This window comes from Vicia villosa, linkage group LG1 (assembly GCF_029867415.1).
Source record: "Vicia villosa cultivar HV-30 ecotype Madison, WI linkage group LG1, Vvil1.0, whole genome shotgun sequence".
Taxonomy (NCBI): domain Eukaryota; kingdom Viridiplantae; phylum Streptophyta; class Magnoliopsida; order Fabales; family Fabaceae; genus Vicia; species Vicia villosa.
Window position 1 is genome coordinate 187,042,114 of NC_081180.1, and position 72,089 is coordinate 187,114,202.

General features: G+C 34.3%; 1 protein-coding gene across 1 annotated transcript; it reads right to left on the bottom strand.

Moving 5' to 3' along the window:
• Positions 1-6,378: 6,378 nt before the first annotated feature.
• On the bottom strand, positions 6,379-13,368 carry LOC131644741 (uncharacterized). The gene is made up of 8 exons (XM_058915322.1): positions 12,947-13,368; positions 12,207-12,575; positions 11,865-12,124; positions 10,140-10,281; positions 9,610-9,981; positions 9,357-9,488; positions 9,064-9,192; positions 6,379-8,934 (listed from the first exon to the last, which is right to left on the bottom strand). The coding sequence occupies exons 1-8, from the start codon at positions 13,058-13,060 to the stop codon at positions 6,745-6,747; spliced, it is 3,708 nt and encodes a 1,235-aa protein (XP_058771305.1). The 5' UTR covers positions 13,061-13,368; the 3' UTR covers positions 6,379-6,744.
• Between the last annotated feature and the right edge of the window lie 58,721 nt (positions 13,369-72,089).

Sequence of the window (72,089 nt, forward strand, 5' to 3'; positions counted from 1 at the left end):
CTTTCGGAAAGCCACCTCCCAACATCCCTAGCTATATACTCGGTTCATCCACAGTTGAAGCCGTCGAATCCATACTATCCCGTCGCCAACAACTCATTACCAAACTCCAGCAAATACTATCTAAAGCTCAGAACCGTATGAAACAGTTTGCTGATACCAAAAGGCGTGATGCCTCTTATGCAGTCGATTCATGGGTATATGTCAAACTTCGCCCATATCGTCAAACATCAGCCTCATCATCTTCGTATACCAAACTATCCCAAAGATTCTATGGCCCTTTCAAAGTCCTCCAACGAATAGGACCAGTTGCATACAAATTGGACCTTCCCCCCACCTCAAAAATTCACCCAGTTTTCCACTGTTCCCTCCTCAAACCTCACCACGGACCAATTGATTCAATCACACCTTCCCTGCCCCCAACTTCCACTGAAAACCATCCACTCATTACACCAATGTCCATCATAGACTCCAAGTGGAACGATTCCACCACCCCACCTACTCGCATGGTATTGATCCAGTGGCAAGGCCTCAATCCTGAAGACACCAGTTGGGAATCTTGGCCTCAAATTTGTGAATCATTTCACCTTGAGGACAAGGTGATTTTCCCAGCCCAAGGTAATGTTAACACCCCAATATCAATTACTAGCCACAACAACAATGCTGGAGTTACTGACAGTGCAGAGCCCAATACCACTGCAGCACAACAGCCCAAGAAGAGAATCTCGGATCGCATGAAAAACAGGCCCAAGTACCTCAACAACTATGTTTGAAGAAATAGGACAGCTGGAGTTTATTTATCAGTATCCTAGGATTCTAGAAGGATACCAGCTCAGCAAATCTAGCTGTTAGTAAAATTCTGTTAGGATATTTTGTTAGAATCTAGTAGCAATCCCTATAATCTAGGAGAATCATTGGATTGATTGATCAAATGTAACCCTAATTGTATGGAACTGCTATAAAAAGGCTAGCAGAATAATGAATAAACAAGCAATATTTCCCTTTATTTAACCTGTTAAGGAGGCCCCCTTGTCCTATGACTCAAGGAATATCCTACACCTAACAATGTGCTTTTTGCAGAGTCCATATGCATGTCTACATTATAGATTGTGCATTTATTCTATAATTTAATCGGTGTTACCATTTATCATGCGTATAGTGAATGCATGTCAAATCCCTTGTAGTAAATTAAAGTTAGGCTAAGAATATATTTTATGCATGTTACATCAAATATTTTACTAGTTTATGAAATAGGAAAGTGAAAATATTGTGAGGATTATTTGTTATTGAATATTAAGGAAATTCTTGTTTTCCTTTCCTTTTTTATCCAGATTCATAAATCTAACATCCTTTTGGTGAAATCTTGTCATGAGTTCTTTTAATTTTTCATTGATTATTGCAGGTAGCTTTAAATCATTTAAATCCTTGCATGGTTTTCTAGTAGCTTTGTTTTGGAATATACAGGGTAACTGTATAATGAAATTAGCTAGAAAATACAAGTTGTAATTTTAAAAAGAAAGTAGTGGCATCCTAAGTGGCTAACTCTTCGAATTATTTATCAATTTCTAGGTCATTTAAACTTCTTTAAATGTTTTCATGGCACCCACTTCAATAAAATTAAAAGTTTCAATCTTGAGTGATCATCAAATTCTAAATTTAACTAACAAAGTTGAACTACCAATGACACTCATTCCAATAAAATAAAAAATTTCACTCTTAAATGATTAGAAAATGTCAAATTTTATTAACAAAGTAATAAAAATAAATAAAAATAAGAACAGCCAATATAAGGACTGTATGGTGTGTAAGATATTTTTCTATGTAATTTTAAGATATTAAGAGATAATATTTAAAATAGAAAATGCACCAATAGTTAATATTAGGTCAGATTTTAGTCAAATCTTTCTCTAATTATTCTTGTTAGTATATTCTATAACAAACATGTTTTCATGCAATTCAATTTAAAAGGATATGCAAATTTCAATTTTAACTGAAAAAGCTTTCAAGAATGTTCATAAATAATTATATATATATATATATATATATATATATATATATATATATATATATATATATATATATATATATATATATATATATATATATATATATATATATATATATATATATATATATATATATATCACCACAAGTTGATATTGCAAGATTTTCTCTTGAAGTTCCATTCATGTTGCACTTAATTCAACCATGACTAGGAAAACATTAATTAGCTTGTATGACTGTATGCGCGAGATGAGGTTGACATTTGAAGTCAAAGCATTTAATAATTGTAAACTATTGAATTGAAAAATACATGTGCCCCTTGAAAGAAGTAGATGTCATATAGACCAATTGTTTAACATGGAACTGTTTTTATCAAAGTCAATGTTACCATTTTGAAACCTGATATCATTTCTTGTGTGCTAAGTTTTCCAAAGAATTATTATGATGAGAGTTATGATCAGATTATGAATTTGAGAGCTCCAACTTCTACCAACAAACTTGAATAAGCTTTTGTAACTAGTTCTGTCAATATTCATGTCAAACAATCGCTTTATCTAATAATAGAAAAGTAAAATTTATATGTATCTAAGAAATACGTGGCATATAGTTTCTACATCATGATTGCAGGAAAGCACCTCGAAGCGATATGCATTCCTCTTCAAATTAAGTTGTCTTCTATTACAGTAATATTATACATTAGTTTTCACGTCACTAATAACTTAGCAGATGGTATGTATGGGATGCTAAATGAATTTTTTTCAAAGAAAGTTGAATGTGATTCCTCCTGATACAATTGTAGGCATCTTTAAATGATAGGTCACTATTTGCAAATTTTGTCCAAATGAGTTTATTTGCAATATTATTATCAAATGGCAAGTTAATTTTCAAAACGTCAATAATGAGGAAATGTTCTAATTTATGTCTTAGATAATTGAATCGACCTTATCAGTTTGCATAAATTGAACATTCATTGGTAGTACTAGGTGAAAATCTTTAAATTTATATCTCAATTAATTTTTAGTCCATAAATAAATATTCTTCACATTATCAATCAACCATCTACTGTGTTCCTTTAGAAAGGAAAAGAAATGCTTAATGGTAATCCAGATTGAAGAAAAAATATGATGCATCATTAATTTTTTGTACCTAAAGTAGCTACTAATAAGCATAGAAGACTATTTTGATCATTAATAAGTTATTGATTATTGATAGTCAGTAACTTCCAACAAAGATATAAACAACCATCTTTTTTATTATATTAATATCTCTCAGATCAAGACCTCCTTTAGACAAAAGTGAGCAAAAAACTTCCAAGATGTAGTAATCAGCTTTCTACTGTCTATGCTACATGTCCACATAAAACTTCAAATGCAAGAATCTGATTTGTTAAGATAGATTGGTCATTCATAAATTTTAAGACTATAGAAAAGCATCTCTTGTACAACTTACTGAACCAATGAAACCCTACTCATCATAGAAAGAACTTGTCATTTCCAAGTAACTATTTTGGTTGTATCTAATATGACTTGAATATGATGAGTTCTAAACTTTTCTTTGAATATAGGAACTCTAAGATAGTTAAATGGTGTTTGTCCTACTGTGAATCCAAGCATAGCTACAATGTGCCTCAACCGAAATCCAAAAGTATCTCCACCATAAAGCTTACATTTAGTTGGACTAATGTGATGACCATAATTATGAGCATATTCTTAAAAGAGAAGATTAATGACTTGAGCATATTCCTGATAGTTTTGTAAAATATCATAAGGCCATCTACAAAAAAAGTGTGGTTATGAATGATTGTCTTAACAACTGATATGCATGTAAATTTACCATAGTCCACAAACATAGATAATTACCTACTAAGTGTCTCTTTAGCAATGCAGAAGTGCAAGGAAGATAGGGAATCTCCTTTCCTCACTCCTCTAGACCAAGAAATAAATTTAACAGCTTTTACATTTGTCATGATAAATAGTTTGATTGAAAGTATAGACTAGAATGGTAAGTATCTAATCACAAAATATTTAATCAAAGCTAAATTGAACGATAACTTTAATAAGATATTGTCATTCTAAAATATCAAAGGCTTTTATGATGTTTATCTTCCAAAGTCATACTATCTCAAAAAAAAATCTTGTCTAGCATATTAAGAACTTCTAAATTAATCTTAATGCACTCTTAAATATGTTTGTACCTAATAAAGTTTCTTTGGTGTTCTGAAACAAATTTAGAAGATAAGATGACCAACATATCTGCAATGATCTTAGTGATGATTTTAAATTGAAAATTTGAAAATGCAAGATATCTATATTTCTCTATAAAATCTACTTGATATAATTTAAGTATCAAAGTCATATTGATTAAATTGAGATTAGAAAGGATTCAACCTTATTTAAATAATTCTTATATAACTAATATTAATTATTCACTATTTTATTTTAAAATAATTGACTCATTTAATAAATTCATGTATATTAATAATGTATAAATAATTGAAGGAAAATATTTTTATTGATATACCCTTATTAAATAATAATGTATTTACTTTTATTTATATACAAAGTAAAAGATTTTAAACTAAAAGGGATAATAATCGAGTAATTTGTAATTAGATGTAAGAGTGTAAGCGGATTAGAAAAATCAATTAAACCGATAATTTAAATCAAATTAAACAGAAATAAAATAATTGTCTTTGGTTCAATTCTAAAACCGAACCGAACCAATAAAAACTGGCTTGATTTGGTTTTAGGTTTTAGTTTTTAAAAACCGTCAAACAGATAAACCGAAGCAATGGATATAATTATATAAATATTTTATTTTATCCATTATTAAGTCCAAATTTATTTACGCTTTATTCAATTAAGTAAAACACACATCTAGAATCAAACTCTAAAGCATAGGAAGAAGAAACTATAACTCACAGAAACTTGCTTTCACTAAACTGTTGATCTCGCTGTCTGCCACAACTGTTGCTCTCTTTATCGTCTCTAATTTGTTATGGTTGTCTTCTTCGTGTTCAAGTCCTCTTTATTAATTTTCATTTTTTAAAACCTTTTTTGTTTCTTCTTCAACAAAATTCTTTCTAGTTTTAGAAAATAGTTTTGAGGTGTGAAATATGTTAATTGATGTGTATTTTGTTGTGCTATATTTGTTAAGCTTTCAAATCCCTTGCCAACCTTCTGGTGCCAAGTGTCAATTTTTATATTTGATAGTGAACTTATTTACAATACCATGAAAATCAAGTCACTTTTCATATGTATTAAGAGCAACTTGTAATTTGTTTGAAAAAATTAATATATGAAATTAATTACACAAAATGTATTATTCTTAAAATTAATAACATAAATACACTAAAAAACACAATAGTAGATAATACACTAATGAATATAATATTTTTTAAAAAAGACATTTTAATCCGATCAACTGAACCGATAAGTTTGGTTCGATTTCATTTTTTCAAAATCTTAAAAACCGAAACACACAAAACCGATAGAGATATCATCAGTTAGGACTTTTTTTTTATCAAAAATTGGTATAAACCAAACGATTACACCCTTAGGGGGTGTTAGTTTCATGGATTTAAATAGGGTTCCTGGGAATGTGAGGTTGGGAATCTCATATTCCCATGTTTGTTTGAAGTTTTAATAAATTATTCCTAGGCATTTTTTATTCCTTGAAATAAAATTTACTCATAAAATTTTAAAGATTTATTCTCATGTTAATGAGTGGGAATCTAACATTCCCATGGGAATAAAAAGTAACCACCTATTACTACTCATTTACATATTATTTTCATATTTTAATATTGATTTTTTAATAATTTAAAATTATAAATAAAATAAAATTTTGAAATATACCTAGGAACCTAAATAACTTGCCAAACAAATTGATGGGAATTATTTTCCAAGGATTAACATTCCTAGAAATAACATTTCCAAGAATGTAAATTTAATCCATCAAACAAACACATGGTATAAATAATAAACAATATTGATAATTAAAAAATAAAAAATAGAACAATCTTTTTAAATATTTTTGTACAAATAGGTAGTTATTTTAAAATTGATGGAGTATCTAATAAAGTATGTGTCCTATTATTACTAATGTGCTACTATGTGTTTTTGGGGAGTGAATTGCCGACTCCAGAACCATACCCCAATATGGCTTCTTATGAAGATAGATCTGAACTATATGAAACCTAAATTCTTTTTAGACAGCATACATAAAGAAGAATTCTGTGACTCCAAAATTCAAATTGTAAGTATCTCAGAAGACAACTTATCTTTTAAGTGGTACTCAATACCTACATGAGTCAAATCACTTATTTAACACCAAGATATGATTCTGAATAAAATTACTATGTGAAAAACCATCAAGTAAAATCAAACAAATATAACACTTTAATCACTTTGATAATGTTCATTCAAAATCTCCCATATAGTTTCCACAATGAAGAAGCTTTGGATTGCAACATGACAGGAAAAAAATTTGGCATAAACAAATGCCTCCCTTAATCTTACAATTGTAATCTCATAAAAAGAGAAAAAAGAAAACCTTTAAAATACCAGCACTCACAGTCTTTTTCTACATCAAAACAAAGAGACATATTGAGTAGCAATCAACTAATAAATCTATGGAATAAAATTAGAAATTGCTGAAGACGCTTATTGTTTTTCAAATTACAAGATACCTCAAACCACCAGCCACATGAAGATGGAGCCTGAATTCCCTACTTCACCTCTTTTAGAAAATTGTGAACCAGGTATTACTTGCCGCAAACAAATTGTACTCCTCTATGAAAGCATTCTCTTTCTTATTGCAACCATGATCTTTTTCGACTTGATCTGGAAAACTTTTTGAGTTAAAATCTCCAACATAGTCTGAAGACGCAGCAGCTCTTTTGCATTGATTTGAAAAGGCTACTGGCCCACCAAATTGAAACAATGAAAAGCCATTGTTACTATCTTGTGACTTGGCAGAATTGCCATGTCCATGTCGGTCTTCCCCGCTCAGTACTGCCTTTCTGCTATTAGGTGCATGTGGAACGAACCTTTCTGCAATAGATTCATGCATATGATCTTGCATAGATGATGGCTTAGAAGTTTGAGTCAGTTCCTCTCCATTTAAGCCCTTAGCTCTCGCAACTGGATGATAAACTGGAATAGCAGCATGGTTGAATTGTGGTGTCGGTTGTTGCAAGGAACCATACTGCAAGCAGTAGCGTGGATCCTCGTTTAAGTTATATCCAAGAGGGCCTGCATATAAATATTGATTAGGGTGTAAAATGGGCACCAACCCATTTGTGGGAGCAGCTGACGGCCATGGAACTGGATTTTGATGGTAATAACTCATTGTCGAGGGAGTCTGAAACACAGGAAATTGTATGTTTCGGTTTGTTGCCGTTGGAGGAGGCATGCTTTCAGGTTGAGAACATACATTGGTGGAAGAAAGACAATTTTCAAAATTTTGGACAGTACCATTTTCAAAATTTTGGGCAGTTTCTAACACAGGATTCCCAAACGATTCACTTTCTACTACATCTAAGGATGTAACAGATTGCAACCTGCTCGACTGACCATCACCATTTGTGTTATGAGTTTTCTCGATCCCATGTTCATAACGGCCAGACAAATCATTGTCATCGCGGACTGAACTATCTCTTACCTCGTATATCTGGCTAGCATCTTCAGAATCTGAATTTGAAGATTCTGTATTTTCACGGTTTGAAGAGGTCGTATTATTATCACCCTCACTGAGGCATGATGAGCAGTTATCAGAACTAGAAATGCTACCTTGACTGTGATCAGAAGAATTATTTATGGTAGATCTCTTTGTTTCTATGGAGCTGCACGATCCTTCGGCTTCTGCATCAAGATCATTCTGACAGTCTTCGGTCATTCCACTTCTCTTCAAATCACTACCATCATTGTCAATTTCACCTGAATCATCAACTTCGTCAACAGGTGACTTGACTGAATCGAACTGACATACCTGACCTGTGGACCTCAATGTAACATCAGAGTCTGAATTACTACGAGCATACTTGTTGAAAGATTCCGTAGGTTCCCAAACTTTCTTTGATTGAAAATAGTTCCCTGAGAAGACTCTGCTTTTGAGCCTTCCGCTACTCTCATGCATTGAGTCTACCTGATTATACTTACTACCACGATAAAACTGCCTAGATGTATCTACAGTAGATTCAGCCTTACTAGCAGCTTTCATCTCCCAACTACTTCTGGTCATTTTATTGTTCACGCTACAACTGCATGAATGGAAATCATATTTTTCACTCATCCGGTAGTTGGAACTATAGGGCTTCTCGTTACACTTATGACCACTATTACGACCGCTGGTTTTTGGAACATTTATTTTTGATTGTCGGTTCAATACACTGATTCCCCGCGAAGATGTTCCAAAATTATCTCCATAGTGTCTTGGCTCAGATCTGTCAGACCACTTTGAAGACATATCAGGTTGAAATTCTTTCCTATATCTAAGTCTTTGATGATAAAACTTTGGCTGATCAACTGTAGAAGTATCATTGATGTCATGTGCATTTACAATGTCTCCATCATAGTCACCATAAGCACAGTCTTGTGCTCTGAGAGTACTACCCTCACTTGAGAAGTCGTCATCTTGGATGTTCGGGTAATCACACTGTGATAAATTAGCTTCTTCGGTTGCATTACCTGAATTCATGCATGTAATAGCATTATTTTGCTCTGAATCAACTGGTGCAGACAGTTCTTCCTTTGAGGCTTCAGGAGAGCTAGGAACATCAACTGACTCGGAACAATTTCTTTCTTTATTTTTATCCTTTCCTTTTAGTCTTTCCTTTCTCCTAAGCTTTTTCTCCCTTTCTTTTGCTCTTTTTCTCTCCTTGCGCTCTTCTTCTTCACGTTTTTCCTTTTCTTCTTCTTCAAGAAGTTTTGTCTGCAAATACATCATATCATATATTTACGATTTAGGAAGAAGTATAATCACAATACACAGAAGCGTGATCTAGGTTTTTTCATTTTATACTCAAAAGTCTGTTCCTAATAAAAGGATAATAATTAAGACCTGCTTTTCTAATGTAACGATCTCCTTGCATGCAACATGAACTCGTTCCTCCAGCAGTTTTAGTGCGAGACAAACGAATATGCTATGTGCATTTTGACGTGCCGTTCCTTCTCTGAAAGCCTTTTCTACCTGTAAATACAGACAATTAGTAGTTGAATAAGATGTCTACAGTCTCTACACACACAACAACCATGGCCAAAACATAATGAAAAGATAAAACATCAAATTTCAAAAGATGTAAAGATACTCATAGAAGGTGGAATAAAAAAACGATTATTCAAAGCAAAGCATGCCTGTTCTTTGAATATAACTGTAGCAGCATCTAGAAGAAACTCTCGGGCAAGTTCAGGGCTCTTTGCATGCTTTTGCGGCCGGGTGCATTCTCCATCGAGCTCATTCCCATCTTTGTCCATCAAATCATCATCCTAGAAGTAAGCAATGTATAATTAACTGATGAAACTTAGACGACATTCCTCACAAACAATTTATAAAATTCCATAAACTTTGGACAAGAGAAGGGAATCCAATTTCCTTATCGTGAAGTACCTCTTCTTCTTCCGCCTCTTCAGCATGCTCAAAGAATCTTTTTATACTTTCTCCTTTTGTGATTGTAACATAACCATCCCCTACAATTAGCCTGCAATGTACACACTCTTGACCTTTCAATGCATGAGCTTTAACACAAAACTCAGTACACCGTCCATCTAGTTTCCAAGCTCGGAGGGTAATGAAGCATGCACTCAAGCCACCAAGATCTAAGCCACTAGCTTGAACACATCCGCTCGTTCCAACATTTTCAAATTCCAAAATGTCTGATTTTCCTTCACTTGTACCCACAGCCCACTCAAAGTGATGATACGATCCCACAGTATCCGCAAATGTGTGGCGCCAATCAGCTTGAATTGAGTCATCTGATACCTGAAAAAGCAGATGTGTTGAGTTAAGCACAATATTTAATATAGTCCCAACATGTAGCAAGATAAATAATCTATTTCATACAAATGTTACACAACAGACTCTCCCATTGAAATCCAAATCACAACAGATTTCACAGCATAAAAATATGGAAGTCACACCTCATACAGAAAGGCGGTATCAGCAACACAAAACCAACTGGTGCAACGAGGTTCTCTACGCATGCGCTTGAGTTCCTTTAGCTCCTTGAATTCTCGAATAACATTTCTTCTACAGTCTCTGCAAAACCTCTTGCTATCGAACCTGTAGATAAAAGGTAAGCTTTTAATAAAATAAAAAATATACAATTTAATATACACACACAAACACAGCCCTCAAGCACGGCTTCTTTTAGTTACAACAATATAAACCCTATCATGCTAAAAATCAAATGAGAATTGCACATTTCTAAATAGAATAAGATCAAAATTTAGGAAAAAAAATTCTTTAAAACCAAACAAAATATTTTCTCTAAATATAATGGCATTAAAACCCTCAAAACAATAGAAGACAAAGTAGTTCTCTTTGGAAGTGGAACAAGCATGCAACCAAGCATAATGATGAAATTTTCAAATAAGTTGCCAAGGAACATAAAACTTCACTTAATATCTGTCTTTTTCCTTAAAGGTCATGTAACTCCTAAGACAAAATGCTGGTCAAAAATACTAGATAAACAAGAGCTGATAACTTAGACCTAACCTAACGTAACCTCGAAATTTCGCTAAAGAAATTATATTAAAGCACTCTGGCCATTTACCTATCCAATGTAGGATCTTAACCTAAGATTGAAAATCTTGAGTTGAGGGATTGAAAATCTACAAGGGACACAATATCAGGCCTAATGTAGACTCCAATACCATATTAAAATTGATAATAAACTTGGCCTAGCTCAACCCCGAAAGCTAGCTTAATTTACTATAATTATCACCTTGGGCATATTCCTTAGTTGCTTGGCATCCTAACACTCCTTTCTATTTGATATTTCACATTGCTATGAAATAAATAAATAAAATAAAAATGTAGCAATGAAAATTTTAAATAAAATACATGTTTGCAAACATAAACAAAAAGGAACAAAATAAGAGAATTTGGAAATGAAGAAAATGCTATGTTGATACCATCTACAGCAATAGTTTGATATCAATTATCTCCCTTAAAAGCCCACTTTAAAATAATGCGAGAAGTGAGAAAGAATAAGAGCAAAACAATTTGAATGCCAAAATATTTAATTTTTCTAAAGTATATACAGTTAAAATATTTAATTATCTTATCCCTAAGAATCAATAAATAAATGTTTAGTTATTTTAACATCGTATAAGGAAAATAATGAAAATATAAGACAGTCATCATTCATTCATGCATGAAATATGTTTTAATCCTTTTCCAAAATGCATCAGTGTTGTCAATTGTAGAAAACAGTGAATTATCAAAATTCCGCTATGCGATAGTCTATAGTCAAGGCAATAGCTGTATATCGGCGCTATTGCGGCTATTTAACAAAATTGGAATGCATTTGATGTAAGCATATAAAAGTCAACGACAAGTACCATAACGCGCTGCAACTAAGGAAAAGATACTCAAGGCAATAGCTGTAAATCGGCGCTATAGCGGCTATTTAACAAAACTGGAATGCATTTGATGTAAGCATATAAAAGTCAACTACAAGTACCATAACGTGCTGCAACTAAGGAAAATATACTCGAGGCAATAAAGTAAAATAGGTAATAAAATACTTGATACTATTATTACTACAAGTTATTATCGTCAACTGGGACCAAAGTCGCTGCTAAGGCCCGGCATTATCTAAGATTAATGCACTATGGAGAATACTCAAATAAATCACTAACCTGAACATGAGTCTTTCAATAAAATCTTCTTCCTTCATCCTTAAAAGAGATTGTCTTGTCTCTTCGCCCAGTGCTGACCAAAAATCCACCAGCGTATCGCATGAAAGTCTGGCAGTATGCAGGGCACACGTTTCCCGTGTCCCATGGCCTCTACCATAACTCACTATCCCTTGGCTTATCCAACCACGGCCTCCACCACCGCAGGCATCGGGATAAAGCAGTTCTCTTTCCCGCTCTCTAGCACGCGCGCCGTCAAACACCTAATAAAATAAAAAGAAGATAAGCTACCATGCAGGGAAAATTATTGCATCACGAGAACCCATGCAACTACACTACACTTACAATTTGCAGTCCTTTCAGAGACTTCGAATACAAGTAGCAGTCCATAAGTGTGAGCGAACCCTCACGCGTCGTCGTCAAACCTCCCCAAGGATGAACAGACGGATCTCGAATTTCATCTTGTACCCCATTGGAAAGAGACGATCCACCATAACTCTGATTCTTCAAACCCCCGGGTCTGCCACAAGGAAACTGAACACCCGCTCCTTCCGGCTGCAAAGACTTCCCATACATAACAATCTGCAAAAAGCCTTCAAGAAGCAAACCATTGCATCTCGAGCAGTACATGTTTTTCCGAGCTTGCTCAAAAAGAGTTTGCTTGTCAATTCTCAAAAGCTCCTGCCGCGCTTGTGGCGACAGCTCACTCCAGAACTATATCACAAAAAAAAAACCATTGATCAAACAATCAATTTCCTATCTTTCAGTATTTCACATCATTAAATCACAACCATTTATCAAACATATCAAACAATCAAACATTATTACTGCATCCAATAAAACTACATCCTATAACCCTCTCCCAAAAAAAAATCAATTCTTTTACACCAGTGCTAGATCCAAACAAAGCTAATTCAACAGCCAATCATTAACAACATAAAAAACCAATAAAATTAACGATCTAGCATCAACCCAGATAATAAAATTAATAAAATCAAATAAATAAATCTAAGAACTAATAAAAAAAACCTACTTTATGACACAAAATTAAAATAGAAAAAAAAAATTGGATCGAATATATATACCTTGTGGAGCTGATTGTATCCAACATCGTCACGATTCTTAGACCAGAATCCATTGGCAGAGATAGAGTTCATCGGGGGTGATGAGCCATTACTGAATTGGGGTAATCCTGGCATGTTTTTGATTCAATAACGAAACAGCAATGGTTTCATTTGAATTGGATGTGAATCGGAATCGAGAAAGAAAGAATAAAGAATAGACAAAATCTAGAATGAAAATTCACAGATCGAGAGATTTAGAGAGAGAAAGTAGAGAGAAGAAGGGTATGGTGTGGTGTGGTCGATTGGGATGAAGATGAGATTTGGTGTCATGTGAGACTGCGTGTGTTTGTGTGTTGTGTCATGTCATCATGTACACATTCATTCACATATACATATATATGTAGGTGTAGAGAGAGAGGGAGAGGAGAGAGAGACACACACTCAAGATGAAAATTTTGATTATGCTTATGCTAAATGATTTTTGCTTTATATACCCTAATAATTCTTGTGATTTTTTTAATTAAATTCTTGTGAATTTATTGAATTCAACTTATATAAACTTTTTTTTATTAATATTTATTATTTTATCTAGAATGACATTTTTTTTATTGAATAATGTTGACATTTGTTACATTGGTTTTTATTTTTAAAACTCATAATGTTGACATTTGATTTGTTAAATTTTTAAATATAAATATTTAAATGGTGTTCTCTTTGTTTTTATTTACAAGTCGTTTTTTTATTTTTTTCACATGTATTAAGAAATGCAATAGTTATTGTATGAAAAAGAAAAATTACGAAAGTTTTTATAAAATTAATTTTTATTAATGATATTGAAAAGATAAATTTATATAATAAAAAAGAATAATAAATATTTAAGAGTATAATAAAAAAATAATATTAATAAAATAACATATAATTTTTTTTTATAAAAAAAATATAGAGAGTAAAGTTTAATTTGATGAATGTATACAAATTTATGGACACTACATGAAAAATTAACATTTTATTTCATATGTTGCACGGAAATGGTTACACAGTTGAAGTGGAGATATGTGAATCTGTTGCATGACAAATTAACATTTTATTAGATGTGAATCTGTTGCATGACAAATTAACATTTTATTAGATGTGATGGTAAGAAATTATAAATTTTAACTAAATGAATTAAAGATTAAATTTTTAATTAGAAATATTGTGAATACATGTTTATCTTTCTTTTTTTTTTTTACGGATGTTTATCTTTATCATGCTAATATATTAAATTATTAGATTAAGGGTCATATATAGTTTGAATGTATGTTGAAATGGAAAAGAGAATGATAGAACCATTGCGTCTTCGTTGGATGGGAAAAGTAAGCAAGATCTTGAATTTTACTAATTGTGAATTACATAAATGGATATTATGAATTTTTACCTTTGAGTTCACATGCAATTATATGAAAATAATTATAAAAGTAAACATAAATAAATAAAATTCGAAAAAATTGGTTTTAAAGTAAAAAAATCATCTTTTTGTTCAATAAATCAAATTTCTTACTTATGTCATTTATGTGATTTTTATGAAAAGTTATATGTCAAATTATATTTCTATATTTGGACAAATATCGGGCATACAATACCAAAGAAAAAAAAAACTGTTATAAAATATAACCGCGGTATAACTGTTATTTAGTAAAATATATATGATTCTCGTAATATTAATATTATTAAAAATATGAAAAACCTATATATATATATATATATATATATATATATATATATATATATATATATATATATATATATATATATATATATATATATATAGTGTCGGAGCCAGAAATTTTATGTAGTCTGGGCAAAAATTTTACACTATTGATTATTCATCTGTTTTAATTTTCACACTCTATTTTTATTAATTTTACCCCTGATTTTGTCTAAAAATTGACTATTAAATTAGGGGAGTACAAAGAAAATATGAGGAGGGTTATATTTACTCCAAGAGTAAGTGTTCAACACTTACTTCAAATCTTAACCATTAATTATCATTAATCCAACGGCTTTAATTAAAGTTTTGTATAAAAAATATTGCTAAAAATAATTAGATTAAATGATCAATTAAAACCGTTAATTAAAGTTTTATATAAAAAAATATTCTTTAAAAAAAAATTTATTTATTAATTTTTAAAAAAATATTATTCATCGTATAAATACAATGAAAAATAGTATAACATGTTTTCTTGTAAGAGTATTTAGATATGTATAACCAATTATACCAACAAGAATAATTATTTTTTGAGTAAAAATAATTATTTTCTTATAAAAAAGAATTGGTATTTTTTACTATTAAAATAAATTTTTTCACTATTTTTTAATTATTTTTGTATTTAAATTTAAATTGTTCCGTTAATTAATTTCAAAATTGCATTAACCACAAAATTATATGTTATTAGCCATTTATTTTAGTTATAATTTATTAACTAACTTCACTACTTCATTCATCAACAAAATATATAATACTAATTATTTTCTGACATTAAATAATAAAACGTATTAACAATCTTTGCATATCACTAATCAATTTTATTTTACTATTTAAGATTTTTTATGTTTGAAAATTCATTAATCAAATTATGAACTGTATTAGCCTAATACATAACAATAACTAAATTTGATTTACCATGTAAGACTTTATTTTTTGGTGTTAGATACTCAATAACCAAATTATAAGCAATACTAATCAACGTATTAGATCAATTAACCAAACTACAAATTATATTAATCAAATTTTTATATACCATTAACTAAAGTTGTTTTGAAAAGAGAGAAATGAAGATGTCTAAAAGTCAAAATTACAAATGTCATTGTTCATCGACTTGGTGAACAGTAATATACAATGTATGTGTTAATTTTGGTGTCAAAATAATTTTGGTGGTCTTTAAATGTAAGATTTTTTTTATCTCCCTTATTATAAAAATTTAACTTTCAAAGTATATTAATTATTTTAATTAACATATCCCTATTTATATTATATTTTTTTCTTTAATATATAATGAATATTCTTACTCAAATATTAATCTATTCTCTCTCTATAAATATATTTATAAAATTATACAATAATTAATAAATAATATATCAATAAACTTTCTTAATTTACATGATTTAAAATAAGAAATTCTATATTTAAGATTGAGGGTGGTATAAAGGATAACTAGCCGATAAGAATAAGATTTAAATAAATTTTTAGTTCTCTTATTTTAATAAATTTATAAAATTAATTTCTTTATTCAAGTTCAAAAAGTTTTAGCCTCCAAATTATTTATTTTCACTGAAAGTCGACCAAGTATTCATTTTCTAAACTTAAATATTTTATTTATAAAATTTCACAAAAATTCTTATATATTATAATTTATCACATTTCACAAACGACACGTCATTTAAAAGCAGACACATGGTCAAATTTAAATGCAAGAGTGTGAGAGAGAAATCAAAATAATTGAATTAAAAATAAAAGAAACTAATTTCATAAATTAGCTCAAATATAGGGAACAAGATAAGATAGTAACATAATAAATTTTTATTGTATAATGTATCTCATACAAATATAATAAAAAAATTGAAATCATTATGTTATTATTTCATGTGTTAGATATACATTTGATATGGACAATTATGAAGATTATATTATAATTAAAATATATTTAAATTAATCTTAAATATTTTTATATATAAATTATTATGTTTATTATATTTAAAATTTATATAAAAATTAACGAAATAATTACTTAATTTTCTAAAATTCTTTAAATATTCTTATAATAAATTAACAAAAAGTTATTAAAAAATTCCAGGATTTAATTGTTTTTAAATAAATCATTGACTAAAAAGCAAAAAAAGAAAATCATTTTTATAAGTTAATGAATAATTTTTTTATGTTTTTTATATAAATTAAATACAAATATGATATATATATATATATATATATATATATATATATATAAAACTATCATTACAATAAATTTATTATATTTTAAAATAAAATTTATATTTTATAAATTTAGAAATATAGACTTAATAAATATATTATTTAACTTCATATAATATTTTATTTTCTTTAATGTATATTTTATGAAATTGTTGTTCAACTTCTTTATTAATATTGATAAAGGAAGAAACCATAAAACAAACTTTTGATCTTTCATTAAATTCAACTTCAGAAAATTACAATTTAAATACTTAAGATTTTCTAATTTAATGGGTCAAGACCTCTTTTGTAAAGACAAATAACACTTCAAAATAATAAAGAGACATTAGATGTAATTTCTAATACACTCATATTAATACTGATAACAGTCAGTAAGCCACTTGAGGGTTTTTGTATTTCTTTTGGGCTTAAAGATTGGCCTACTTACAATATTCCTAGGCCCATGAGGAACCTTGTCCTCAAGGTTCATTTCTGTTAAATCACATGGCAATAAAATACTAGCTGGAGAGGATATGTTGGAGGTGTGATATGTGGTTAAGTGGGAGAAACTTTTGGTTTTGTTGGGTACTGATTAGTAACGTGAGTTTGGTTGAGGGATGTTAAATTAATCGGTTTGTAAAATTTGGTTTGTGTGGAAAATGAATTAGGCTAAATTATTGGTTGAGAGATATATGGGAAAATTTTAGAATTGATGGGAGATGTATTGGCGATTAGGACGCGTGGGGATTGGATATGAGGGGACTAGATTGAAAAAGTTGACAATGGATTAAGTAGGGTGCAACTTGATGAGATAAGTGGTTAGGAAGTGTTTGGGGAGGGAATTTGAATTAAGGGTTATGATGGAGTTTTTATGAGAGAACAAGAATCCAATGGTGGAGAGTTGGTCAAATAAATAGCCTTGCTTGTACCACTAGCTAGTCCGTTGTCATTAGGAGACTACAGGGTTGATTGATGCCCTGCCTATGCAGGTAGGCCCACGTCATAATGAAGATGTACATGTGTGTTGGCCTTTGTAGTGAGGGACGATCTAGATGAGGTGAGATTTTGATCAAGCAACTAGGAAAGTTAACCGTTGAATAAGGATTGGATTGAGGAAGTGATTAATGATATGTGGGCTAGATTATAGCAATGTGATAATCATCAAACAGTTGAGGAAAAGGAGGACATGTTTTGGCTTGATCTTGGGATATGGTAGTGTAAATAACGCTTCAAATTGAGTTTCTTTTGTTGCCCTGTATTTCAAAATTTTGAGCTATTTAGAGGGGTCGTTTTTAATTTTTTACGTAATTAGAGAAGGTATTAAACCTCCAACTTCAAAGGTAAAGTTTATCCTATTTTTATTTGCCTGAGTTTCAAGAGACAAGAGACTCCGTTTTTGTAGAAACGACCATATATTATAGAATAGGTGGTGCAGTTTGACCATACATGGCTAGAAAATGAGTCTTTAGGATAGAAAAAAGGAATATGTTGTTGTGTCAAAATTCTGCCAAGTGCAAGAGCTTGAACTAGTGGCGGGGTTGATCGTTAGCAAAACATCTTAGGTAAGTTTCTAAACACCAATTAACTACTTCAGTTTTTTCGTATGCTTTTAGGTGATATGTTATGTTGTATTTGAGAGTTGTCCCTTGTATTTAAAAAAAAAATATGTCCATAAAGTGCTAAAGAAGAGAGAGGGTCATAGTAAAAGATTATGGATTTTGGAACTTCGTGGAGGCAGAATATTTCCACTGAAAAGTATAAAGTCAAATCAACAGTAGAGAACTTGGTGGGTAAGGCAACAAAATAAGTATACTTTGTTAGGCAATCACAAAACACCTAGATAACAGCGTGAACAAAAGAGTTAGGCAAGTATGTGATAAATTCCATTGTAAGTTCTTCCTAAACTTGGTTTGGAGTACGCAGTGGCTGAAGTAACCCTTTTTTTGGGGTTGATTTTTGTTATGTTGACATGTTAAGCACTGTTTCACAAAATATTTTACATTTTCGTATAGGCCAAGCAATGAAAATGGTGATTAAAGTCTTGCTACAATATGGTTGACACCAGACTGGCCCCCTGTCGGTGTGTTATGATATTCATGAATAAGTGTCATACGGAGGTCCTTGAAAGCAGGTACAAATAATTTATCCTTGAAATAAATTAACCCATTTGAAAATTTATACCACTTATGATCTTTATTATATTTTTCCATCTGCTCAACTAACTTCTGACCTTCGCTTTGTGATGCATAATATTGTTGGAGTTGTTTGATGAGATTCAGACCTGGTGAAGACAAGGATAGCAGCAAAGAGTCAGCTTCTGAATTTTTTTTTTGCTGAAAGCATTAACAACTAGATTCAATCTCCCATGTTTGTAAAAAATCTCAAAGTTGAACCCTTGTAGTTTTGAAGCCCAATTTTGTTGTTCTAGTGTTTGTATCTTTTGAAACAACAAGTTTCTCAAACTCTTTTGATCTTTGTAGATGTAGAAATGTTAACAAATCAGATACTGGCGTCACTTTTTGATGGTATGTGATTGCATACATTTCGCGCACATAAACTGAAGCAGCATGCATTTCAGACACATTTTCTTGCAGAAGAAGGTGAGTGGATTCCCATTTTGAGACAAGACAACATCGATGGCCACACCAAATGCATCGGTATCAACAATAAATGTTTTTGTAAAGTCTAGCAAAGCCAGCACCAACATGTCGGACATTTTTCTTTTCAATTCTGTAAAGGCTAAACTAGCCTTTGTACCCTAAGGAAATTTAATGGAACAAAACAAATAAATGAAAGGGGTAGCAAGAGTGGTGTACTGCACACAAAGCACCTGTAAAAATTGATGAGTCCTAAAAAGCCTCTGAGAATCACGAGAGAGCGAGATTAGGCCAATTCAAAATTCCTTGTAATTTTTTTTGGATTGGGTGCAACACCCCTAACATAAATCATATGACCCAAGTAATTGACTTTATCCACTGTAGAAACACATTTAGATAATTTGGCAACAAAAACATGTGATTTTAATAAGTTAAAACAATATGCAAATGAACTAAGTGATCGCTCAAATTAGAATTATATATTAAGATGTCCTCAAAAAATACTAAAAAAAATAGATGTGGCATTAGTGAGCTCGAAAAGCATCACAAGAAATTCGTAATGATCATCGAAAGTTCAAAAAGCAATCTTATGTATATCTTCTAATGCAACACGGATCTAGTGATATCCTGAGCATAAATCTATATTGATAAAAATTAATGGAGCATCAAGTTCATCTAATAATTTGTCAATTATTGGAATGGGAAATTTGTATTTGATTGTAACAACATTGAGTGCTATGTAGTCAACACAGAATCGTTATGTCCCACCTTTTTTTACTAGTAAGACTGGAGAGGAAAAGGGACTCTTACTAGGGATTATGATGTCTTCCCCTAACATTTCTTGTATGATGGAGTTATGGCCTATTTATGGGGGTGGTAGATACGGTGGTTTTTCACATTGATATGGGTGTGTTTGATAGGAAAAGAATATGGTGGTCATGAGGTCTTGATGGTGGAAGACCACTTAGGGCTTAAAAAAATTATTGGATAATCATTTAGAAGTGTAATTTCAAGATGAAGGGTGGTGACTGGTGAGTAGGTTTTCTATGAAAGAGAGAGAGCTCAATGTTGTCCTTTGCATAGTATAAAATTTGAAAGGTCGTGAGAGATAGAAAATGGAGTTGGTGTGTAGGATTTGAAAGTCGTGAGATTTGAAAGGCCTACTAACATAAAATAAGAATGATAGAAAGTATGATAAATAAACTTTTTTAAAAGAAAGGATATACACGAGATTCCACTCTTAATCGTCAAATATCCTCATTATGAGTTACTACAAGTGTTGAATAACATTATTTATTTATAATTATAACTAGCATATATTCGTGCAAAACGATTAATATAGATATTAAAGTTATGCAAATGATAATAGAATATAAAATAAATAATATATTTGATTCATTAGAGAAAATTGAAGGTTTGAGTAAATTATAGTTTTAGTATCACTATTTCATCTTATTTATAGAAGAAAAAAATTATTTCTCAAATTCAAATTGGTTTGATATATTTTTCACAATATTACACTTAAAATTGATGATTGTGTTTAATTTTTAAAGACATATAATTTATATATTAATTTTTAAAGTTTTTAAAAAAAATAGTCCATTTCTCATATTTTTATTGAAATTTAATGATGTGTTCATTTTTTAACCACGTGTAACTTATACTTTTTCATCTTTAAAATTATACAAAAGTTCATAGATGATGATTTGTTACGTTTTATAAATAACTCATCATTTAAGAATAAAATATCATTAATTTTAAACACAAAGGAAATCAAAACAATTTGAATTTTAAAAAATGATTAATTTCATTAATGAAATAAAATTGAGCAAACAAAATTAAAATTAAACCTAAGGTTTATAGTTCAAATTAAATAACATATCTAATAAAAGATTTGTTATTTATTTAGGATCTATTTGTTGCCCATGATAGAATAAATATAATATAATAATGAATTGTATAATGAAGCAATTTGATATTGATATAATATATAATTTCTAAAATATGTTTGGTCACAGACAAATATTCTCTCCGGTGTAATTTTTATCGTAGGTGTAACAGTGTATATCTTCATCCTTAAAACTCATATTTCATTGATTTAATTATATTTTTAACGTGGCCAAAATTTAATTGGAGAAAATTTACACCGAAAACAATCCACTCCTATTTGATCACACACAGGTCAATTCTAGCAAACTCTACAGAGGTTTGTTATATATATATATATATATATATATATATATATATATATATATATATATATATATATATATATATATATATATATATCACCCCCTATCAATTGGGCGAGTTTTGGATTTTTCCCATATTAGTTTTTCTTTTTAAGATTCTCCCTTTATAAATCACAGATTCCATTTTCACCCCCCCTTAAACTCATGTTTTACTAACTGGCCTTTGGTCAATCCTTGCTTGCAGCGTTTGATTTTAGTGAGTTGGATTTAATTGATTTAAATTAACTTTTGTAAATTAGGGTTCGTCAAATTTGTTCTTTCTTCTACTTGGAAACTCATAGTATTCATCTGCTGACAACACTATATTGTTCATCATTCATATTTGTTCATCTTCTCATATTGTTCATCGTTCTTATTCTTTCTTCTACTTCTCAGCATATGCGATAGTTGTTGTTCATTAACCATGTCAGCTAGAAACTCGATTGGAGGCAGTAGTACAAGCCATACATTTCCAGGTCCACCCAGATGCGAATGCGAGCGTGCTATGAAGATGTGGGTATCGAACACAGCTTGATACCGTAATTGGAAGTTTTGGAAATGTTGCAATGCTAGGGTAAGTTTGTTGTTGAATATCCAGATGATTTCCCATATATTCTTCCTTCGACCCCCAAATTATTGGTAATATCTTTGTAATTTGTTTCTGCAGAATGTGAATAGTTGCGACTTGTTTTTATGGGATGATGAATATGGTGACTCAATAAATCAAAATCAGGCTAATTTTCAAGGGTTTAGCAAGTTGTGTGACAAGACAAAAATGCAATTAGAAAGTGTTTTGAAGAAATTAGAGAAAGCAAAAGTGACGATTGAAGTTGAGAGGAAGACAAACTTTATGATGAAGTTGGCACTTGTTCTGTCTTGGTTGTTTTTTGCATTGATGTACACCTTAATGTAATGTTTTATGTATGTTGAAGTTAATGTAATGGTTTCTACCAAACAATTGGTTTCTTGTATTCTTAATGTAATGTTTTTTGAATTTTGAAGATAATGTAATGGTTTCTATCAAATTATACTAGTTTATGTCAAACAATTTGTAGCTACCAAATAGTCTTAATATTCATAATCATAAGCACCAAAAGTGTGCAATTGTCATTACATTATATCACCAATAGTGTGCAATTGGCATACCAAAAAAAGCACCAAAAGTGTGCAATTGTCATTACATTGAATAACACCAAAATTGCGCATCACAAAATAGTATCAAAATGACATCACAAAATATCAGCTAAGTGCATTACAAAATAACAGTTAAGTGAAATCCTAAAGTTTGGAAATTGATTTCTTCTTAGCCTTCTTTGGAACCATCTCAGTTTTATTCTTTCACTTTGCCTCTTTCTCTTTGGTTTGTTTTCTTCTGTTTCCTTTGCCTTGCCCTTCTTCGTCTTTGGTTTGGTTTCTTCATCTTGCACAGGTTGAGTAATATCAGGTAATGATGATAGCATTTCATCTGTTGCATCTCCAAATAAATCTGCATCAGCATTAATATGAGTTGCAGCAGTTGTAGTGGCACCACTTGCATCCATCTGATTTGCATTGGTTGTAGTGGCACAATCAACATCAGTTCTTGATGTACCTGCACCAGTTTCATTTGTAGTTGCACCAGACCTCACTTTCTTCTGCAAACAACTAATAAACATTAGAAAGCAACATCATAGCAGAATTTTTTAGAACAAAAAATATGGACAGTTCAATTACCATACCTTTCTCTTCAAAGCATTAGGATGTTGTTTTTTTGCTCTTGCATGACTTTTTTGTTGTCTAAAACTCACTGCAGCAACAACATGCCTACATGGAATGCCTACTAATTCCTAGAAGTTACAAGTGCATGACCTTTTGGCTATATTGTAACACCCTTCTAAACCCCGCAGAATAATAAAATAATTTCAGAGTAAACATGTAAAAAGGATACTACAACTCACCAAATAACATTTCAAACCATATGTCATGCTTTCTCACGAGAGAAATAAAATAAACATTGATCACCAAACATGTTTGACACAACGAAAATAGTTTTCTAAAGTTAAATAATAATAAACATTGGTTATCAACTCCAAGAGGTCACCGCCTCATAACTCAACAAGATTATTCAACTAATAAAAGAAGTGTTTATTCAATAACTCAAAACAAACGAGCGTTTCCCCCCAGTGTTACAAGACCAAAGCATGACACCCGACACAACTGACACTAAGTGAAATAGCTACTCCTGAATTTGAAAATGGTCAACAGTAAGGGTGAGACATATTCACAATTAACAAATTTTATAAGTTTATAAACAATAAAACATCTTAGATATGTCATTCACCCTATCATACATGTCCTAGATTTTCAGAATAAATCATCCAACAACAATCCACAAATACATCCAACATCAAGCACATCTCCACATTATAACATTAGAAATCTCCCATTCATGTTATAATAAGCATACAAAATAATGCAACACGACACTATGTATGTGGTACCAATTTGTCATGGGATTAACCCATCTGACCGATCTAAACATCACCGAGATACGGCCCTGCCAGCACTAATTCCACATGATGGGAATTATGCCTCCACTGATCCAAATCATCACCGAGATTCAGCCACCAAAAATGATTATGAATGCATGCAAAACATATAACATACTCACCATCATCACCGATACGATGAACAATTTCATCTCAACATAACTCACCATTATCAACACGGAACTCAGTATGTACATGTCTCAGCATCATTCAATAATCAATCATACATCATCACAATAATCACAACAATTAACAACACAATCGTATCATCACCACATTACTACATTGTCACATTTAACAATATACGCACACAATGTATAACTTCACCAAAATAATTAAATCAGGATTTTCAAATAAAATCGAGCCACTGCTCATTACACCAGTTTATTAGATAGAAAATTCAACTATCTTTCCAACGCACAAAACGCCGCTCAAAACGGACTTACGGTTTGCAAAATATGAATTTTTTTTAAAAAATAAAATATTTTTTAAAGCTGCAGTGTAACCGGTTACCGTAACGGGTTACCAGTCCCAAAACACAATTTTCAGAAATTCATGTATAGCGTAATCGGTTACCGTAACGAGTTACCAGTCCCAAAACACAATTTTTTGAAATTCACGTACAGCGTAATCGGTTACTGTAACGGGTTACCAGTCCCAAAACACAATTTTTCAAAAATTCACATACAGTATAATCGGTTACGTAACGGGTTACCAATCCCAAAATACAATTTTTAAAAAATTCACGTACAGCGTAATCGGTTACGTAACGGGTTACGAGCAGTCTGCACCAGAAAAATCACTTTTTGACAGATTTTCACTTCTCCAACATCTCCATTTCGCACCAACACGAAAACAACACCAATATAGAGCCAAATACCAGAATTTAACACATTTCCATCATGTAAAGAGTCTATCTAACATCAATTATAAACCACAAACATCCAATTGCATCAAAATCATCAATTTGACTTTAAACATCCTAAAACCCCAAATCTCTAACATCTACAATGGGAAGAACTAACCTACCTAATCGATCCTATTATTCATAAACCGATAATAGATATTAACCGGAATTAGTCCCCACTTACCTTAGCCAAGAATTTGATTCTTCCTCTTCTCCCTTTTTCAGCTCTTTCACGTGTTCTTTAAATCTCTTATTCTTCTCTTTTGGCTTCTCTATTCCCTCTTTCTCCCAATTTCCTTTATTTTATAAAAATAACATAACTTAGTAAAAGGCCCACTAATTAACACCTCCTCTTTATTAATTGTCACACTGGCCCAATTACCGTATTCTCATAATTTTCTCAATTAAATCACCAAATTCCAAAATTTCAATTAATTCCAATTAAATAATTTAAACTCTAATTAAATTAAATAATGGAAAATATGGGGTGTTACATATATCAACAATAAATTGTTGTTTGTTATAAGAATGTGTGACTTGGAATTTTCCATCCATAGCCCAAGTTGGTAACCAATGTCCATTCCATTTAAAATTGTCCACTCACGAATTGCCTCCCTTCCATTTAAAACTGTCCACTCACGAATTGCCTCCCTAAATTCATCCAGGGAATTGAATTGCATACCCCACTTAAACTTAAAATTCTTATTAAATTGCTCTTTCCTAAACTTCTCAAACTTAGGCCCTTTTTCATCTTTAGATTTATCTGGGTCTGAGCTGTCTAACCCCTCACTAACATAATCCTCATCTTCCAATTTGCTCTTACTTGGACAAGGTAACAAATAAGCTATTTCTGGACCGTTCCTAATAGGTATAGTGACATCAATTTCTTCAAATCCATCTGCAATAGTAGTGGTCCTTTCATCCTCACTGTCATTCAAGCGTTCAACTCCATCTTCATCAGTTACATTTAACCCAGCAAAATCATTCACACACCTAGGGCTCCTACCACTTAATTCTAAACCACTTAAAATATGTTCAACATACATGTCCCCATATGTTTGCATAGCAGTAGTGTCATACCCCAAAATTTGTCCATCATATTTCAAATAATTTGGTTCAAGCATTGAGGAATAAGCTCACTTAACTATCTCCCAAACAATAAGCCTCCAACTAGGGTTTTGCTCCTCTCAAAGTAAAATCAGGTTCTGAAACCTCAAGGGGACTTCATGGTCTCTCATATGCTTCAAAGTATCTTCATACCAAGTTTCAAGTTCTGATTCACAAGATTGTTCAGTCAAATGCTCAGATAGTCAGTAGTCGACTAGTTTGACCAAAAGTCTACTGTGGTCAACATAGAGTCAAAAGTCAAGATTTTTGGTCAACATCCCTCATATGAAGTTACATTCATCATTTGATCAAGGGTTGATCATGATTCATCAAGGAAAGTTCATAAATCAACAAAACTCAAAGTTTCTAAATTAGGGTTTTGACCTAAAAGTCAACTAAACTTTGACCAGCCATAACTTTCACATGGAACATCAGAAATTTCCCAACCAAAGCTCATTTTGAAGGAAATTTAATTATCTACAACTTTGTCTCTCTAAAGCCAAAGCCAAAGATGCTTCATTTGGGAGATATTAGCCAAAACATTACAGGTCCTTCTTGAAAGTCAACCAAAAGCTGTTTTTTTGTAAAGGTCAATATCATCAAGATAAAATCTTTGAATGCAAAAAATGTTCCAAAGTGGGTTATAGAGGACACCTTGGGCTTTCCAGAGAGTACAAGATCACCTTCATATGATCAAAATTGAGGGAGATATGAAGTGCACAAGTTGGTCAAATTTCAAGAAGTGCATGAAACCCTATTTGAATAATTTTGTATTTTTGGACTAATGGGCTTAGGCTTTGGGTTTCAAACATACATATGACCCAAATAAGGACATATAAAACTATTCTAATATTTTTGGCATTTTTATTTTTATTTATTTGAATTTTTATTCATTTAAATGCAAAATAAATAAGATAAAATACCAAAGATAATGAATTAAATTGTGGGGCTTTGTTTTGGATCATATAGAGGCCCAAGAAACCCCTTGAGGGCCATAAAATTTCGTGGTGCATGGTTTTAATATATATTTTTATTTATTCTTTGATTTTATTCAATTTAAATTAAGAAAAAAATAAAATAAATATCAATTTGACACATGATTTAATTCTTTCAATTAAATATCCTCCTTGGGGCTTAAGTCAATCATATAAACTTGATTGGAAAGAAATTTGAATAAAAATAGGAAGATTGGAAGGAATTATAAATCAAATCTTCTTCAAATATTTCTTTCATCAATCAACCTTTTTTTTTCAAATCTTTACCCTAATTAGTTTACATCCTTATAAATACCACATGCCATACACAAGAGGAGGGACGAAAAAAAGGGGAGCAAAAGCAAGGGTTTCAAAATCTCAAAAGTTCCAAAAACTAGGGCACGATCAAAAAACATATTCTGCGAGTTTCAATCCCTTCTAAGCCTTCAGTCATCCTCCTGAGGTTACAAGGGGTTGATCCAAGCATTCACACGACCCTGTAACGTCTCATAATTCGTCCCCTTCCATCACTCTTTTTTGGTAATTTTTTTTGCTTAACTCAAATTGTTGATTCATGCATTATAAATGATTTTTATGCATTCATTTGTGTTCATGAGGTTCTTTAGAGTAGATTTGACGCGTTGGTTTCAAGGTTTGAATCCGGAATCAAGAGATGCCATTGTTAAGGCTTTAGAGATCTCAGCTTCGTACCTCACGTTATAGGAACTTTCAGGCCAAACTGCCACCACCAATGGACTCAAAGCACCTTAATTAGGGGGTTTAGGTACTCCTTGGTGTTGTTTAACATGTCCTTTCTTGAGTTTGAATTTGTATAGGAACGGCTATGCATTTTGAGTCAGAAGATGCTGCAGAGCGAAGGTTTATTCATGAATATATGTGGTTTCTACATTTAAATTTTAGATAACTATTGAAGAAAATTTTAATCATATTTATTTTTATGTAGAACCACATGATTAATTGTTGGAATTTCTGATGTGGATCCTGTTAGATTTCCTGGATCGAAATGGAAATTCTTAGAGGTATTTTGCTGAGACCTTTTTAACTTCATATCATTAATTATTTATAGTTATGACGTGTTACGTGATGTCATTTATAGAACAACTTAAATTGATTGCAATCAAATGGTTTTCCTCATCATTGTAGGTAAGGTGGGATGACTTAGAAGCATCGAGGCCTAGCAGAATTTCACCATGGGAGATAAAGCCAGTTGGCTCGACTTCCACCACCAATAGCTTAATGTCATCTAGTTTGAAGAGGACCAAGATTGGATTACCTTCAACAAAGCTAGAACTCACTTCATTTAATACTTACCATCACAGCAGTTTAATTAATAGAAGTTGTGTTTTATATTATCTATCTCTTAGAACTTTTGTTTTGAATTTGGGATGACTCTCTCTCTCTCTCTCTCTCTCTCTCTCTCTCTCTCTCTCTCTCTCTCTCTCTCTCTCTCTCTCTCTCTCTCTCTCTCTCTCTCTCTCTCTCTCTCTCTCGAGAGAGAGAGAGAGAGAGAGAGAGAAACTTGGTTTTGTTTAAGAATGATAATATCAAAATTTATCTATATTTTTGCGACTTATTAGTCATCAGTAGCGTCACTTGATGTAGACTTACTTATTTCTTAATGAACATTTTGACGTTGTGGCTTAATGTTTTATTGTATAATTAGATTTTAATTTTGACATGGTTAATGTTTTATTGTATAAATAGATTATAATTATATTTTGACATGGTTTTATTTTATTGCCATGGCATGAAGAACAACATTGTCACAACTATGCGGCAAAAAGAAACTGTGGCATACTAAATGGTTTAAAACCGTAAGCAAAATTTAGTCGTGGTTTTAATTAGTGGCCCTAAATAAAATGTGGCAAGACCTAGGCAACTAAACCTTATGCTATATATTAAATAAGAACCGTGGTTTTACGATCTGGCCACAGTTTAGAACTGAGGCTACAGATAAACCGCGACCTTAATCTAGATACCTGAACCGTGGCCTATACAAGCCACAGATGTCCATAAAATGTGGCATAAACAATAAAACCGTGTGTCATACCCCAAAATTTGCCCACAATATTTTAAAACAAATTGGCTAAAGCAATGAGATCTCCAAGAAGCAAGCACATCTACTCTTCTCCTGACAAGGACCTCTGAATTAGGGTTTTGGTTCTCTCAAAATAAATTGAATTTCTAAGGCCTCTAGTGGACTTCATGGTATCTCTCATGGTCCAAAGTATTCTCATACCAAGTTTTCAGCTTTGATTCACAAGATTGCCCCAATCGATTGCTCAATTGATCAATAGTCGATTAGTTTAACCTAAAAGTCAATTGTGGCCAAAGTACAGTCAAAAGTCAGGATTTTTTGCAATCATCAAGATTATGAGGTCACATTCCTCATTTTATCAAGGGTTGATCATGATTCATCAAGGAAATCCCAGTAATCAATAAATGGCAAAGTTTCTAAATTAGGGTTCTTGAACTAAAAGTCAACTGAACTTTGACCAACCATAACTCTCACATGGTTCATCAGAAATTATCCAACCAAATCTCATTATCAAGGAAATTAAATTCTCTACAACTTAAATGTTGGGCTCAAGACCAAGTAATGCTTCAGTTTAGAGATATGAGCCAAAATATTACAAGTCATTTTAAAAGTCAACAAAAAGTCACTTTTTCTCAAATAGTGGTACATGAACATTGTCGCACACTCGCGAAAATGAACAGAGTCGCCACCAATATATTTATCCCATCGGGGGAAAGGAATATCAGAAAACCTAAGATGAATAAGAGCAAGGTATTTCGACCAGAGATAGGGTACGGGAGTCGGTTACGCAAGGAGAAGGTACTAGCACCCCTCACGCCCATCGTACTCGATGGTATCCACCTATGTTTGTTGCTATTCTAAGGGTGTATAAATCTAAAGCTTAATTACTAAGGGAATGCATGCAAATGAAAGAAAAAGAAATACGGGGAAAAAAGGTTTATAAATAGTTGTGCTCGCTTAGGCCCCGCGACCTAATGCCTACGTATCCTTTTCAGGAATCAGAGCGCCGTAGTTCGGCTCAATATTTTTGTTTGTTTTTGTGTTTTTTAGTTGAACAGTTACATTCGCACTCCGCTGCTCGACCTCTGGAGTCTTAAGCTGGGAATGGAGCGGAAATAACGTGTCCGATTAGGAGAAAGAATGCCCTGAAGGCAAGAGAAAGAATGCCTCGGAGGCAAGAGAGAGAAGAGAGAAAATTGGTTTGTGTCTTTTAGATGTAATTCCATGATGGACAAAACCCAATACAAGGTTTCGCACCACTTCATTACTTTGTTTTAGGTCTGAGCCTTTATTAAGTGTTTTGGATGTTTTTGATTGGTGATTTTTAAGGGGAATTAATCTGCGAGTTGAATCACATGAAAGTGTATAATGGTAGAGAAACAGATTAGGGAATGAATCCCACTCATTTCTCTCTCATTATATAGTGATCGAGAAACAGATTAGGAAATGAATCCCACTCATTTCTCTCTCACTAAGTGATTGAGAAACAGATTAGGGAATAAATCCCACTCATTTCTCTCACACTATTAGTAAAGTGTGATCCGCCTCTTCCTTTATTAAATGTTTTAATGTTGAAAAGAAAAAGGAAAGGAAAACTAGCCTAAAATGAAGTAACTAGCCTAAGTGTTTAAAAGGGGATTTCTAGATCCTAATGTTATCATGGTTTCTACCTAAAGTTAGGAATTAAAGAGACATGAAAATAAAGTCACAATTATAAGCCAAGATTTGAGAATGATACAATGGTACAAAGTTACACACAAGCATGAAGTAACAAGTCAAAATATAGTGCAAAAATGAAGTAAAATACTATTTATTTTCTATGATTTTATGAAGAAAGATAATTCTAATTAGGCAAAAAAAGAATTTAAAAAGAAATAGCCTAAACTAATGTTTTTGTGATTATTTTTTATGTCAAAAATCGTATGTCAAAGTCTAAAATAAGAGATGAAAATTAATGTTTATCACCTAAAGAAAATTGGTAAAAATCTAAGTAAAAAGGACTAAATTGCTAGTTAATTACATGGATCAGGGGGTGTGATATTAAAAGAGTGGTGCAGCAAGCCATTGGGCGCAGAGCCCAGGTGAACAGGCTTAAAGGGCGTTTTTTGTTGCTTGCCCAAAAAAGATACAACATCATGGGCCATCAGGGGGCATGAATAACAATTTCGTGAAAGGGGCCCAAGAAACTTGTGATCCATGGGTTCAGAATTTGGATAAAATCTCAATTAATCAGAATTTAAGCCTTATGTTAATATCCATTTACACCAATTAACTCAAATTAATTCAATTAATTACATTATAATATTCCTAATTAATCAAATTGAATCACAAAATAACGTAAAAGGGTTTAGGGTTTGTAATGTGACCTTTAGACTTCTCACGAATTCACCTTTCCTTCTTCGTGCCCTTCTCTTCCGCGAACGAGCGCGGCGGCCGGAAATACCCCTCCTTCTCCGATCGAAAACAACTCGCAAACGCCAATTGACTTCTCTCTCCGATTTCACTTTCTTCGATCTTTCTTCTTCTTTGAACACATCGCGGTTTCGTTATTTGCGGAGTCGACGAAGCGTGAAGGTGATTGATGATGTCGAGGACTCGATAAGAAGCCGAGGCGAAGATAATGTCGTTGTAGTTGAAGATGAAGCAAAGATGATGATATTGCTTGATGAAGATTGAGCTACTTTCACAATTGAAGAATCAAGATGATGAACGAAGTTGTTGAATTGAAGGTTGCAGATGAAGATGAAGTTGAATCATGGAAGATGAGATTGAGATAATGAGAGTGACGATGGTGGAGGAGATGATGATAATGGTGAAGAACGCTGAGGATTTGCGTATCGGCGAATTCGGTGTAGGTTGAAGAAGATCGCCGTGTGAAGCTTGCAGCAGGAAGATGAGGAAGAAGCTTCTGATGATTGAATCAATGTGTGATTCTGCAGAAAACTTGTTGAAGATGATGATTATTGGTTGTGAAGATTTGAGAAGATCGAAGCTTGAATCCAAAGAAACATTGCAGAGAGAATCGTCTTTTCAGGTTAGTGCAATTCGGTTATTCTTATGCTCCTTTCTTATTACATTATGTTGATTGAATTGGAGAAGATGCTGATGAATGTGTGAATTGCAGAGAGTTGAAGAAGAGGGAGAATGGTGAATGGAGGTGAATGGTGGAGGCAGAGGATAATGAGAGATGGTTATTATAAGAAAATGGTGGAGCCTCTCAAATGTGAATGATGCTGATCATATATAGAGGTGAGTTCTCTCTTATTTTTCTGTTAATATTCTGTTGGAGGTTGTTAGAGGTTATAGGTTGATATAAAAGTTAGTTACAAAACTACAAAACGGTTAGATTCTATTAGTAACTGAATTCTATTATGTGAGCTGGCATTGGCTGGTAATTCTGTTAGAATGTTAGTTGGTTGTTTGAATTCGGTTATGTGATGGTTAGTTAGTTAGTGGTTAGCTAATAGGTTAGTTGAAACTGTTAAGTGGTTACAAAGTGGTTAAATTAGTTATATGAAAATCTGCTAGGTGGTTAAATCAGTAACAAACTAGGTGAATGGTTTAGAGATTGACACTGTTTGTTAGCCTTCGAATGATGAGTTTTCTGTATGCAGAATCTTGTCAAACCGTGGCGGTTTATTAACTTTTCCTTTGATATGGTTTAAGCCAGGGTGAATTGTGATGGCAGGATACTGCAAATTCTGAACTTTGGTTTTGCTTTTGATTTGCTGGTACAGGGGCTGAATTATGGGACAGTTTGTTATGTGAAAGTTATGAAAGTCGGGTCTGTTAGAGGTGGCTGAATTCTGTTTGAAGTTTGTATGCTTAGAATGTGGATGGACTGAATGTGTGAAATGCAGTAGGTTTTAGAAACTGATTTGAACTGTCAGCTTTGATTGTGTATGAATGCAGGGACTGGTTATGTGTTTAATATGTATGCAAGCTTGAATTTTATATGGATGTTGGTAGTATAACATAAAGTTTATTTCTTGTTTGAATTTATAGGTTTTGGCCTAATGAAGTTGCATACAAGATGGGAGATTGAAGATCAAATAAAGGCTTAAGGCACAAGGTTCAAAGAATGGGTGGAGAGGCAAAAGTGGAAGATGATGAAGCTTGAAGGAATATACTCATGGTGAAGTTTAGGGTTAGGAACACCATACTTTGTAATGTGATGTAGATGTAACAATACCTTGTAATGGGTTGAATTTGGTTTTGTAATGAAATTGTAATGAAGTTGGGAGATTATAATGAATGCATTTTGTAATGGAGACATGGTATAAAACTGATGTAACAAAGTTGACATTGTAGTGATTTTGAATGGTTACTGAATTGAACTTTCTCCTTTTTTCTTTTCAATGTGCAATCTTGAATGAATAAGACCCAATTGGAATGATGATCAAAGATACAGGTCAACGTGACTTTAGTCAAAAGTCAAAGTTGTGAATAACTTCCAAAGGTCTTCTCTTGCCAAAACGTAGCAATAACCAAAAGGTGCTTAATTTCTTTCTATTCAAACAAATGCCATAAGGATCTCAATCTCACAAGACTCGTCGTAGGCTAGCACCCTCGTTCCGATGAATTCACTAAATATTGCACCAAGCAGTTGTGTCCGAACTCCACAAGAAAGATTATCTTGATTATTGAAGGAATATGCAAATAAACCATGATCTAACTGAAATAATCCATCACCACTGATTTAATGAACCAATAATATTCTTAATGAATGAATGCATGACATGTAAGATGACCTAATGAAGATATGTATAGAATGCAAAACTTAAGCTAGTTTAGAAGTAAAATTAGATGGGCAAATTTTGGGGTGCAACAAACATGAAATACTCAATTGAGATGAAACCCAGAGGATCATTTAGAGGACACCTTGAGCTTTCTAAAAAGTCCTAAAACACCTTCATATGATCAAAATTAAGATAGTTATGGTTGGTGCAAGTTGGACTAACTTTTGAGAAAGGCTTGAAAACTTAAATGGAAAAATGCAAACTTTTGAGTAATAGGCCTATAATATTGCAATTCCCACGTGATATCAAGTGTATAGGAGGCCCATGAACCAAATATTATTTATTTTATGATATTATTTCATTTATTTTTGAGTTTATTTATTTAAATTCAAAATAAATCAAATAAAATCATATTTTGAATAATAAAAGATGCCATGGAATAATCTCTCATTTAATCAGATCAAATCACCATCTAAGGGACAACAAATCATGAGAAATAGCATGGAAATAGATTTGGATCAAGAAAAGAAAGTTTTAATGCAAGAATCAAACAAATTATTTTTCAATCAAATCTCTTGCTTTCTCTCCAAGATTTTAACCCTAATCTCTCCTATTATATATATTCAGCAAGTGCAGCCTCATTCTGGACGAGATCCTTGCCCCAAGAAGCAGCCCTAAAACTCACCAAAAATCCTCAAAACTAGGGCACGAGGAAAAATCATTTTCAACAAGATTCAGGGTCTCCCACTCATTCCATTTAATTCCTAAGAGATTATAAGGTAGGTTCAGGTAATCTTTAAGCCATGATCACGTCTCAAAATCGCATACCATGATCATCAACTTCATGCATATTTCTGAATTTTCGTATCTCAGGTTTTAATCTGTGTCAATGTAAACTAATGACTTGTTTAAGTTCCCGGCATTGTATAAAGAAGTTTTGGACCTTCGATGAGAAGCTTTGATGACTAGAACGCAAGATGCCATGGCTAGGGCTCAAGAACATGAGTCATTCGTTTTCCATCATGTAGGCCAATTCAATGAAAACAATCCTCACCATTGAACTCGTGGCATGCTAATTAGTGGAACTAGGTACTCTTGGTTTTTGTTTAACGTGTTTTTTTAGTTTTATTTTTCCCGGAAATTGCTACGAAAATTCGTAGCTAATTGGTAGCAGAATGTCAGAAAAATCGTAGCAAAAAACGTCATGGCCCAAGGAAGAGGATGATTAATAGTGGTGCTGACCAGTCCTCATCCTGCGTGTCACTTCCGAGAAACTTGTTTGGCCAGTCAATGCATTCTGGGGCCCACGCGCGTGTTTGTTTGAAAGTTAAAAAGAGAAGTCACCCAACATATTTAATCCAACGAACGCAGTTGCTTTACAACGAGATCCAATAGCTCAGATGGCAAGCGCTTCCTTTGGTGACCAATGTGACCCCAGATCGATCCTGCCAAGGGCCATCTTGCTCTATTTTTTGATTTTTTATACTATCATGTTTACTAACCATTTTCCTTTTTATTTTTATTTTAATTAATTAGTTATTAATTAGGTTAATTATCACCTAGCTTAATTAATTAGGTCATTAGTTTAATCACCTAGGAAATTAGGATTAGTAATTTAATTAACTTAATTAATAAATTTAATTAATTAATTTAGGTTAAATAATTTAGGTTTAATCCTAACTTAATTCTTATTAACTAAACAATTAGAATTTCGGGTTTTAGCTAATTAGTTTTTTTCTTACTTAACATCTTTTAATTGATTTAATAATTAGGATTTAATTTAATCAGGATTTAATTTAATTAGATCATTGATTTAAAAATTAGGGTAACTTAGAATTAGCTTAATAATTAATTTAAATTAGGCTTTCACTTAAAATTCAAAAAAACTTAATTTCTTGTTTTCTCCCGATTCTTCTTCTCCCTCTCAAACTCTCAATGATTGTCGCCGCATGTTTGATTATCTATTTGTTTAAACTATTTCATCTGCATTTAAGTTCTAGAAATCGATGTATAGGTCGCAAGGTTATTTTTGTAATAGCGTAGGTTTATTTCCTCGCACCTTTACTTTCCCGCACTTTTACTATCCCAATTTTTAGGTTATGTACCCCCCATCCCGAAGAGATGTAATAGCGTAGGACATTTACTTTCTGCACTATATAAACTGCAATATACTTGTTTAGATGTATACTTAGGATTGTATGACAAGACTAATAACTCAACCGTTAGATCACTAACTCAAAGATTAATATAACTGTAATTAATACACTCTTCACACACTCACCTTTAGGGTAACCCTCTCTTCGTTGCCTTCGATTAAATGGCCAGGTCCCTCGAACGTAGGGGTACCATTAGCAAAAAAAGTCCCTCGATTCAAAATTATCACAAAGATCATAGTTGCTTGATGACCCTCGATGTTGCCTACGAATACATGATCTCGTCCCTCGATTGTTGCCTACGAAAAGTGATGATTGTCCCTTCGAATTTGCTAAAGTTACCTCTACGAGTTGCTTTCAATGACCACGCGGTAACCCTTCGATGACCCGTTTAAATCCAATGAAAAGACTACCTACCTCACAATTGGTATGGCTAGCCTCTTCCCCTTAAACGAAAGGAAGATAACAAGAAAGACCAAAACTCTTAGGGTAGATTGCTCTTAACTGCTTGCTAAAAAATAAACGTTTTTCACACCTGTCATACCCCAAAATTTGCCCTCCACATTTTCATACGTAAGCTCACTTGAATATCAAAGTCTCAATACTTGACTGAATATACACTCTCCTAAACAACAATCCTCTAACTAGGGTTTTGCCTTTCTCAAAGAAAAGTCAGGTTCTGATACCTCCAATGGACTCCATGGCCTCTCATATGCCTCAAAGGATCTTCATGCCAAGTTGCAAGCTCAGACTCATTAGATTGCTCAGTCAACAACTCAAATGGTCAACAGTCGATTAGATTGACTTAAAAGTCAACTGTGGTCAAAGTACAGTCAAAATTCTTGATTTTTGGTCAACATCCTCATTTTGAAGTATCATTTATCATTTGATCAAGGGTTGATCATGATTCATCAAGGAAAGTTTAGAAATCAACAAAACCTAAAGTTTCTAAATTAGGGTTTTTTTACCTAAAGTCAACTGAACTTTGACCAGTCATAACTTTCACATGGAACATCAGAAATTCCCCAACCAAAGCTCATTCTCAAGGAAATTCAGTTCTCTACAACTTTGATGTTGGGAACAAGGTCAAGAAATGCTTCCGCATAAGAGATATAAACCAAAACATTACAGGTCCTTCTAGAAGCTCGCAAAAAGCAATTTTTTGTCAAAGTCAATATCATCAAGATAAAATCCTCGAATGAAAAAAAGCTTCCAAAGTGGCTTGTAGAGGACATCTTGGGCTTTCCAAAAAGTCCTAGAACACTTCCATACAATAAAAAATGAGAGAGATATGCTTGATACAAGTTGGTCGATTTTGAGAATCTTCATAAAACCTAATTGGTGAATTTTAACTTTTGAGTAATGGGCTTCAATATTTTGAACCATCCACAAAATTTTGAGCCCAAGGGAGGTCCATTGGTTATTAAAATCATTATTTTGATATTTATTTCATTTATATTTGATTTTTATCATTTAACTTTAAATAAAAGTCAAATAATTCATCAAATAATAATATGATTAATAAATCAAAAATTTTCTCTTGATTAAATCTGATTTAATATCATCTAATGGCCAAAATTAAGAGGAGAAATATGCATGAAATATCATGAAGCTCAAATTAGAAAGATTGGATAAAAATCACATCAAAATTTTCTCATAATCAATGGTTGATTTTTTCCAATTCTATTGACCTAATTTCAGTCCTCTATATATATATACAACTTATTCAGACCATGAAGCCACGAAATCCTAGTAAAAAAGGAGCAGCCATAAACTATCAAAAATCCAAGAACTAGGGCAAGAGGGATTTTTCTTCCACAGCAAGTGTTAAAGCCTCTCATTGATTCTATTACACTCAGGAGGTTTCCTAAGGTAAGTATGGATCAAAAACCACGCTTCTTACTCCCTGAAAAGCATTGCTCATGTTCATCATTTATGTTCACGTTTTAACTTTTCAAAACTATTCATGTTATCATGTTCTAATGCAAGCTAACGTTATATATGAGTTTTTTGGTGATGAGTACGAATGTTTAGAACCTTTAGGTCGGAGCTTGGACGCGTGAACCGATCCCCACCATTGTTAGGGCATGGTTCATGTATGGCGTCGGGTTCATACCTACAGCGACTTTTAGGGAAAAAGGATGGTACCAATGAATTCGCCTTGGTCAATTTAAGGGATCTGGGTTCCTATTGCATTTTGTTTGTTCGTTTTTTGTAGGTTTTTAATGTTGCATCCTTAGCTACAATTTTTCGCAGCAAACCAGTAGCGACAAGCCAAGCAAACTCGTAGCAATTAATTGAAGAAGATGACGAACAATATGTTTGAATGTTTGACCACACCTGGAGCGCTCCTATTCGTCATTCAACGGGTCATATCCCTCTCTTTCCACGCGTGCCCCTACATCCATTGGCTGGTCAACAAGAAACGTTCTCTCTCCCACTCTCATTGACACGCGCGCAGTCTTGTGGGCCCAGTGACTGAGTTCTTTGACTTTCTCCTTTTTTCCCTTATTTTCATATTTTTTTTAGAGGCATGTATTAATCAAATAAAAAATGCAGCGCAGATGGCAAGGCATACCTTGGAGAGCGAACGAACCTGAGTTCAATCCCTGTCGGCCACAGTTTATTTTTGGATCAATTCATTGCCAGATCCCACGCTTCTCTTACGCGCATGACCACTGTGCACCCTCACGCGTGAACCATTGGATCTCCACCAGATGCGAATCCAAAGACCCAGCTTGCAGTCTCCATGGTACACCCTTCTGGAAGCGCCACATTAGATCCGGTGCCAGGTTTTCCAGTTATTTTTGTTTTTATTTTATGTATTCTATTTCTTCTTTTCTTTTTTTTTTTTAAAAAATAAAATTTTTTTTTAAAGATAGTTTTTATTATTAGGATTTAAAATATAGAATTTTCTTATGAGTTTTTCTTTTCATAAAATTAATTTTAGAATAATAAATTAATTAGTAATTAGATTAATTATTTGGTTAATTAGGTAATAAATTAATAACTTTATATTAATTTAGAATTAGGACTAACTGATTTATGATTTAATTTTGTAATTTAAAATTGAATTAGATTAATTAGGTTAATTAACTTAATGATTTAGTCATAATTTTAGGTTTTTATCATTAGCCTCATAAACCTTGTTTAGGTCACAATAAGTTTTCTTGGTAAAACCTGTAAGGTTTAGAGTCAGGGTTTGTCTGTTTTCTAACTTTTCTGATTTTTTTTGCCTTGTGCTTCTTCATTTTATTATTATTGCTTGCCTTGCAGGATTACAATATTTTGTATCTTCTTGTGGTTTGCCCACAAGATTATTTTTGCCTTATTATTGTAGGGTATCAGCTACTTTATTATTTCTTGTGGCTTTCCCACAAAGTTTCCGCCTTTATTTTAATTTCTGCCTTTAATTTCTACAATTTTAAACTGCGTGGTTAGTAATCTTAGGGAGTGCAAGCCTTGAACTGAATTAGCATCACTAATTACAAGATAAATATCTAAAATTAACCACCTGATTGTGCCACACACACACCTTTAGGGTAATCCCTCTGGTTGCCTTGTTGCCTTATTACTGTTGCCTTGTTGCCTTAATTTTGTTGCCTAAAAATAGTCAAGTCCCCCGATTCCGAGGATACCTAAAGCAAATGTTTCCTTTAAAGTTATTGAAACTCCCTCAAAGCTGCCTCGAAAATAAAATGATTGTCCCAATTGCTAAGGTATCCTCGCATGATGCCTAAAAAATTTAATGACTATTATATCCTTCCCTTAGACTAATTGCCCTCTTTATGGCAAGGACAATCTTATGGCGAATGATAACTTCGATGACCCTTCAACCTCCAATACAAGGACTTCCTACCCTCCTATGGTATGGATAGCCCTGAAAGGCTAAAAGACTTTTTTTCTAATTTAAGGGTAGTTGCTATTAATTGCTTGCTCTTTTTCAAATTTAAATTCAAATCTATCTTTCCCACTCTTTTAAAAAAAACCTTCAAAACAAGGCTACGCTTATTTACAAGCTAAAGTCCTTAATGAATCTTTTTCTATTCACACCCTACTTTTCAAATAATTCAAACATTTTGAAAAACAAGAAGTGAGCTAAGCAATTAAGAGCCCATGGAAAACCATGGATGCAAAGGGTGCCTTACACCTTCCCTTTGTATAACTTACCCCCCGAACTCAAAATCTTTTTAAAAGGTCTTTTTCTATTCTTTTAGCCTTTCTACAAATTGGATAAAATAAAAGTCGGTGGCGACTCTTGCTTACCGCGGCATTTTCACTTTAAAGTCAGTTCACCGTATTACAACACCACAAGTTCAAATCAAACAAAACTTCAAACACACTTCATAAATATTCTTGAGGACTGACACAAGGATAATTACGAAGCTTTTCCTTTTGGCACCTTCTTCTCAAACGCACACGACACTCCTGATCTTCAAACAATTTAAAAGTGAGCTAAGTAATTAAGAGCCCATGGATAACCATGGATATAAAGGGTGCTTATACCTTCCCTTTATATAACCTATCCCCCGAACTCAAGTCTTTTTAAAAGGTCTTCCTGTTCTTTTTACCTTTCCTAATTGGATAAAATAAAAGTCGGTGGTGACTCTTGCTTACCGCAACATTATATTGTGAAATAACAAAACAAAAAGTCAGTTCTCCCACCGTATTACACCGTGGTTTATACTTTAGGCCACACATGCATATCCCACAGTCACTTTTTTGTGGCTAAATCGTGGCAAAAGCATTAGACCATAGTTATTTTGCATATAGCCGCGGTTTTATGGCCGTGGCAGATGACCTTTTTTTTGTAGTACCACTTCGGACTCTTCCCTTATGTCTTCTTAACACCATGATTCTTCCAACCTAACAAACTTCAAAATTCTACTGGCCATTGATTTCCAGAATACTATCATCTAGCATTCCAAAAGATGAATAGTACCATAAAAATATCTCCCTGAAGCTCACCCAATAAACACACAGGGTGCCTACTCTGATGCCAATTGAAATTTCTAGTACAAACATAACACATGTTAACACATCTGTCTCACATGATTTCAAGACAGATGTTACGACATCTGGAAATAGAGCAGACACATGAGACTGAAATTGATATTTAAATAAAAATTGCAGAATGATAAATAACACGTAGAAATGTTAACCAAGTTCAATGCAACAACACCTAATCTAGGGGCTACCAAAAATCCGCTATCAGCAGTATTAGTTCAAAGCTAAATAGTCCCAGTTTACAACTTCTCGCCGAATCACTACCTAGTGCAACTTACCTAGAAATCGATATCTAGATATGGGAAATCTCCATCCCTCTTCATTTCATCATGTAGCTTCATTTTGGCTTGAATAATTATAAATACCTAAAAACACAATAAATTACCAACGTGAAGTAATATATTCGATAAAAACAGAGAAATAATTCATGTAAATTAAACCTGAAACGCGATACGATTTCCTCTTATCACTAACCTTCCCCTAATTTACAAATTATCAAAAGTTCAGATTACATTCGGTTTAGGGATCTCTTTAAATAGTCTTCAGTAGTACATGGGCTTAAAAACACTTTACTTGATCCATAAGCTGAGGGCTGCAATAAATCTACAAAGAAATATTTTTGAATATTGAAAATAAATATTGTCTAAATCATCTAAATTTAGAAACTTTAATTTTGGTGGAGATTTGATTCCTTCGTTAGAGATTAAATCTTCTTGACCTACGTAAATCACTGAGATATATCCAAAGGAAATATCACAAAATAAATTTAAAACAAATCAAATCTGTCAAGATTCCAAACAACTTGTGCTAATCTTTTGGTTCAGAATGTCACAACATCATTCAGAACATTTGGTTTTTAATGTAACATCATACTCAGTTGTATCAAAAGATTAAGATGTTATGACATCTTGCTTAACATATTTCAAGCACCATGTTTTAGAAAAATTTAGCCAATCCCAATATCACGGAGCTAATAAATCCAGATTGTAACACTTTTGTCGCAGTCCTCTCTCCATTGTAATTGTTGTACCCCAATTTTTGACCACTGAGATCCCACCATATTCCAAATATTAGGATCATCATCATCATCATCACTATCATCATGCATATATCATTTGCTAACCAACAATACAAAAAAAGAATGGCTGTTTGTTGTTTGTTTCCTAAGACAGGAGACTAATCAAGAGGAGACTAGGCAAATTAGGGTTTTGAGGCCCACAAGGAAGTTAAACATTCTCCTATTATTCAAAGGGTTATCCCATCAATATCCAAGTCCAAGGATGGCCCAATTCAAGATCAACAACTCTCAAGATCACCTGAGGCCCTAAATTAGGGTTTTGACCTAATTCCACTAGAGGGTTGACTTTTAATCAGGGCATGGCTCCAAGACTCTAAACATGATTCAAAGGCATCCAAATCAACATTATAATCCATTCATATCATTCATTTGAAGAGGATACCTTGATTCATATGGAATCCAGGTATACTGCAGTTCATTTGGAAAAAGTCAACTGTGTGGGTCAACCTTTGACTTTTGAGAAAAATGGTCAACCATGAACTTTTAAGGATTCAAATCATCATCATATGACTATTGAAGACATTTTACCAAGATAAATCAAGAAAATTCATCAAGAATAAAAAGTCAACAAAAGTCAAAATTAGGGTTTTTAAGTGATTTTGACCTCATTTTGGGAACTTCAAATTTCACCTACATACTCAAAAATCTCCCAACATGAAAGTTGTAGATCTTAATCAAATAAAAAACTTTGTCTCTCCTCATGGTTTCATCAAAAGTGATTATTTTGAGAGATATGAAATTATGAAGATTATGTTCAAAAAAACTTAGAAATTTTTTAAGTGTTTTCACTTGAATTTTTCCTAACTTTGTGACCATTTTTCTCCATGATCCCAAAAGAGTTTGAGGAAACTTTTAACAAGTGAATTGAAGTATGTAGCAAGGGATTTCCAAAGAGATCAATAGCATAAAATTCCATGGCTTGAGCTAGGAGATATGATTTTGTCAATATGGCTCCATGAACACTTGAATTCAAGTATGAACATGAAGAAGTTATGAACCAAACTTGTTCAAATATGAAAGATTCCTTGCTTACAGCCCATGTAACTTGTTCCAAGCACCATAATCATTATTTTACACTTGCTTTTGAGCTATGATCTAAGTGTTTTATGCATTGTCCAAGTTCCATGTCATTTGTGTACAAAAGTCACCACTTCCATTTTAGAAAAACATTGCTTTATGCTAAGTCAACTTGTCTTGAGCCTCTCCCATGTATCCTTTGCAGCAAAAGCAAGTTAAAAACCATAAGCAAACCTCTAATGTTCATAACAAAGTCGCACAAGCATGCTTGAAGCCTTGTACCTTCCATTGAAACCATAACTTTCTCATTTCTTCACAAACAAGCAAAAGAGTACAACTATCACATGGGAGCTCAAATTTCTGATATTCCTTCACCCACAAAACCTAATTTATGCCTATAAATATAGGGCACTGCTCATTGCATAAACACACAACAATCCTCAATCTCACCCTCCCACTTGAAATTCCAAAATTGTGTCATTTGCATTTCACTAGCCATTTTTAGTTAGGGAAGTTCTGGGTGAAAACCAACCCTTCTAACATCTTCCATACATCATTTGGAAGTTGTTGATCACCTCCAAACACTTCCCAAACACCCTTAGCCAAAAATCATATTCATACCTCCATTAAAGCTTCATAAAAGGCCTTATCCTTCCAAACTTCATTCCTTAAGCACATTGCTCAAACAAATCATCCAAACACCTTCCTTATACTATATTGAAGTTGTCCAGATCATTCATTCATCAGTGAACACTCATATTCCATTGTTGCACTTTAAAATTTTCACTTTGTAGGTGCTATCGGGTTTAGAGCTGCAGAGGTTCTCTAAGCATTCTAAGCATTCAAACACCATCCCTGGACATCATTGAAGCTTTCCAGATCATTACCACACTTCTGTAACAACTCCAAGCAGGGTCACGACCTCCATTTTCAGAGGTAAAAGCTTAAACTTTGAACTCATAGGTAGGAGCATCATTTTAACAAAACTTGATACCAATCTACTCAAAAACATGTAGGGAGTGATAATCCTAAGGTTTTAGGGATTAATTGTTAACATCCATCATTTAATTCCTTTTTGAAAAATTAGGGTTCTTGAGCTATTTTCTAAAATTCATGAGTTTGAGTTTAAATAAATGGATGATATGCATATGGTTGGATTCGTGTCTAATTTCTGAGTAGAATGCACTTTTAGTTTGTCAAAATTGATTCATATTTGAGAGATTTTGAAATCTTGTTCATGGTTGGCAAGAGGTTGAAGATGAAGTTCATCTTCATTCTCAGACTTTATTTTTTATATATTTTATTCAGTGTGTTTGGTCTACAAAGCGCGCACGTTGGCTGAGTGGTTAGAGTTTTGAGATGTGAGGTCTAGTGCGTGGGTTCAAACCCTCTTAGGACCAAAACCTATTTTTACCACTTTTCCTTTACACTTTTCTATTAAACTTCAAAAAATCATAAAAAATAGTGTCAATGGGAATGCTGGGTGGTTTAGATACCATAGGGAACATAGGCTTTTCATAATCATAAGGCATTTGGAACTCCTTTCTCTAACCTCATCTTGGCCAGAGTCTCTTGGTATTCTTCCATAGTGTCAATGGGAATGCTGGGTGGTTTAGATACCACAGGGAACAGGGTTTTTCATAATCATAAGGCATTTGGAACTCCTTTGCTCTTTTCTTTACCCAACAGGTGTAGGCGTCTATGGCAATGCAATTCCTTACCTCACCTCTTTCTTTCCTTCGGATATTGTACCAAGCTCTCACCATTCTTGCCTTCAACCCTTGAGGATCCTCCCCCTCTTGATAGAAGTAGCTTTCCACTGTGATACCAATGGGTTTAGCTGCATTTGCATACACGAGTTGTCGTCGGGCTAAGACCGGATTGTAGTTTATTCCTCCATGTGTACCAATGAGGGGTACATTGGCGAACTCTCCACAACTGTCAATGGTTTTCGTACCATAGCGAGACAGAGTATACCAGCGAATATCATTATTAGTGAGGGACATAAGTCTTTGGGGCCAATGCAAACCTTCTCGGTTTTCCCTGAAGATAGGAGATCTAGGTAAGTGTGAAATAATCCATTCGAACAACAGAGGTACACAACACAAAATGATCCCATCGCCTTGGCGATTTCTGTGATGGATAGAGAAATACATGTCCCCAAGCAAAGTCGGAACAGGATTTTCAATCAAAAAGATTTTTATGGCGTTGATATTGTAACATCCTATTTTTATTAGATTTAATTATTTAGGATTATTTGACATTTGATAATTGTTTGTGTGTTTTATTTAATTATTGATTGAGTGATAATTATTCAATTGGGTGGTAATATATTATTTAGCTAATTAATAAATGTTAGGATTATATTAGAATTAGCTATTGGGCTTAGTAGGAATTAGAATGAGAATAGTGGATGGGTTAAGCCCAATGAGATAATGAGAGTTAGAAGGGAATTTTATGAGTTAACCTAAAAATTAGATATAGAGATAGAAAGAAGAGTAGAGAAGAGAAGAAGAACATAGAAGAGAAGAAGAAGGAATTTGTATATTTCTTGAAGAGGGTGGATTTAAGAGTAGAGGTAAGGGTTTGAATACAAGTTCTTGTAGAATCTATGATTGGGTAATGTATGTGATTGTATGAATCTCTTCAATTTCTGAATTCTAATGAAAATGTATGAACCCTAACTTTGTATGTGAAATCAATGGAATTTTGTGATTGGTTCATGTTTGATGTGTTGGATGCATAACCCATGATTCGAAACATGTTTAGGAACATTGTATATGTGCAAAATTCATTTTCAATTGATGTAGGGATTGTGTATGGGTTAATGGATATTGTATGAGGGGATTAGGGAAGAAAAATGGTGAAATCTGAGTTTTCACGCAACCTGGGTCGACCTATGCAGAACCTGAGTCGACCTAAACAGTCCAGAATGCCAAAAATCTATTTTTCCTTCTGTTAGGTCGACCTAGAGGAGTTTTGAGTCGACATAATTGAGTTTGGGTCAACCTAGAGGTTCAATTTTGAGCAAATTTTGTAAAGACCATAACTTTTGATCCGTAACTCCGTTTTATGCGCCGTTCGAAGCGTTAGGAAGCTAATGAGATTTTCTATATGATAGAGTAGGGTTGATTGGCATTTGTTTAATTTAATTATGATGTTAATTGAGAATAACATGTAGCTATGTGTGTATGTTATGGATGAATCTTGTATGATCAATGTTCATGGATGCCTTATGAGATGTTAATGTCATGAATTATGTGATTGATTGCTAAATGATAATTGATGTGTAATATTGGATTGAAAGTCATGTTGTGTAATGTTGTGAAAAGTTGTAAAGTTGTGATTGTGTAGTTTAAGAGATAGAGAGATCGTCTTAAATGCATGAGTCTTGTTTTGTTGCACACGTACACAAGCATGAGTCTTTGAAAGTGGCAATGTTGGGTAATCTCGCGAAGGTTATTTACTTGTCCCAAACCTAACGAGTATGGGGTTTGAAAGCTTAACGAGTATGGGGCTTTGAGGTGGTTATCTTGTCCGTAGAGAGTGGCAATCGGCATGACCGAAAATGATAACGGAGGGATCCACATGCATATTGCATAGAGTCACACTTGAGTCGCACGTGTCGGTGTGAAATGTTATTATGTGTGATTATGTGGTATGAACGTGTGGATGTGAATTTGATTGATATGCATATATGTGGAATGATGAATCATTTTATATGAATTAGAGAATGTGATGAGAATGAGATATATGCGATTAATACATATTTGATGTGAAATGTGGAGTATATATATATATATATATATATATATATATATATATATATATATATGTGTGTGTGTGTGTGTGTGTGTGTGTGTGTGTGTGTGTGTGTGTGTGTGTGTGTGTATGAGTGATATATGTGTATATGTAAATCATCAATATATGAGGTTGTGAATTAATTGTGATGCTTAATTTTATTGAACATGTTAACTTTATATTGGAGATAAATGCATGTTTTGAGAAGAGTAAAGAATTGTGAAATGTATGCTTATTTTTGTTGCATTTCCCATTATTATAATTTCTATTTAGAATTTGAATTCTCACCCTTCTGTTTAAATGTTACCCTTGGTTGGTAACGTGCAGGTTCAGAAGAGTAGTTGCTTGATTCGTGGCTTAGCCGAAGAGCTCCGAGGTTTTGTTTGATTAGGTAGAGAGTCATATGCTCTGATCATGTAACACTTAGGGGTTTTCTTAGACTTATGTTCATGTTTGAATATTTCTACTTCTTATGTTTGTTGAATATTGGATGAATGTGATAACATTTGGTTATGTTGATTTAAAGGCCGTTGTAGCCTAGAATTGTATGTTCGAGTAACAAGGATATTGTTGTTATTTGAACTTGGTAGATGGATATAGTATGGGATATATTCATTGAAATCTTTAATAGCAATTTGAATTTTTTTCTGCAAGCGTTTATGCATAATGTATGAGAACATGAAATTTAATTTGTGTTACAATATGATCTTTGCATATTATGGATGTTGTATGTATGTTATTCTGGGATTTTCATTTGATGAAAATCAACATGTGGCGCCCTTTTTCCTTTATGCATGCTTACTCTGTTTGATTGTATGATATATTTGGGGTTAGAAAAGGGGTGTTACATTAGTGGTATCAGAGCATGGTCGACCAGTTGGTCAGAGTCGTTAATGTCTTTATTCCCATTGTATTAGGTTCGTGTATTTGACACGATCGATACTGTTTTATTTCCTTTGGTTGTTGGTTAATAAGAGTCGGATTTATGATGAGGATAGTAGGGAGAGTGCTTCTCACTACAAGGCTATGAATGAGAAGAAAGGTCAATATCGTGGAAGACCGTATGATAATAAGAAGAAAGCTGGTTTTAGCGGAAAGCCAAGTGGGGGAGGATCTAGTGCTCCGATCAAGTGTTTCAAATGTGGTGTTGAAGGACATCGTGTGGTTGATTGTCCCAAAGTTGAAGTGTCATGTTTCAAGTGTGGCAAGAGTGGTCACAAGGCGAAAGAGTGTAGAGGTGGTTCGAAAGTGACTTGTTACAATTGTGGGGAGCAATGTCACATTAGCACCAATTGTGATAAGCCAAAGAAGGAACAAGCGAAAGGGAAAGTGTTTGCATTGTCTGGAGCGGAGGCTTCTACCGTTGATAGGCTAATCCAAGGTACGTGCTTCATTAATGGTACACCTTTGATTGCTATTATTAATACCGGTGCGACACATTCTTTCATTTCTTTGGAATGTGCTAAGAGATTGAATCTTGTGTTATCTGATATGCGTAGAAGTATGGTTATTGATACACCTGCTATGGGTTCTGTTTCTACTTCTTTTGTGTGTTTGAATTGTCCTTTGAGTATTTTCGGTAGAGATTTTGGGATTGATTTGGTTTGTCTTCCGTTAGAGCAACTTGATGTGATTTTGGGTATGAATTGGTTGGAATTTAATCGTGTCTATATCAACTGTTTTGATAAGACTGTTATTTTTCTTGAGATTGGTGTTAAGGAAGATTTGTTTTTGTCTGCTAAGCAAGTTGGTGAATCTGTTCAAGATGGGGATGAATTGTTTATGTTATTGGTAACCTTAAATCTGCATGAGAAGAGAAACATTGAGGAATTACCAATAGTTTGTGATTTTGCGGAGGTATTTCCTGAAAATATAAGTGATTTACCTCCAGAACGTGAGGTTGAGTTTTCGATTGATTTAGTTCCTGGAACTAGTCCTGTATCGATGGCTCCATATAGGATGTCTGCTTCTGAGTTAAAAGAGTTGAAGATTCAACTTGAGGATTTGCTGGAGAAGAAGTTTATTCGTCCTAGTGTATCGCCGTGGGGTGCACCTATTTTGTTGGTTAAGAAGAAGGAAGGTTCTATGAGGCTTTGTGTTGATTATAGGCAATTGAACAAAGTGACGATTAAGAACAAGTATCCACTTCCAAGGATTGATGATTTGATGGATCAGTTAGTTGGAGCTCGTGTGTTTAGCAAGATTGATTTGAGGTCTGGATATCATCAGATTCGTGTGAAGGCGGAGGATATTCAGAAGACTGCTTTTAGGAAGAGGTATGGTCACTATGAGTATTCTGTTATGCCGTTTGGTGTGACTAATGCACCTGGTGTATTCATGGAGTATATGAATAGGATTTTTCATGATTATCTGGATAAGTTTGTGGTTGTGTTCATTGATGATATTTTGATCTATTCCAAGAGTGAAGATGATCATGCTGAGCATTTGAGAATTGTGTTATCGGTGTTGAAAGAGAAGAGGTTGTTTGCTAAGCTTTCTAAGTGTGAATTTTGGTTAAAGGAAGTGAGTTTTCTTGGCCATGTGATCTCTAGTGGAGGTATTTCTGTTGACCCGTCGAAGATTGAAGCTATATCTCAATGGGAAGCTCCTAAGTCTGTTTCTGAGATTAGAAGTTTTCTTGGTTTGGCTGGTTATTATAGGAAGTTCATTGAGGGATTTTCTAAGTTATCTTTGCCGTTGACGTTGTTGACTAGGAAAGGTCAAGCTTTCATTTGGACTTCGCAATGTGAAGCGAATTTTCAAGAGCTTAAGAGAAGGTTGACTTCTGCTCCTATTTTGATTTTGCCGGATCCGTTTGAACCGTTTGTTGTGTATTGTTATGCTTCATTGTTGGGTTTGGGAGGCGTTTTGATGCAAAAAGGGCAAGTGGTAGCTTATGCTTCAAGGCAACTTAAAGTTCATGAGAGGAATTATCCGACGCATGATTTAGAGTTGGCCGCCGTTGTGTTTGTTTTGAAACTTTGGAGGCTGTAATACGGTGAACTGACTTTTATTTTTATAAGCAACAATGTTGCGGTGAGCAAGAGTCGCCACCGACTTTTATTTTGTCCAATTTAGGAAAGGTATAAAAGTACAGGAAAGACCTTTTGAGAAAAAGAGTTCGGGGGGTAAGTTATGAAAAGGGAAGGTGTTAGCACCCTTTTCATCCGTAGTTATCTACGGGCTCTTAGTTTGCTTAGCTCGTTTTGTTTTGTTTGAAAAGCTTGAAAAAGCAAGTGTGTGTGTTTTGAAAGACAGTTTGATTTTTGAAAATGTCTGAAGAGACAATGTTGAAAAATGGGATGTGGAAAGCATTTTTATGTTGAGCAAGCAAACTAAAGCTTTTTACCCTACACTTAGTCTCTCCTATACTTTTATGCTTTTCGAAGGGATATGGCTAACCATACCATTTGTGGGTAGGTAGTCCTATCTATTGGACGTGTTCGGGACATCGAAGGATCATCGAAGGTCGTTGAAGGCAACAAGATAGAGGTACCTTTAGCAAATTCGAAGGGACAATCATCTTTCGTAGGCAGCAGTTCGAGGGACTAGATCATGTATTCGTAGGCAACATCGGGGTCATCGAGGGACCATGATCTTTGATGATTTTTGTTTATCGAGGGACATTTGCTATTTGGTACCTCTATATTCGAGGGACGCAGCCATATAATCGGAGGCAATCGAGAGGGGCGTACCCTAGGGGTGAGTGAGTGCAAGTGTGTTGATTCAGATATATTATCTTTGAGTTAGTGATATAACGGTTAATTGATTAATCTTGCCATACACGCCCTAACATACATCTAGCAGTTATAAGGGTGCGGAAAATAAAAGCAGAAACATAAGGTCCTACGCTATTACAAGGCTTCGGGGGAGGGGATTACAATTTAACAAATGGGGATAGAAAACTTATTACAACAATCGAATAAAAATAAAACGAATAAGTGTGCAAAATTAAGTACTTGTAAATGTCCATGAAAATATTCCGAAAGCCTCAAGTGTAGTACTTGAAGTGGAAAATAAATCCACAGGTTCTTCAAGTTCCAGTGCCAAGTAAACCCGGAGATCCTCCTTGTGCGGGATGGGGCGATCCACGGTGAGACTTTAATGGTGGTAGCGCGGTTGTGACTCGCGTGCGTGTTGAAGGTGTGGGTTGCTCGTCGGATCTTCACAGCGGAGGTCGGTTGAGTGGGATCGGAAGGAAGAGATACCGAGTAACAGTTTCACAACAGCAGCCACATGTGAAACCGAACCAACGTCGTATGCTTTGGAACCTACAAAATTAAAACAACAACACCAACCAAACAAAAAAATTGCAATTTACATAATGAAAAATAATGGTGGATGCATATTAGTGAGGAAACATTGAAGGAGAAAATAAAGTTGCGTGATGGTTGAAGTAAATTGTTGTAACACTGTGAAGTTGTAATGAGGTGCAGAGGATTGATTTGTTGTTTTTTTTTATGAAAAGTCTGTGTATGTACAAGGTTAAAACAAATATAGGGTTTGACTGAAAAAAGAAGGCTTTTTTGTGGAAAGTTTGTTGTTTGTACGTGAATGAAATTGTTGTTGTTGTACGCGTGAGGTGAAGAGAATGGATGTTACAAAAATAAGGGTTTCTGGTTGAATTGTGGGGGAGAGGTCCAAGGCTGAAAAATTGTTAGTCTATTTATATATAAAAATTTAGGTTAACAAATAAGGAAAAGAAAATTAATATTAATTACAAAATTAATTAAATGATATCATGTTTTACTTGGTGATCAAGTTGACACTATTTGGACCAATCAAAGGCTAATTATGACACTAATCAACCAATAAGAAACAATGATGACAAGAAAGGAAAAGATTTGATTTTTATGGACATTTTTTGACTCATTTTTTGATAAAAGTGCATAAAACAAATTAAAAATTATTATTTAAAAATGCCTAAAATTAGAAAACGAAAATTAAATTTAAATACTAAAAAAAACATATTTTTTATGATTTTTGTTGACTAAATGGAAATAAGGTTAGAATTGAAATTAGAAACAAATAAAATGGAGAAAAAGGTAGAAGTGAGATTCGAGTCCGAGACCTCTCGCTCTTGTGCCTTTCATGCTCAAATTCTTACCAACTGTGCCAATTCATTTATTCGAAATAAAATGGCATTCGTAAATATATGAGGGCAAATTTTGGGGTACAACAGCTGCCCCTGTTCAATCTTCTTAAACCTGAAGAGGAAGATTGGCTCGCTTGCCAATTGTGATATGAAGGTGGAAGAGGATTGAACACTAAAGTGCCCAAAAATTTGCACTCGTCGGTGTGCGAAGTAATGGCGCTGGAGATGGACTTAAAGATGCCATCCAGATGTTGACAGAGTGTTGTATGAGATGGAGGAATTCATCAAAATGAAGTAATGTCTTACATAAGACTACCTGGAGAGGTTCTTGAATAGGGTATATCAATGACTGATGTAAAGAAGATTAGGCTTTAAACAAAGCTCGGGAATAACTGTCTTGTAGAAGATTAACTGAGAAGCTCCTTGAAATGGCAAGAGATGTCTTAGAAAAGATTGGATAAATGTATTAAAGAAGATTACCTAAAAAAGGTGGAGATATGTCTTAGAGAAGACTACCGAGAAGGACTAAGTTACGTCTTGAACAAGACTAACCTAGAAAGGTTGGTAAACGTCTTAGAAAAGACTACCTAGAAAGGTTGATAAATGTCTTAGAAAAGACTACCTAGAAAAGTTGATAAACGTCTTAGAAAAGACTACCTAGAAAGGTTGATAAACGTCTTAGAAAAGACTACCTAGAAAGGTTGATAAATGTCTTAGAAAAGACTACCTAGAAAGGTTGATAAACGTCTTAGAAAAGACTACCTAGAAAGGTTGATAAACGTCTTAGAAAAGACTACCTAGAAAGGTTCCTAGAAAGGATGTGATATGTCTTAGAAAAGACTACCTAGAAAAGGTTCCTAGAAAGGATATGAAACGTCTTAGAAAAGACTGCCTAGAAAGGCTCCTAGAAAGGATACGAAACGTCTTAGAAAAGACTGCCTAGAAAGGCTCCTAGAAAGGATACGAAACGTCTTAGAAAAGATTGCCTAGAAAGGCTCCTAGAAAGGATGAGAAACGTCTTAGAAAAGACTGCCTAGAAAGGCTCCTAGAAAGGATATGAAACGTCTTAAACAAGACTACCTAGAAAGGTTCCTAGAAAGGATATGATATGTCTTAAACAAGGCTACCTAGAAAGGTTCCTAGAAAGGATGAGAAGTTCTTTGATTGTTTCTGAATTATCTTTGAAGAAAGACCCAGAATGAAGCCTCAGAATTGTATTTGTGTTTGGAATGAGTGTCAAAATTAACTCGTTGATAAGATCATCTTTGCACTGTACTTGGATGATAATATTCTTTTGATTATGAAGTGACCTGAAGAGGAAAAATTAGTTTTATGCAATGTCATGATGCATGTATTGTGTAATGAGGTTCTCGAAATAAACAAGAATGTTATATGTTATGTATGTAATGTAAATGAGGTTCTCGAAATAAACGAGAACGTTGTATGTTATGTATGTATTGTGAATGACGCATGGATGGACTATATAGTCGAAGCATATTGGTAACTTTGTATAGCAATTGCTGATTGAGAAAATAAATCTCTGTATGCTGCTGGAGATGATGACAAGGTGATTGTGTTGAGAATTCATGTCTTCCGTTCGAGGATATCCAGCTGGGGATTTTTATTACCGCTTGGGGATGAAAGTGGCTTGAGTGATTTGATCCTGATGTGCCCTGATTGGGGATAAGAGAGATGGATAACTGACCAAGTTTCCACCGTGAGTGCCAACTTTACTGGGAACAGTGAGTTTGAATAAATCCTATTGGAGAAGAAGATTGTATCGGAGAACCGATAGCGTCAGAGATATAAACTCCGTTGGGGAACCGAGCTTTTGTTGAGAAGAGAATATTTGAAGATAACCCCTCGAGGATTACTCTGTGGGGATGTTTTGTGAAAACAACTCTGTGGGGAAGATTCCCGGGAATTTCAAATTTTCCATTGCCCCATGTCTCTGAGTACTTGCTGTTGGAAAACACTTTTTAACCATATAAGGTCCTTCGCTTGTGGGAGGCTACCTCCCCCTGGTTTCAGTAACCCGGTATGCTTGATACTTGAGATTACAAGATCTAGAACTTCGTATGAGAGATTGATACTGAAACCATGTGATACTGGTAGCTAAACAGCTCTTCTTGAAATTTGTGACTAATGCAGCATGCCCCCAGTGATGGCCTAGCCTTTCTGGTGGTTCAACGTCTTTGAGAGGTTCTATGAACTGTGACCAAATTGCCTCTGGTAGATGGAGTGATAATATGCTCCTTGTATATACAAGCTTTTTAGCTGACTGAGTCAGGCGTAGGAAACATCTCTGCTTTTGATGCGCCTTTGAAGCGACTTTGTCTGTCGGGAGGACTTTCTGAGTTCTGTGCTACCACAAGCAACCTGCCCAGTATCATGAGTTTAGGAACGATGCCCACGATTGATCAACACTTTTGAGAGAGTCTTCGAGTCTTGACTTGATTGCCCTAGACATATGAATTCTTACTCAAAAGGGTATTCAACTTTTTTTTTGTGCCCCTGAGGGTGATCAGTATTTGAGATATTCTCGCTCGAACTCAACGGAGTTCTGAAGACAACTTGTCCCTTGAGAGGATTCAATTTTTCATCTGCAGTTCATGATGGAAGCTTTCCTGGTGTCAAGTACTTGTTCATATGCAAAGAATGTTTAGTATGAGAAATATAATTCTAATGCAAAGTGCATGTTTGTCTTGAAGTTTTTTTTTTTCTTAAAAAAAAGATTTTTTTTTTGAAAGGATGTCAAAACATCGATTTTTGTTAAAGATGGTGTGATACCAACTCAAACGTTTTAGCAAAACTTCTAGGAGTCAGTTTACCGTATTCTCATTACAGTATGCTTTCGAATTAACCCTGCTTCAATTAGGACTTTTGAGGGTTGTAACGTGGCCAGGTTCACGGTTTTTTAGAAAAAAAATGGATTTTTAGGCTCAAAATTTTATTGGTGCCCACCCCCTTCGTGATGTTCTCCAACCTAAGTTCAGTTAACTTGATGCGATCATTCATCCTTCAAGAGGAGTTTGAGAAGATTGAGGAATCAATGAGGTGTTTGGACATGGAAGTCACTTTACCTTTCGTATTTTGTGTCTGATCACACGATCTTGAATTTATAGTCACGCGACTTTTCCTTTTTGTTGAGGATTTTTTTTGTTTCCCTGACTTTTGCCTGGACAAATTCTTTTGAATTCTGAGTTTGAAGTCCAGCGGGATGCCCTAACTTATGCCTAGGTCACTTGTTTTCAAGTTATTGACTTAGCGGGCTTTCTTTTTTTTTTTATTCGTCCTTTTTATTGTTTTTTTTTGAGCAAGTCGTATGATCCTGAGACGTCTTTGATTTGTTGGAAAGATTGTGACTGCCTCATTTATTGGTTGACGAGGGATAGTTGTTGTTGTATCGTCATATTTGACCTCTTGTTGCGCGAGAGATGACCATTGCGGTCTCGACTTTTCCTCAGCCTTTTGAAGGATAACCATTGTTGTATCCTTATATGCGTGCTCCTGATGAATTTTGAATGCTCAACCAGGTTAACTGAACACTACCCTGCCCCTGGATTAAATATGAGGGTTTTCCATATAGAAAAGAAACTCCTACTTCAAGGCTCAAAGGGGTTGACGAGGGATTAACTTCCTTATATCTCCAGCGTTTGGGAATTTGAAACAATGCCTGTACATCATCAACAGGGTTTTACTCGAAAGCACACCATTTGAGATTATTGGTATTATGTGTTCGTCATTCTCCCTTCAGAGTCATCATGCTTTATCATTGAGAGTTTGGTATCACAAGCAAATAAGAACATATTAGAGCGAGAGCGAATGAATTTTTTCAAGACAAACACATCCAATGCATCGTTATTATAGTTCAAAAACAAACAAGTATTGCATATAGACAGTATTGAACAAGAACAAGAAAGATTACGCATGAAAATGCATGAGAAATTACGAATTGCCAACATTGAGGAGAATTTCTCCGTATGGACTTATTGCTTCAGAAGGTCCATTGAGTCGAGGGAGAACTTCAAATCTGGCCTGCAGGTGTGAATATGATAACCTTTGCATCAATCAGGTCTTGTACCTTATCTCGGACTGGTTGGCAATTATCGATCGACTGACCAAGTGCCCCAGATAGGAAACCAAACCAAGTGTTCGTATCTGAACTACAGATTACTTCTAAGAAGAAGATTCTGACGAAGCCACAAAGGAGTTGTAAGTATCAAGCTTTAGGGATTTGAGGTAGAAAATGAGAAGCTCGTTGTCTGGAAACCTGTTATGCAATGATATGTATGCAAATGCATATGCAATGCTTTCAAGGATCTTTTTGGAACCCAATTTGCAACATTGACATGTAGTTGCAGCTTTGTTGAAGAACTTCGACTTCCGTCTTTGAACGTCCTTCTTTAAGAATCAGGCTCACCATATCCAGTGGGTCATAGCCTCTGATTCGGGGTATGGTACTTTTGAGCTTAAAAGCATGTGGCTAAAGGAAAACAAATCCTCTTTCCCCTTGATAGGAACTGTACCCTTGAGTTTGAAGGCATCTGGCTAGAGGAAAATAAATCCTCTTGCCCATTGACAGAAGTTTATTCTACTTTCGAGTTTGAAAAGCATCTGGCTGGAGGAAAATAAATCCTCTTGCCCCTTGATATGAATTATGGCTCTTGATAGTCCTTCCATAACAGTACCTGGGAATTATGCATCCTAAATACCAAAGATCCCTGAAAAGGTTAGTCAGTACATTATGTAAAAGCATAGGGTAGTACGGACAAGTAAGTCCTACAAACAAAACCTGCAAGGAGATCAAGTGGTTAGATAACAAACATGTCACACAAGAGTCCTTAGGTTTACAGCTTGCATGGAGTATGACCAGGTAATTACCCTTCCCCAAAGGTACTTCTAAGGATAAGGATGATATCAGCAACGGGTTCTACCAGTGACCCAGAATTGTCAGCCCCTTCTAAAGCACCCTCGAACATGGTACATGCATACCACGCAATGATACTTTAGGAAGAAACCTATCTGAGCTGTAGTATCGGGTCGCGACCATAACTTGGCATGCACCAAGAATAGCCCTCCCACTACGTTCCTAAAAGTCAGGATGGGCTAAAGGTGACTAAAGGTCCTTGAGCTCCGACGCACCCAAAGATACATGCGTAAACCTCTCTCATGCAAAAGAGGTACACAATAACCAGTGGAGGCCTAACTCAAGCGCGAACTTCATTTTGACCAATCCCAAGCATGCACAAGGGAGGTCTCCATGACTATGCCGCTCCTATCTTAAGGTGCACTCGAATCCGGGTATAGGATTCATCTTCCATTCAAAACCCAAGCAACCTTGAAAAGTAAAGCAAACAAAACAAGCATATTAAATGATCTAAGCTCTAAGGTAACCCCTCTTTTATTCGAAAGTATCCCCAACAGAGTCGCCAGTTCTGTAATACGGTGAACTGACTTTTATTTTTATAAGCAACAATGTTGCGGTGAGCAAGAGTCGCCACCGACTTTTATTTTGTCCAATTTAGGAAAGGTATAAAAGTACAGGAAAGACCTTTTGAGAAAAAGAGTTCGGGGGGTAAGTTATGAAAAGGGAAGGTGTTAGCACCCTTTTCATCCGTAGTTATCTACGGGCTCTTAGTTTGCTTAGCTCGTTTTGTTTTGTTTGAAAAGCTTGAAAAAGCAAGTGTGTGTGTTTTGAAAGACAGTTTGATTTTTGAAAATGTCTGAAGAGACAATGTTGAAAAATGGGATGTGGAAAGCATTTTTATGTTGAGCAAGCAAACTAAAGCTTTTTACCCTACACTTAGTCTCTCCTATACTTTTATGCTTTTCGAAGGGATATGGCTAACCATACCATTTGTGGGTAGGTAGTCCTATCTATTGGACGTGTTCGGGACATCGAAGGATCATCGAAGGTCGTTGAAGGCAACAAGATAGAGGTACCTTTAGCAAATTCGAAGGGACAATCATCTTTCGTAGGCAGCAGTTCGAGGGACTAGATCATGTATTCGTAGGCAACATCGGGGTCATCGAGGGACCATGATCTTTGATGATTTTTGTTTATCGAGGGACATTTGCTATTTGGTACCTCTATATTCGAGGGACGCAGCCATATAATCGGAGGCAATCGAGAGGGGCGTACCCTAGGGGTGAGTGAGTGCAAGTGTGTTGATTCAGATATATTATCTTTGAGTTAGTGATCTAACGGTTAATTGATTAATCTTGCCATACACGCCCTAACATACATCTAGCAGTTATAAGGGTGCGGAAAATAAAAGCAGAAACATAAGGTCCTACGCTATTACAAGGCTTCGGGGGAGGGGATTACAATTTAACAAATGGGGATAGAAAACTTATTACAACAATCGAATAAAAATAAAACGAATAAGTGTGCAAAATTAAGTACTTGTAAATGTCCATGAAAATATTCCGAAAGCCTCAAGTGTAGTACTTGAAGTGGAAAATAAATCCACAGGTTCTTCAAGTTCCAGTGCCAAGTAAACCCGGAGATCCTCCTTGTGCGGGATGGGGCGATCCACGGTGAGACTTTAATGGTGGTAGCGCGGTTGTGACTCGCGTGCGTGTTGAAGGTGTGGGTTGCTCGTCGGATCTTCACAGCGGAGGTCGGTTGAGTGGGATCGGAAGGAAGAGATACCGAGTAACAGTTTCACAACAGCAGCCACATGTGAAACCGAACCAACGTCGTATGCTTTGGAACCTACAAAATTAAAACAACAACACCAACCAAACAAAAAAAATTGCAATTTACATAATGAAAAATAATGGTGGATGCATATTAGTGAGGAAACATTGAAGGAGAAAATAAAGTTGCGTGATGGTTGAAGTAAATTGTTGTAACACTGTGAAGTTGTAATGAGGTGCAGAGGATTGATTTGTTGTTTTTTTTTGTGAAAAGTCTGTGTATGTACAAGGTTAAAACAAATATAGGGTTTGACTGAAAAAAGAAGGCTTTTTTGTGGAAAGTTTGTTGTTTGTACGTGAATGAAATTGTTGTTGTTGTACGCGTGAGGTGAAGAGAATGGATGTTACAAAAATAAGGGTTTCTGGTTGAATTGTGGGGGAGAGGTCCAAGGCTGAAAAATTGTTAGTCTATTTATATATAAAAATTTAGGTTAACAAATAAGGAAAAGAAAATTAATATTAATTACAAAATTAATTAAATGATATCATGTTTTACTTGGTGATCAAGTTGACACTATTTGGACCAATCAAAGGCTAATTATGACACTAATCAACCAATAAGAAACAATGATGACAAGAAAGGAAAAGATTTGATTTTTATGGACATTTTTTGACTCATTTTTTGATAAAAGTGCATAAAACAAATTAAAAATTATTATTTAAAAATGCCTAAAATTAGAAAACGAAAATTAAATTTAAATACTAAAAAAAACATATTTTTTATGATTTTTGTTGACTAAATGGAAATAAGGTTAGAATTGAAATTAGAAACAAATAAAATGGAGAAAAAGGTAGAAGTGAGATTCGAGTCCGAGACCTCTCGCTCTTGTGCCTTTCATGCTCAAATTCTTACCAACTGTGCCAATTCATTTATTCGAAATAAAATGGCATTCGTAAATATATGAGGGCAAATTTTGGGGTACAACAGAGGCATTATTTGTTTGGATCAAGATTTGATGTGTATAGTGATCACAAGAGTTTGAAGTATTTGTTTGATCAGAAAGAGTTGAATATGAGGCAACGAAGATGGTTGGAATTCTTGAAAGATTATGATTTTAGTTTGAACTACCATCCTGGAAAAGCGAATGTTGTAGCCGATGCATTGAGCAGGAAATCATTGCATATGTCTATGTTGATGATTCAGGAATTGGAATTGTTGGAACGATTTAGAGATTTGAGTTTGGTTTGTGAAGCGACGTCTTCGTGTGTCAAGCTTGGTATGTTGAAGCTTACTAGTGGTATTTTGGATGAGATTAGGGAAGGACATAAATCGGATTTGAAATTGGTGGACATTATGACATTGATTAACCAAAGTAAAGGTGGTGATTTTCGGATTGACGAGAATGGTGTTATGAGATGTCATGATCGGGTTTGTATTCCGGATGTTGTGGATTTGAGAAAGAGAATTCTTGAAGAAGGGCATAGAAGTGGTTTGAGTATTCATCCCAGTGCTACTAAAATGTATCAAGATTTGAGGAAATTGTTTTGGTGGCAAGGTATGAAGAAGGATATAGCGGAGTTTGTTTATTCGTGTTTGACTTGTCAAAAGTCAAAGATTGAACATCAAAAGCCGTCTGGTTTGATGCAACCATTATCTATTCCCGAGTGGAAGTGGGATAGTATCTCTATGGATTTTGTTTCGGGTTTGCCGAGAACGTCGAGTAATTGTGAGGCAATTTGGGTCATTGTGGATAGATTGACGAAATGTGCTCATTTTATTCCGATGAGGATGGATTATTCGATGGAAATACTTGCTAAGTTTTACATTGAGAAGATTGTGTGTTTGCATGGTATTCCGTCAAGTATCGTTTCGGATAGAGATCCAAGGTTCACTTCTAGATTTTGGGAAGGTTTGCAAAGTGCTTTGGGTACGAAGTTGCATTTGAGTTCAGCTTATCATCCGCAAACTGATGGTCAATCGGAGAGGACTATTCAGTCGCTTGAAGATCTTTTGAGGTCTTGTGTTTTGGAACAAGGAGGAAATTGGGATAGTTTCTTACCTTTGATTGAGTTTACTTATAACAACAGTTTTCATTCGAGTATTGGGATGGCACCTTTTGAGGCTCTTTATGGTAGAAGGTGTAGAACTCCTTTGTGTTGGCATGAATCGGGAGAGAGTGCTGTGGTTGGACCCGAGTTAATTCAAGAGACTAAGGATAAGATTAAGATGATTCAAGAGAAGATGAAGGCTTCTCAAAGTCGTCAGAAGAGTTACCATGATAAGAGGAGGAAGGCTCTTGAGTTTGAGAAGGATGAACATGTGTTTCTTCGAGTTACGCCAATAACGGGTGTTGGTAGAGCATTGAAGTCGCGTAAGTTGACGCCGCGTTTCATTGGTCCTTATCAGATTTCGGAGAGAGTAGGTGAAGTGGCATATCGGATTGCATTTCCACCGTCTCTTTCTAATCTTCATGATGTGTTCCATGTGTCTCAATTGAGGAGGTACATTGCGGATCCATCACATGTTGTTCAATTAGATGATGTTCAAGTGAGAGATACTTTGACGGTTGATACATCACCTATGCAAATTGAAGATCGAGAGGTGAAGAAGCTTCGTGGTAAGGAGATTGCTTTGGTGAAAGTGATATGGGGGGGAGTCGCCGATGGTAATATCACATGGGAACTCGAGGATAAGATGAAAGAACCGTATCCGGAGTTGTTTGTTTGAGGTAATTTTCGAGGCCGAAAATCTTTTAAGTGGGGGAGAGTTGTAACATCCTATTTTTATTAGATTTAATTAATTAGGATTATTTGACATTTGATAATTGTTTGTGTGTTTTATTTAATTATTGATTGAGTGATAATTATTCAATTGGGTGGTAATATATTATTTAGCTAATTAATAAATGTTAGGATTATATTAGAATTAGCTATTGGGCTTAGTAGGAATTAGAATGAGAATAGTGGATGGGTTAAGCCCAATGAGATAATGAGAGTTAGAAGGGAATTTTATGAGTTAACCTAAAAATTAGATAGAGAGATAGAAAGAAGAGTAGAGAAGAGAAGAAGAACATGGAAGAGAAGAAGAAGAAGGAACTTGTAGATTTCTTGAAGAGGGTGGATTTAAGAGTAGAGGTAAGGGTTTGAATACAAGTTTTTGTAGAATCTATGATTGGGTAATGTATGTGATTGTATGAATCTCTTCAATTTCTGAATTCTAATGAAAATGTATGAACCCTAACTTTGTATGTGAAATCAATGGAATTTTGTGATTGGTTCATGTTTGATGTGTTGGATGCATAACCCATGATTAGAAACATGTTTAGGAACATTGTATATGTGCAAAATTCGTTTTCAATTGATGTAGGGATTGTGTATGGGTTAATGGATATTGTATGAGGGGATTAGGGAAGAAAAATGGTGAAATCTGAGTTTTCACGCAGCCTGGGTCGACCTATGCAGAACCTGGATCGACCTAAACAGTCCAAAATGCCAAATATCTATTTTTCCTTCTGTTAGGTCGACCTAGAGGAGTTTTGAGTCGACCTAACTGAGTTTGCGTCGACCTAGAGGTTCAATTTTGAGCAGATTTTGTAAAGACCATAACGTTTGATCCGTAACTCCGTTTTATGCGCCGTTCGAAGCGTTAGGAAGCTAATGAGATTTTCTATATGATAGAGTAAGGTTGATTGGCATTTGTTTAATTTAATTATGATGTTAATTGAGAATAACATGTAGCTATGTGTGTATGTTATGGATGAATCTTGTATGATCAATGTTCATGGATGCCTTATGAGATGTTAATGTCATGAATTATGTGATTGATTGCTAAATGCTAATTGATGTGTAATGTTGGATTGAAAGTCATGTTGTGTAATGTTGTGCAAAGTTGTAAAGATGTGATTGTGTAGTTTAAGAGATAGAGAGATCGTCTTAAATGCATGAGTCTTGTTTTGTTGCACACGTACACAAGCATAAGTCTTTGAAAGTGGCAATGTTGGGTAATCTCGTGAAGGTTATTTACTTGTCCCAAACCTAACGAGTATGGGGTTTGAAAGCTTAACGAGTATGGGGCTTTGAGGTGGTTATCTTGTCCGTAGAGAGTGGCAATCGGCATGACCGAAAATGATAACAGAGGGATCCACATGCATATTGCATAGAGTCACACTTGAGTCGCACGTGTCGGTGTGAAATGTTATTATGTGTGATTATGTGGTATGAATGTGTGGATGTGAATTTGATTGATATGCATATATGTGGAATGATGAATCATTTGATATGAATTAGAGAATGTGATGAGAATGAGATATATGCGATTAATACATATTTGATGTGAAACGTGGAGTATATATATATATATATATATATATATATATATATATATATATGTGTGTGTGTGTGTGTGTGTGTGTGTGTGTGTATGAGTGATATATGTGTATATGTAAATCATCAATATATGAGGTTGTGAATTAATTGTGATGCTTAATTTTATTGAACATGTTAACTTTATATTGGAGATAAATGCATGTTTTGAGAAGAGTAAAGAATTGTGAAATGTATGCTTATTTTTGTTGCATTTACCATTATTATAATTTCTATTTAGAATTTGAATTCTCACCCTTCTGTTTGAATGTTACCCTTGGTTGGTAACGTGCAGGCTCAGAAGAGTAGTTGCTTGATTCGTGGCTTAGCCGAAGAGCTCCGAGGTTTCGTTTGATTAGGTAGAGAGTCATATGCTCTGATTATGTAACACTTAGGGGTTTTCTTAGACTTATGTTCATGTTTGAATATTGCTACTTCTTATGTTTGTTGAATATTGGATGAATGTGATAACATTTAGTTATGTTGATTTAAAGGCCGTTGTAGCCTAGAATTGTATGTTCGAGTAACAAGGATATTGTTGGTATTTGAACTTGGTAGATGGATATAGAATGGGATATATTCATTGAAATCTTTAATAGCAATTTGAATTGTTTTCCGCAAGCGTTTATGCATAATGTATGAGAACATGAAATTTCATTTGTGTTACAATATGATCTTTGCGTATTATGGATGTTGTATGTATGTTATTCTGGGATTTGCATTTGATGGAAATCAACATGTGGAGCCCTTTTTCCTTTATGCATGCTTACTCTGTTTGATTGTATGATATATTTGGGGTTATAAAAGGGGTGTTACATTAGTGGTATCAGAGCATGGTCGACCAGTTGGCCAGAGTCGTTAATGCCTTTATTCCCATTGTATTAGGTTCGTGTATCTGACACGATCGATACTGTTTTATTTCCTTTGGTTGTTGGTTAATAAGAGTCGGATTTATGATGAGGATAGTAGGGAGAGTGCTTCTCACTACAAGGCTATGAATGAGAAGAAAGGTCAATATCGTGGAAGACCGTATGATAATAAGAAGAAAGCTGGTTTTGGCGGAAAGCCAAGTGGGGGAGGATCTAGTGCTCCGATCAAGTGTTTCAAATGTGGTGTTGAAGGACATCGTGCGGTTGATTGTCCCAAAGTTGAAGTGTCATGTTTTAAGTGTGGCAAGAATGGTCACAAGGCGAACGAGTGTAGAGGTGGTTCGAAAGTGACTTGTTACGATTGTGGGGAGCAAGGTCACATTAGCACCATTTGTGATAAGCCAAAGAAGGAACAAGCGAAAGGGAAAGTGTTTGCATTGTCTGGAGCGGAGGCTTCTACCGATGATAGGCTAATCCAAGGCACGTGCTTCATTAATGGTACACCTTTGATTGCTATTATTGATACCGGTGCGACACATTCTTTCATTTCTTTGGATTGTGTTAAGAGATTGAATCTTATGTTATCTGATATGCGTAGAAGTATGGTTATTGATACACCTGCTATGGGTTCTGTTTCTACTTCTTTTGTGTGTTTGAATTGTCCTTTGAGTATTTTCGGTAGAGATTTTGGGATTGATTTGGTTTGTCTTCCGTTAGAGCAACTTGATGTGATTTTGGGTATGAATTGGTTGGAATTTAATCGTGTGTATATCAACTGTTTTGATAAGACTGTTATTTTTCCTGAGATTGGTGTTAAGGAAGATTTGTTTTTGTCTGCTAAGCAAGTTGGTGAATCTGTTCAAGATGGGGCTGAATTGTTTATGTTATTGGCAACCTTAAATGTGCATGAGAAGAGAACTATTAAGGAATTACCAATAGTTTGTGATTTTGCGGAGGTATTTCCCGAAAATATAAGTGATTTACCCCCGGAACGTGAGGTTGAGTTTTCGATTGATTTAGTTCCTGGAACTAGTCCTGTATCGATGGCTCCATATAGGATGTCTGCTTCTGAGTTAAAAGAGTTGAAGAGTCAACAATATTCTCAAGAAAAACTCGTCTGTGTGTGGCTCTCCGCATGACAACTCATCCAAGTCTACACCTGAATAGTTTCTGCGCCACAACCTAATAAGGCCAGGATGGGATAATGGGTTCTACGGGCAACTCAGTTTCTACAGTCCAATGAAAGCAATAATGTCTTCGCAACTGAACTTGCTAAACATATACTACCAACAATGAACCTCCACTGAGCGAAAGGATTCTCATGACAGCTTGTTTAGGACTGAACTCCTTGTATGCCATACATGACTTTACCCCCACCTAATTCTTATGTGTACTTAATCCGGGTTAGGATTTGTCCATAATGTATCACTTGTAACGGAACCACACATGTAGCAAGAATGAAATGACAAATATGGACAAGTATAACAATTAGCATTAACCCTTTCTTTGGAAACAATAAAAAGATAGTCCCCAGTGAAATCGCCATTTCTGTCGTGGTGAAAATCGGGAGAGACACCAGATGCCTTTTATGGGCTCGGGCTCAAAAAATGATTTTTTTGTTTTTGGGTTACGACCAAACTTTTTATAGTTTCCAAAGCAGGAAAAGGAAAAAAGTTGCACAAACCTTAAAACATATGCAATGCAAATAATATAAAATTAAGAGCAATGCAAGGGGGAGAGATTCCGGGTAAGGGGTTGGTTATACGAAGGGAAGGTATTAGCACCCTACGTATCTATAGTACTCTATAGGATCCTTTGTTATACTTGTTTGTTTATTTCTTGCTATGCTATTGGGGATGTTTTTCCTTTGTGAGATAGGTGGGGACCTAAATTATTTGTTTGATTATGCTTGCAAAGATTATCGCAATCTTCTGCATACATATCCCTTAGAGGGAATCAGAGCAACTGTAGCTCGAGGTCTACGGGAAGCTAAGGTTTGTATCGCTTGAGGGAGATAGAAGTATGCTCGCCAAGGATAAGACCTTGTGCCTACGTATTCTCAAAAGGATGTTGAGAAAGTCAGAGCAATTGTAGTTCCCACTTATGCTAGTGGAAGCAAAGGATAAGAGACAAATGTCATCTCAATAATCGATGTATCTAATCTATTTCATCACATACATCTATTGATTTTGTTTAAATCTTTTCATTATAAGACCTGGGTTGTGCCACTTATGGTTCTAAGAATGATAAAGATGTTTTGTTTAGCCAGCCTTGTGGCAAAAAGTATGATTAGCCAGCCTTGTGGCAAAAAGTTTGTTGAGCCAGCTGTGTGGAAAAAAGTTTGATTGTGATGATATAGAAGAGATACTCCTGTCATAGAGATGATAAATGTCTAATCTCCTAGGGTATTTGATTGTGATATGGGGATTCTTTTAAGCTCGTGGGTCCTTGTACGAAGCCCAAAAGGAGGCTATTTGAGGGTCCTTGCATTGTAAGCCCAAGAGGAGGCTATGGGAGGGACAATCGAGGGTTCTTGCATTGTAAGCCCAAGAGGAGGCTATGGGAGGGACAATCGAGGGTTCTTGCATTGTAAGCCCAAGAGGAGGCTATGGGAGGCACAGTCGTTTGTATGAAGCCCAAGAGGAGGCATGGTATAGTTGGTTTGAGCTCTTAGAGCGATTTCACCGGGAAACCATACTCTATGTCCTAACCTAGCTAAGAGAAATTCTTTGCACGAAGCCCAATAGGAGGCTATGGGGAACCTAGTGTTGTACTAAGTTGAACAAGCATATAACATGAACAAGTATGAACAAGTATATGAACAAGTATATATGACAAAGTGTGTGTGTACATTGGAGTTTATGAAGGAAATATACCTTTAAGGATGAACGACTTATCAAACAAGGTTATGTACACGGGAGTGGGGCTTACACTCAAGGAGAGGCTCAAGTGTTTTTTAGAAAAGGTTTTGAAGAAAACCCTAATTTTGATTTGTATTCAAAGGTTTAAATCAAATTGATCGTGATATAAAAAGATAGGCGTATATACAAAAAGTGACCTAGTTTTATACAAAGGAGTGGGGCTTACACCTTAAGGGATGCCCATGGTGATTTGAAAATGATTTGTTGAAAGATGTAAGGTTTCGTCGTTTGAAAACTTGGATCGTTTGTTTTAATCAAGGATTGAAAACAGTTTGAATTTTGACAAAAGTCAACTTAATTAAGGTAAGGACAAAGTCTATGCCTAATTAAGACCTAAGTGATTAGGGTTTGTTCACAAAATATTTACAAGTGATTAGGTTTTTGAAAATCAAATGAAAAAAACTATTTTTTAAAGTATTAAAAAAACACTTAAAAACAAGTCATTTTAAACCTAATAAAAATATATTAAATAAATATTATTTTTGTGATTTTTTTGGATATTCATAAAATACATATATTAAATTAGAAGTGTGCAAAAAATCAATTGAAAATAAATTAATTTGCTATGTTAAATGATTAAATGAATTTGTGAAGAAAATGAATGAAAAAAGGTGGCAAAAAATTGGTTTTGTCTTCCAAAGGGCTTGAACTCGTGACCTTGAGGTCACCACTCAAAACAACAGCCAACTGAGCCATGCTTGTGCCTTGTAATACACACGCGTTCAATGAAATATATATCAAAACAAAAATTCAAATTTTCCTGAACAAAAAACGCGCCAAGAACACAACCCTAACTGGAATTTGAATTTTCCCAAAACTGAATTGTTTTGATCAAGTGAATAGCCTATCTTGCTCAATTTTTCACAAGGAAAATGATGGTGCCCTTTAATTTCATTTATTTTCACTCTAACATCATTAATTTTCTGGAAATCGTGAAAAACCCTAAAACTGAGATTGATCATGAAATTGTGTATGGTTGATGAATTGCGAAATTGATTGAGGGTTATTATTCAGTGATGGTGCAGAAACATGATAACATAGCCATATTTCATTTATGATGCATGGATGATAGAGTTTGAAGTTCATAAAACTTACCTCTGAAATGGAGATCGAGCTTTGCCAAGGAGTGTTTCCAAAAGTTGTTTGATGATCTGGATAGCGTCAATGATGATTATGGAACATGTATAAATGCTTGGAATGGATTGAATTCACCTAGATGAAGCTATGGTACCCGATCTGCAGCAGCTCCAAGTGATGATCAAATCTGATGATGAAGTGTTTACAGGTCGTGTTTAATGATTGGGATAGCTCATATAGGATGTATGGATGGTGTTTGAAGTGTTAGTTTGGACATATATGAGCTAGCATGGAAATTAAGATGTTAAGGTTCATTATGCGCTCATATGGAGGTGAGATGGTGATTATGAGGTTTAGGGTGTTTTGAGGTGTGTGAGTGGTTCAAACAACTTCCATATGATGTTTAGGAAGTGTTAGAATCATCACTTTGGTCAGAACTTCAAAGGTTTGGAAATTGGGATTTCTCCCTCTTTGAAAATTAAGAAACTTGCATTCTAAGAAAGGAAGAGAAAACCCATGCTTTGAAAGGTTTTGGTGTGATTTTGAATGAGGTTTGGACCTCTATTTATAGGCCATGAATTCTGAATGCAAATCTTAGCAAGTTGAGTTTGCAATTATGAACTTGGCTTAAGAGATAAAATGGAATCTTTTACATTTAATGCATAAGGTTAAAAATGGTTAACCATGGTTAAAATCTCAAGTGCTTCTTATCTCCTTCCAATCTTATCTCAAGAGGTAAATATCTTGCATTCATTACTTGTTTAGGTCATTGCTTGCATCATACTCCAAAAAGTGTTTTGAAACTTTGTAAAAATGGCTTATAATTCAAGCTTAAGGACCTCTAATGACAAATTCCAAAACCCTAGCTCCACTCAATATTTTTTCATTCTCTTGGTAATTTTGGAAAGCCCTTGGTATGTACTTCCATTCATTAGTTAAAAGTTTCCTCAAGATCCCTAAGGAACTTGGTGAAAAAGACCCATAAAGTTTGGAAAAAACTATGTCTTTTTGTGAATTTTGCAAAAGGTACAAACTTTGAAGCTCCATATCTCTTAAATGGTTGATCTTTTGCCAAAAAATTTCTTGTGACAAAGTTGGTCATTGGATCAAAATCTACAACTTTTATGTTGGAAGTTGTTTTCAGTTTGTACTTGAAATTTTTAGATATTCCCTTCCAAAGTTTTAAAAAAAACTTTGAAAACACTTAGAAAAATTTCCTAAGTATGAAAAGTCAAACTTTGACTTTTTGATTCTTGATTGATTTTCTTGATTTTTCTTGATCAAATGACTTAAAATATCATATACTGATGATTCAAATCTTCAAAAGTCCATGGTTGACCAAAAATCAAAAAGTCAAAGATGATCTTGTATAGTTGACTTTTTCAGGTGAATCGCGTTTTTGGAGATTTCAGGTGAATCAAGCTATCCTTATCAAACTAATGATATGAATGGATCATATTGAAGTATTAGAGAAATTTGAGTCATGATTTGAGTTGTGGCACCATGTCCTGATTAAAAGTCAACTGTCCAGGTGAATTAGGTAAAAAAACCTAATTGTGGGCCAGATGAAATTGATGACTGTGGCTCTTGAATTGAAGTACAATTTCCATTGGATATTGACATAGGGATTATTTTAATATGATTAGTCCATTTGAAAAATGTCCTGGAGTTTTTGAGGGTTTCCCAAATGTGGGCCCTGATTCCAGTCCCTGATAGGTTCAAAACCCCAGTCTGATGACCTGAAATTTCACTATTGATTAATCTTTGTGTGGGAGATGTCTTGAGCCAATAGATTAGGTCAAGATGATATATTTGGGGTCTTGAGGTCATGTCCCAAGCCATTAGGTCAAATCCTGAGCAAAAGTCAGAAGTATGTTGTCTTCAGTCAAAACCCTAATCTGGTCGATTCAAAGCTTTTGAGCTTGTTGAAATGAATCATTGAGAACCAAATGTTTATTGTTGATGAAGATAGTTCATTTGATATGAAGGGAGAACAAAACCCTAATTGATTGCCACTTGTTACTGATGAGTGTTTCTTGATTAAACCCTGCTGATTACAAGTAGCAAACACAAGCTATGCAATTTGTTAGTGATACAAATGATGCACATGAAGATGATCTGAGGTGGTATCTTATGTCAAAAATTGGGGTATGACATTCCCCTCCAGGTTAATACCCTCACATGTATATTCCTGGTCAACTGAAGCTTTTACATCAGTGGTCCCTCCTTCATAAAATGTGTCATTAAGATTATTCAATTCTTCAAAAGTGCCCAAATTATCAAAAGTACCTTTTACACCATTATAAAAAAATCCAAATTGTCATTATCTTCACTATTTAATTCATCCAAAATGTCCTTTTCTCCTATCTCACATTCAACATCCTCTTCATTAGGTCCTGCATCGACTTCCAAAGAGAGTATTGGTTCTTCTATATAGTAAGGCAGTTGTATCAGATGAACCACATATAAATGCACAACCTGATTAATATGGGTTGTTACCCCTTTTCTAAACCACAAATATTACGTATATATATTCACAGAGTATAATAAAATGCATAAACAAAAAGCGCGTCACATGTTATTTTCACCGCAATGAAAACCTAAAACAAACATACAAAATATGCACTAATCATCTTGTAACAAAATTTGATACATCATGTTTCCATATTTTATGCATATTGCACGCGGAATAACAAACTTAAAGAGATTTCAGTGAATATATCCCATACTATATCCATCTACCGAATCATATAACATAAGCAATTCATATATTTTCATGTCATATGAATCCAACATTGGCACATAGCCATTAACACATTATATCCATCATCTCAAGTCAAACATATTAAATATAACAATATCTGTTAATAAAACATGACTTCAAATAAACCCCCAAGTGTTACATGGTCAGAGCATTTGACTCACTACCTAATAAAAACGATAAAACCAAAGTGCTCCTTGGCTAAATTATCGGACAAGCTTACTACTCTTTGGAACCTGCACGATGTCACAAAGAACATCATTCAAACAGAAGGGTGAGAATACACATCATAATGAATATATATAATATGTAAAATGAACATAACAAACAATGCCATTATCATTCATCACACTTCATAATTGAATAAGTTCCACAATTATCGCACATTCAACACAATTCTCAATATTCACACAAAGCAATCACATCAATTCAAAAACAATCACATAGCACACAATGTGACTCGAATGTAATAAATGTGACTCGATGCATATGATACCATTGTGAGTATCAAGCTCACCACTCCTGATTAGAAACAAGAGCCACGCTTCCGATCCGAACAAGATCAAAGCCCTCAAAATATGAATAATAGTTCACCGCTTCCGAATCCGCAAAAGGGAACAAAGCCGCTCATGTTTCCACACAAGGATCAAAGACAACTGGAGTTCCAACTCCCCATGAATGCATGTACAATTATCACAAGACATATGCAATTAATATTATCATACAATCTTAACATACTGCATACCATAATAATTCACACAATGAATTATCCACCAATTGTACACAACACACATATCAAATAACAATCACAATAATACACAACAACTAGCATATATTCAATCATACTCATCGTGAATATCATACCACATATCATGCTAAAATCCTCTTCAAGTTAAACTCCTTCCTCTTACCTCAAGTTAAACTCCTTCCTCTATAAGTTTCTACAAAATCCTCTTCTCTTTTCTTCTCTCTTCAACTCTTCTTTTTTTCAAAAATGATAGTAACATCTAAAACTCTATTTCCTTACTATCCTCTCTTAATTAATTGGGCTTAACCCATAATTCCACCTAGTGTCATATTTCTACCACTTAGGCCCAATCAATTAATATCTCCCTAATAACTCAATTAACCCAAATAATACAAATACACATATAATTAAATATTCAAATAATTATTATACCACATAATAATTAATTAAAATATATAATTAATAAAAACACCAAATAAACTAATTAATAAAGTAGCTAATAAAATTGGGATGTTACAACTCTCCCCCACTTAAAAGATTTT

What these genes read in the sequence shown, in the direction of transcription:
- LOC131644741 (XM_058915322.1), bottom strand. Translation starts at nt 13,060, where the DNA reads ATGCCAGGATTACCCCAATTCAGTAATGGCTCATCACCCCCGATGAAC. An exon ending in CTCTGAAAGGACTGCAAATT is followed by an intron (nt 12,125 to 12,206) that starts GTAAGTGTAGTG and finishes TTATTTTATTAG; the next exon opens with GTGTTTGACGGCGCGCGTGC. An exon ending in ATTGAAAGACTCATGTTCAG is followed by an intron (nt 10,282 to 11,864) that starts GTTAGTGATTTA and finishes TTTTATCTACAG; the next exon opens with GTTCGATAGCAAGAGGTTTT.